Source organism: Nicotiana tabacum, chromosome 9 (genome assembly GCF_000715075.1).
Source record: "Nicotiana tabacum cultivar K326 chromosome 9, ASM71507v2, whole genome shotgun sequence".
NCBI lineage: Eukaryota > Viridiplantae > Streptophyta > Magnoliopsida > Solanales > Solanaceae > Nicotiana > Nicotiana tabacum.
In genome coordinates this window covers 10,845,378-10,896,896 of record NC_134088.1, presented here as the reverse complement: position 1 = coordinate 10,896,896, position 51,519 = coordinate 10,845,378, and the positions used below count along the sequence as shown (strand labels likewise).

General features: G+C 38.9%; 3 protein-coding genes across 5 annotated transcripts; 2 read left to right on the top strand and 1 right to left on the bottom strand.

Annotated features, from left to right (window-relative positions):
- Nucleotides 1-30,181: 30,181 nt before the first annotated feature.
- LOC107783151 (DNA replication licensing factor MCM5) lies at nucleotides 30,182-36,660 on the top strand. Its single transcript, XM_016604124.2, has 18 exons — nucleotides 30,182-30,567; nucleotides 31,866-32,009; nucleotides 32,113-32,292; nucleotides 32,377-32,475; nucleotides 32,574-32,710; nucleotides 32,821-32,926; nucleotides 33,321-33,455; nucleotides 33,528-33,605; nucleotides 33,783-33,887; nucleotides 33,987-34,078; nucleotides 34,162-34,294; nucleotides 34,392-34,487; nucleotides 34,908-34,999; nucleotides 35,091-35,181; nucleotides 35,347-35,456; nucleotides 35,676-35,805; nucleotides 35,901-36,002; nucleotides 36,197-36,660. Exons 1-18 carry the CDS (start codon nucleotides 30,265-30,267, stop codon nucleotides 36,278-36,280), a joined length of 2,217 nt encoding a protein of 738 aa, XP_016459610.1. The 5' UTR covers nucleotides 30,182-30,264; the 3' UTR covers nucleotides 36,281-36,660.
- Nucleotides 36,661-37,720: 1,060 nt separating this feature from the next.
- LOC107783150 (uncharacterized) lies at nucleotides 37,721-43,406 on the top strand. Of its 3 annotated transcripts, none has more exons than XM_075221441.1 (9): nucleotides 37,721-37,939; nucleotides 38,039-38,159; nucleotides 38,886-38,994; nucleotides 39,146-39,281; nucleotides 39,850-39,901; nucleotides 39,987-40,133; nucleotides 40,228-40,339; nucleotides 41,196-41,292; nucleotides 42,542-43,406. In XM_075221441.1, exons 1-9 carry the CDS (start codon nucleotides 37,791-37,793, stop codon nucleotides 42,999-43,001), a joined length of 1,383 nt encoding a protein of 460 aa, XP_075077542.1. In that variant the 5' UTR covers nucleotides 37,721-37,790; the 3' UTR covers nucleotides 43,002-43,406. The 3 variants fall into 3 exon arrangements, with proteins under 3 accessions (XP_075077542.1, XP_016459608.2, XP_016459609.2); XM_016604122.2 differs by having other exon boundaries at nucleotides 37,723-37,939; nucleotides 41,166-41,292; XM_016604123.2 differs by having other exon boundaries at nucleotides 37,726-37,939; nucleotides 38,039-38,096; nucleotides 41,166-41,292.
- Nucleotides 43,407-44,591: 1,185 nt separating this feature from the next.
- LOC107783148 (ATPase 8, plasma membrane-type) lies at nucleotides 44,592-50,769 on the bottom strand. Its single transcript, NM_001325356.1, is given in 15 exon segments — nucleotides 44,592-44,958; nucleotides 45,541-45,719; nucleotides 45,813-45,995; nucleotides 46,198-46,371; nucleotides 46,455-46,969; nucleotides 47,056-47,365; nucleotides 47,460-47,564; nucleotides 47,645-47,767; nucleotides 47,858-47,977; nucleotides 48,081-48,407; nucleotides 48,518-48,832; nucleotides 49,143-49,280; nucleotides 49,374-49,472; nucleotides 49,722-49,841; nucleotides 50,525-50,769. Coding segments are annotated over 15 exon segments (2,856 nt in total). The 5' UTR covers nucleotides 50,576-50,769; the 3' UTR covers nucleotides 44,592-44,861.
- Between the last annotated feature and the right edge of the window lie 750 nt (nucleotides 50,770-51,519).

The following is a 51,519-nucleotide window of genomic DNA, read 5'->3' as shown; positions in this document are numbered from 1 at the left end:
CCCGGCATGTCGTCATACGACCATGCAAAAATATCTTTAAACTCAATGAGTGCTTTGATTAATTCTTCCCTGATGCCAGGCTCAATGTGGATGCTGATTTTGGTTTCTCGGACATTATCCGCATCCCCTAGATTTATAGCCTCGGTGTCATTCAGATTAGGCTTGGGTTTCTCTTCAAATTGGCATAGTTCTCGGTTTATTTCTTCGAAGGCTTTATCCTCATCATATTCAGACTCATCGTCATAATCGATCTCTTGTATCATTAAATCAGAGTCAGATTGATTTATTAGACTAGGTCGAAGATCCGTCGTGCATGCCATGTCATTAGAACCAGTAAAAAGAGAACTGTTCAGAAAGAGAAAAGAATAAAACAAAATTAAAATGAGACAAGAAAAGAATTTTATTAAAATGCGGGATAACAGGGTTCACACTTTTACAAGATAAAATAAGATTTGGATTACACCCTGAATAATCCGAAAAATAAGAAAGCAAAAATCAAAGCCTACTACCAGGACTCTCCCCGAGTAGGAAGAGGAGTAACCGTCCAATTGTTGGTTTTGGCCTCAGGCCCCATAAACTGTATGTCTGTTCCGCTGGAACCCTCTCCGACTTCTACCATATTGACATCAGTGAACAATCTTTCGAAGCTCTGATTCAGATCCCCGTCAATCCCAATCAATGGCCCGAGAACTTTCGGGACCGGTGACCCCTTGGCGCTTGCTCTAACAAAAGATCTTGAGAGACGTGGCACAGGTTTGGGAAGAAACCAAACTTTCTTCTTCATTTTCCGCGCTCGTTTTACATCTGCCGCAGTCGGTTTGAACCCCAACCCAAAGGTCTCCAAATTCTTGGGCAAGGAAACAGGTTGAACAATTCCCTGAAGTTCAGCTCCCAAGCCTTTTCCTGGCATAAACCCATTACCCAGCATTTCTGAAACCATCATAACCGTTGCGGAAGCTATCCTAGGATGCTGAATGATTTCACCCTCGGGGATCTTGTTTGCCGACACTGCATCAAAAATCTGGTAGACCCAGGGACCTTTGTCATCATTGGTCTCTATGAAGGGTACAATGGCGCCTCCTACGATGCACGCAGTGTCCTCGCCGTGCAACACGACCTCTTGTCTATCCCACTCGAACTTGACCATCTGATGCAAGGTGGATGGCACTGCTTTGGCTGCATGGATCCACGGTCGTCCCAACAGAAAGTTATAAGATACCGTAGCATCTAATACCTGGAATTCCATGGTAAACTGGACTGGACCGATGGTCAACTCAAGTACAATATCCCCCATGGTGGCTGTTCCATTTCCGTCAAATCCTCGGACGCAAATGTTATTCTTTTGGATTCTTTCGTGGTCGATCTTCAATTGGTTCAGGGTGGATAATAGACAAATATTGGCACTTGAGCCGTTATCCACTAATGCCCGAGTAACTGCCGAATCTTCACATTTGACAGTTAGGTAGAGAGCTTTATTATGCTCTGTGCCCTCCACTAGCAGATCATCATCTGAAAATGTTACCCTGTTCACCTCGAAAATTTTGTTGGCAATCGTTTCCAGGTGATTTACAGAAATCTCATTGGGCACATGAGCTTCATTCAGTATCTTCATCAGGGCCCGACGATGTTCATCCGAATGGATTAATAATGATAGTAGTGAGATCTGGGCCGGTGTTTTCTTCAACTGTTCGACCACGGAGTAATCCTGCACTTTCATCTTCTTTAAGAAATCCTCAACTTCTTCTTCTGACACAGGTTTCTTTATTGCAGCTGGATTGGGTCTTCTCAACTCCGCCGGAGCAAAACACCGTCCTGATCGAGTCAGTCCCTGCACCTCACAACTATTCTCCTCCACTTGTTGTCCCTTGTACATCACCACCGCCTTCTCATACTTCCAAGGCACAGCCTTGCTATCAATCACTGGTGTTTGGACTACTGGTTTTATGATGACCGGTTCCCTGCAGACCCCCTTCACAACAACCACGGGTGCAGATGATGCTCCCGTTATTACCAACTTGGCTGGTTCTGGTTTCCTTGTAGCGGCAGATGGATTCTTCCCCAATATCACCACTGGCTTGACATCTTCCCCCTTCAACTGTACCCCTGCTTCCTCATCGATCGATTTTTCTTTCGGAGTGGCACGGATCATCATCACTGTCTGTGAGGGTTTCTTCGGCTCCCCTCCTTCGTGCACAAGTTCGATCATGTGGGCTTCAGGGTGCTTTGGCAATGGGTTCTGGTTAATATTGGGTGCCTCCGGTGCCTGTACCTCGATCTTGTTGGTATCAATAAGATCTTGTATTGCATGTTTCAGCCTCCAACATTTCTCGGTATCATGTCCAGGAGCTCCCGAACAATATTCACATCTTACCGAGTGATCCATATTTTGGGGTAAGGGATTTGGTAATCTAGGCTCAACAGGATTTAATAAACCCAATTGCCTCAATTTGTGGAACAAGGCAATATAAGTTTCCCCCAACTCAGTAAAAGTTCTTTGCCTCTGCAATCTTTCATTTCTGGCGGCCGGATTTCCCCTGAAACCCATCCCTGGAGGGTTCCTGTAGGCTCTTGGTGGTAGATAGGTGTTTTGTGGTGGTGGGTATGTGTTATGTGGAGGTGGGTATGTATTGTGGGGAACCGGCGCGCGCCATTGTGGGCGAACCGGAGGTTGGGTGTATGTCTGGGCTTGATGGACGGTGAAATGTTGTTCTTGTGGTTGGTAGTAGGGTTGTGGAGGGTAATTTGGAATGTGTGGGTAGTTTAGACGATGGGGTATGGGTTGGTAATGAGGGGAAGGACCTCTAGATCTGGACCAATTGTCGGCCTCTAATGTCGTGACCTCTTCTCTCCTTTTCTTCCCTAGCGCACCTCCCGTGCCGCTCTGAATGGCCTGAGTTGTTGCCTTAATTGCCGAATAACTCAGGATCTTATTGGACTTAAGTCCCTCTTCTATCATACCTCCCATTTTCACAACTTCATTAAATGATTTGCCAACTGACGTCACCAAGTGACCAAAGTAAGTTGGCTCGAGAGTTTGTAAGAAGTAATCCACCATTTCTCCTTCTCTCATTGGGGGATCAACTCTGGCTGCCTGTTCTCTCCATCGGAACCCAAATTCCCGGAAGCTCTCTCCGGGTTTCTTCTCGAGCTTTAACAATGTGAGACGGTCTGGGACTATCTCAAGGTTGTATTGGAAATGTCCTGCGAAAGCCTGTGCCAAGTCATCCCAGGTGTACCACCTGCTCGGATCTTGTCTTGTATACCACTCTAACGCCGACCCGCTCAAACTCTGGCCAAAGTAAGCTATTAATAGCTCATCTTTGCCCCCTGCTCCCCTCATTTTGCTACAAAAACCTCGTAGATGTGTCATAGGATCACCATGCCCTTCGTATAAATCGAACTTGGGCATTTTGAACCCTGCTGGTAATTGAACGTCAGGGAAAGGGCATAGATACTTGTAAGCCACGCTGACCTGGTTACCTAACCCGTGTATGTTCCTGAAGGATTGCTCCAGGCTTTTAAATTTCCGCATCACCTCGTCCTGCTCTGGGCTCTTAGCCGGCTTTTCAATCTCCGCCGGGACCTCAAAGTGGGGATTATAGGTATGTGGCTCGGGTGCTTTGAATGTGAGTTCAGGGGGGTAGTATTGTGTATCGTGAGCCTGAAACAGTGGCTCACTAGATGATCTGTGCAATGGGGCTGGGGGAGGTGCCACAAAGACGGGAACATTTGGTGGAGGAGGGTTTTGAGTGGGTGGTGGAGCTTGGGAATCATAAGCCTCTCTTCCCTGATAATAGTGATGGCTTGGGAAACTTGTTGAAGGACCGGGAGAGGGGTATTCCGGCGTGTGTGTTGGTTGGAGGGTAGGAGTAACGGGTAGTTCTTGCCCCTTCTGGGCTCTAGCTAAGGCTATCTGCATTTCATTCATTTCTAGCCTCATTTTTTCCATTTTCTCCAGGGCTTCCTTCAGCATCTGATTGGCCGTTTTTGCTGACTCAACGCTGTTGTCTGACCCAGTCATGCTTTCTGGTATAGGACCTTTTGATCTTGTCTGATAATGGTACGGTGCCAGTACGCTCTAACAACTAACTGATATTGATTGGAAAAACAACAAACTTGTCAGTGTTAGAGTCTTAACAGATATTGTAATTGCACGTTAGGGGGATGCAATGCTCCTAGGCAGTTAATCATTTCTAACATGCTTTTGCTCTGACCGCATGCATCATCCCGACTTATTTTTTGCTCTGACAAATATATATTCTTCTTTTTTTTTATAATTACGGTCGAATCCTATAGAGATTGCCTATGTATTGTGACCCCGCACGAATCAGACCAAGCGTAGTTCGTGCAATAAGACAATTTTTTTTTTATTTATTACTCAAGATAATGCTATTACAAGCCATCACAAAAAAAAATACAGACTTTATATATATATATATATATATATATATATATATATATATATATATATATTTTATTACTCAAGATAATGCTATTACAAGCCATCACAAAAAAAACAAAACAAAAAAATACAGACTTTATATATATATATATATATATATATATATATATATTTTGAGAATGTTGAAGAAAGAAAAAAAAACATATGGGTAGACAACAGACTCGAAAAACAAACAAGTGCAAGATTGAACTAGGGATACATTAAAGCTTTGAATTTTGGTGCCCGCGAGGCATCATTCGGCCTTTCCGCGGGCTTGGGGGCCAGGCTTCTTTGCAAGCTTTTTAGTTCCTCCATGATCTGATGGACATAACCCATGACTGAGGAAAAAAGGATATCACGAGGCATCTCTTCACATGTTAGGCACTTCGTGGTGATATAGCGCCCTGTATCATTGATCCTACCCCTGATTCTATCCCTCTCTATGCACAGTTGTTCTATCCGTTGATTCTTTAGTCCCAATATTGGAGTATTGTCAATGAGCTGCTCTTGGAACCTCTCCATTTGTTCTTCCATCCGGGCTATCGACTCATAGAAGTGTTCTCTATATGTTCTAGCATCCTGGGCTTGTTTGAGGACCCGATTATTGAGAATGGAGTTTATCTCTCTCAATGTCGCAACACTCATTTCGTAGTCCCTTTTTACTTGCCATAGGTGCTCTCTCCGTGATGTTGTAACTGTAGCCCACCTGACCCGCATTCTTGTTATACAAGCCTGGGATCTCTCCAAGTCTTCTCGGCTTTGGCTGACTTGATTTCTCAATTCCGCTATCAACCTTTCATCAGAGCGACGTTTCTGTCGGTCGCTATCACTCTTACTGACTTGGCGAATTCGGGCTTTCAGTGCCTGGTTTTCTTTGGCTAATTTGTTCTTCTCCCCCTGCTCTGAGGCTACTTGAACGTTGTTTTCAAACATAAGCCTTTCAATTTGTCGCTTCAACTTCCCGATTTCAATCCGGTAGCCTTCCTCTCTCACTAACCAGCCCCACTATTCCTGCGAATCATCCGTAAATTGTTGGACGTGAGCTCTTTTGGCAGGCCTCTGACGAATCTGGAACCTTTTCCCGAACCAAACATCGTATTTTGGGTCTACCTCACCCTTAGCCAGCTCTCGAACCATAGTCTTGGGTTCAAGGAATCTACATTCGTGCCACAACTTTCTAATTTTTCCTTCGGGGAACACGACTCCTGGACTCAACTCAATGGCGTGCTTGCTTAGATCCTCATCAGTGGGAATTACCTGAAATCATCCTAGTTGGCGCAGTACCCGATGAGGAGCATATGGTTGGATGCTACGAAGTCCCATCAAAAGAACATGACATTCCTCGGCCGCCATGTATATTACCTCAGTATCATTCAACCACCCAAATGCCCATTCAACTTGGTCGGCTGTTGTTGACCTCAATTGTGCAAGCCATGCTTCGACGCCTTCGGGAAATATGACGCCTGTCATTCGTTTCTCAAAGCCGCTAATGTAGTTTCTCTCAGTCAACCCGTGGTTCATGTATCCCACTCGGTGATGGAGGTGTTCTTGCATCCACAGCTGGAGTAACAGATTGCATCCCTGAAAGAACTTGCCTCCTTCTCGGCATATAGTTAAAGCTCGGTAGATTTCAGACAAAATCAAAGGAACCACAGTACTGTCGGTTCTTTTGATTGCAACATCGGCCATCCCTACAAGGCCTATCTCTATTTTTTTATCTTTGCGGGGACAGACCACAACTCCCAGAAATGCTGTGATAAATGCCAAAGTACGTCTTGCTTCCCACTTGATTCTGTTCCCAGTGTGAATTAATCCGAGGTTTGGTTCTTCCAAACCCTGAGGAATTCCGTACCGTTGATACAAGAATTGGAGAGTACAACATCCCTTCGACAAATCATCATTCTGTACCTTCCGACTAATGCTTAGCAAATCCAAGAACGCGTGCGGAGATACTGGTCTTGGTGAAAGTAAATACTGCCCTCTTAGTTTCCCATTCAACCCCGCATATCCGGCGACTTCCTCTAGTGTAGGTGAAAGTTCAAAGTCAGCAAAACGAAACACGTTGCGTGTTGGGTCCCAGAACGGTATTAGAGCCTCGATGATATCTGTCCTTGGCTTGATATTCAACAGATCGACAAAACCTCCCAAAACTCTTTCCACTATCTTTATACTATCCTTTCCCATATCATTCCACCACATGTGGAGTTGCGAAGGGACCTCGCTACACACTGAGAATGGTTCGTTTTGACTTGTGTTCATCCTGCACATTTATTATAGTGATTAAAGAAGGAAAAACTTTTATTTGACTTAAAAACTATCTATATTCTAAAGAAATATTTTTTTGGATTTTATTTTTTATTTTTTTTTTTGAAAAAAAAACTTTTAAGGAAAAAGGAAATATTTTTGAACTAATATTCTGAATTTATGAAAGAAATACTACAGAAAAAATATTTTTTGAATTTTATTTTGAATATCTTTTAAACAAATAATTAGGATTTTGAGATTAAAAGGAATTTTTTTTTATTTTTTTTTTTAAAAAAAATTTTGAGGTCTAAAAGAAAAACTTTCTAAAGAAGTGAGTAATGTTAAATATTTTTGGATTTTTTTTTGAATATGGTGAGCCGAAACCAAAGAGGTTTGCCTCTGATCTCACATCCGGTGAGAATCATACCCGCGTAGTTCAGGCTATAAACTAACTAATTTTTTTTTTTTGAAAACAAACAAATTTTTCCTTTTTCTTTTATATCAAAAAAACTATTTTCCTTTTTTTTTTAAATAAAGCAAATTAAAATAAAAGACTTATTCCTAAAGTAAAAATATATATGTTTTTTTAAAAAAAAAAATTCGGCAGCATTTCGACAGTACTTGGACACTGATTTTTCTAAATTAATCAAATAACTTTCCACTTGCTATTTTTATTTTATTTTATTTTTTACACTCCCGAGACTCAGAAGCCGGTCAACATGCAAGACCGAGCAAATAAATGCACATAAAACAAATAAGATGCATCAGGATGGTCATTTTCATTTTTGGTGCACCTGTCCTAGACAGACCCAACCCCTGTGTTGAGCCTCCAAAGTCAGATGCACGTGATGCAAACAAACGTTCCTACTAGGGATCCGACATGTGGTTTTGTTATACTAGGTTCAGAACCTGGGTGTTTGTTCTAGACCTGGCTTACCCGAGCGGACAGCTCGAGCCGAGGGGGGTAGCGTACCGGGAATACAGAAGCTTCACCGGCTTAGCAACTTGTCCGAACCTCGTTCTAAATTGGGATTTTACACTATACAGAAAAGAAGTCGTACGAAGTACACCCTTCTTCATGATTTAGAAGACTCAGAGAGGAGATGGGTTTCGGCACAGTTTATACACAGTTCATGTAATATCAAAGCGGTAAAAGCAGCATTTAGCACATTAGGCTCAAACAAGTAAAAATCAGATAAAACCAAATATAACAATTTATATGAGCTCGAATTTCTACCCCTGAACCACTGGTTCTGGGTTAAGTTCCCCAGCAGAGTCGCCAGAGCTGTCACACCTCCATTTTCCGCCCCCGCGAGGGTACAAGGAGTTTTTTCCAATTAAAGGACGGTCGAAACGGGATTGGTTTAATTATTTCAGAGTCGCCACTTGGGAGATTTAGGGTGTCCCAAGTCACCAATTTTAATCCCGAATCGAGAAAAAGAGTGACTCCATATTACAGTCTGCGTACCAGAAATCCGGATAAGGAATTCTGTTAACCCGGGAGAAGGTGTTAGGCATTCCCGAGTTCCGTGGTTCTAGCACGGTCGCTCAATTGTCATATTTAACTTATTTATCTGATTTTCATACAATTGTGAACCGATGTGCCAATCTTAACTTTTTTACCACTTTATTATTATAATTATTATTTTTTAAAAATAAAAAATAAAAATTGTGAACATTGTTTAAAACATGTCTTTGGATTACGTCACATGAAATGCACCCGCAATCCGGAACATATTTTATTCAATGTTTTAGGATTTAGATTTGGGTCGCATGAAATGCGCATCCGAGTTTAAGAAGGTAAAATTAATTAAATCGCGCCTAAAGAGTCTAGCGCGTTATTATCTTTGGGGAAGGAAGTAAAATTCACTAAACAATCCATCCCAAATTCTAAGTAATTTTTTATAAAAAAATAATTAAATAAATAAATGAGATTAGAGAATTATGTAAATTTGTATTATTTACATCTATTTATTTTTAGCGAAATCCTTCCTTATTTTAAGAAAATCCTTTAATGACTACCTTTTATTATTACTAAGTTTGTCTATAAATAAAAAATTCAATATCTACATTCTTGAAATTAACATATTAAATAGAAGAGAAAAACAAATATTAACAGAAAGTAATAAAAATTATAATCATAAATACAACATGGAATTATCGAAAAAATAAAAAATAAAAAAAAACTAATTAGCCCATAGTTTGATTAAAAATTTAAATTGTTAGTAAGACTTAAGCTTATTGAAACTAATTATTTATAAATACTGAAAATTGAAAGAAAGAAAAAAAAACTTGATTACTAAACCATATTTCTAAAAATTTAAACGATTTAACCTTAACTAACTTTGTTTTAATTCACATCATGTCCTAATACTTGTTCGCAAACTAATTCATGTTTTAACTGAAATTGACTACATGATTCCGATTAAATTATTGTTGACGAAAAAAAAAACCTTATGAATAAGGAACTTAGTTAACTTTTGCCAAACTGATTCAATAACGCCATTTTTACGTTATTTCTTCTATTTTTCTATTAAACAGTTTTAATTAATAATCAGGCTTAAATATATTTCCTAATAATCTGGTTAAGGCGTTATTTAATATGTCGCTATAATATGCCTAGTTATGCCTATGACAGTGATTTACAGAATAATAATACATGAATAACCTAAATACAATACAAAAAATTAAATTAAACTAAATTAAAAATTTAACACTCCATTCTTCCTTTCAGCTTACAAAAAGCCAAAATTACAGTTGTGTACCTGATATTGTCAATATAAGAAGAAGAAAGTCAGCAACGTAATACGTAACACAGCAACAACATCAATAACCAGCAATAACCAGTCAACGAAAATCCCAGCGACAGCTTTGAAAAATTCAAAATAAAATCCAGGAATGCCAAAAATAACGGACAGAAACCAAGGGAGATTTTCAGATTTTTGAAAAGCTAGTTAATCTTCAACCATTAATTTCTACACCTGTATACCAGAATATTTATCAGGTGTGTACTACTTTCTCTTCTAATTTTCAACTTTTTTTTTATTCTTTCTTTGTATGTTTTTCTTTTCTTGAGAGTTTCAATATATATATTTTTTTCGGAATAAATGTTCAACTCTTTTTTTTTAATCTCTTTTTTTCTCTTCTGTGTATTTCTCTCCTCCCTCTTGTGTTCAAGACTTCACATATATATATCCCATCCCATAAATCCTTTAATCAATTAAATCAATACTTTTTCTCTACCCAACCCATTATCTTCCCACTCATCCCCATTATATTAAATAAACATATCACACCACCCCATTATATTTTGTCCCCCGTGCTTTATTTAAAATAATGCAAGATTCCCCTTTAATTTAAATCTTGTCCCCCCTTTATATTAAATAATCATATCACAACCCACCCCATTTCATTTTGTCCCTCATGCTTCAAATAAACAATTTTAAAATGTACAATTCCTAAACTACCCCTTCCGACCTTACTGAAATTACCAAACTACCCCTGAACGTATTACAAATTTACCAAACTACCCATCAGCTATAACACATCAATTAATCAAACTTAACCAAAATATAGACAATATGATCAATTTCTAACAATGTTCAAACAACAATATGAACACGGATGAACATCATAACAACAATATCACATGAACATGATTTTAACAACATTTCAACAACAAATCACATGAACACAAATTGAACAACCAAGAACAACTAAAATTTGATTGAACAATATTTTTAGCAACAACAAACCTATTTTCGGATTTAAACAACAACAATCAAACAAGTATATTTAGATTCTTAAATTCAATAATATTGAACTTAAAATCAACTCTAACAACATTACAACAAACAATTCTTATATTAAACTTTAAACAAGATTGTGAGACCAATTCAAGAAATAATCACAAATGATAAACAAGAAATCAAACTATACAAAATTCGGATTCAAGATCATCCAAACAAAGTATGAACATGAATGAATCTATTTAACACAACAAACATGACGGATTAAACGATTAAATCAATATATTCCTTTAACACAACTAAATTCTTTAAACAAATAACAAGATCGACGAAGAAACAATTATGAACTTAAACTTGAACTTAACAATACTAACAATTTCTAACAATACATAAACACATGAAACAAATTGAAGAAATAGTTAATTAAATTTCAATTTGAATCTAACAAACAACAAACTAACAAATATTCACTTAAACAATAATACAAACATGAAATGAATATGAAAACAACTAATTAAACTTCTATTTTGAAATCTGAAAATTAATTTTAACAAAGCACATGAACATGAACAAACTAGAAAAAATGATTTCAACGATAAACAACGAACAAAACAAGAATCAAATATTTAACGATTTTAACTTTTAGAAATATAAAAACGAAATATGGACAAAATAAAACTCAAAAACAACTAACCGGAGATGAATCAACGAAGAACTTTGATTGTAAACAAATCTGTCCGAGCCTCGACCAAAGCTCGAACAAATGACGACGAAGACGAAGAGAAGATGAAGCAGCCCGTAGCTACTGCCGCGACGAGCAGCAGCAGCAGTCCGTCCAACACCTGCTGCGACGAGCAGCAGTAGCACGACGTCAAGACAGCGCTCACGGCGACAGGCAGCAGCAGCACATCGCGGACAGCCATGGACGACGACATGGTCGACGTCGAAGCTCGTCCATGGCTGTGTTCGTTTGGTTGTTTGATTGAGACAGAAGCAGCAGCAGCTGGTCGATCATGGCAGCGGCAGTCCATCGAGGAGGATGACGGGAAGACGACGCACCGGCAGAAGCAACGGGGAGCAGAAACGGGCAGCAGTGCGCACAACGGAGGTTTGACGAAGAAGATGAAGCAACGGAGAAACCATGGACGACGTCGACGGAAAAAATGAAGACGTGAAGATGGAGGGGAAGCCATGGTTGGGGTGTAAGGGGGGCAACCATGTTGTGTTTTTTTTAGCTTGGGGAAGATGATGAAAAGAGAGAAAGAGAAGAAAGGGGGGGGGATTGGTTAGGTCTTTTTAGGGTTTTTTTTTTTTTTGTGTTGTTTGTAAGATAATAGGATGTTGGGTTATGGACTGGGTCGACCCAGTTCGAAATGGACTGGGTCGTAGGGAAGATTGGGCCATTTTTTGGGCCTATGGCTTGAAATCGAAGAAGAGGCCCAATTCCGACTTTCTTTATATTTTCGCTCTCTTTTCTTCTTTTATTTCTCTAAAACTAAATTATAAAAATACTTAAACTATTATTAAGAACTAAATTAAGTTATAAAAGCGCAAATTAACCCTCAATAACAATTAACGCACAATTAAGTATTAATTAAGCATAAAATTGTATATTTGGACATTAAATGCTAAAAATGCAAACGATGTCTATTTTTGTAATTTTTAATTTTTGTAAAACAAATTTAATCACTAACAATTGTAGAATTAAATCCTATATGCAAAATGCGACATATTTTTGTATTTTTTATTAATTTAGCAAATAAACATGCACAGACAAATACAAATAATTATTCAAAATATCACAAAATATCACAAAATTGCACATCAAAGAAAAATCATTTTATTTTTGAATTTTTTGGGAGTAATTCTCATATTGGGCAAAAATCACGTGCTTACAGTACTGAGAGAAAATTTTCTGCCCCAGTTTGATAATCTTCTTTGTGGCCATGTCTTCCTGCTATCAATAATATTTCTTTTCCCTGCTTTAAATCAAAGAAAAATTTGTTAGTTTAAAACATGGCGAGTGGTCGTGCCACTTCTGCTGGGGATGGTTTTTCTCTTTTCTTTTCCCTGCTTTGCTATAAAACTTGTTGGGGATGATATTCCTGCTGGGGATGGTTTTTCTTTTCTCTTTCTTCCCCGCTCTGTGTTGTCCGACCATTGTAGAACTTGGTCGAGAATATGTTGGAGTTGTTCCTGTATCTCGCAAATCTGTTGGGGATCCTCTTGGAATTTGATCCATAACTTTTCAACTGTTGTTCTTTTTTCTCCGACTTCCCCTGGAAATTTGGTCCTCTTGGGATCTAGACCCATTCGTCATTTGGTCTTGCGACAAACTTCTTTTCGCTTTGTCGCCTTATCTTTGGCCTGTCCTATTCGCATTTTGCTTTGCACCATTTTGGCCACTGGTAGTAAGCTCTGAAAATCTTTTCCAAAAACAAATTGTTAGGGAGGTAAAGTATTTTAAACCAAAAATCTTGCTAAAGTGATAATTTCAAAAGATAGAAAAAGAAGAAGTCTTTCTGAACAAATGTTGGGAAAAAGGAAAGAAAAGAACTTATCTGAATGATATAACCAATCCCAACGATCATGTCGTGCATTCCGGACTGATCAATCCAGTCTATTCGTATCAATCAATCTTTCAGATGGCCTCATCTTGCTGGGGATAAATAAATACTCAACTTTTTGCCAAATGTGGACCCTTTCCGCCAATCTTGCTTTGTCGCCTCATTGAGCCCTTCGAGGGGTTTTCACTAATAAGACTCTCTCATTTCTCTCAACTCTCGTCGCCTTATGGTGCCTGTGAAGGTTTTCATCGATAAGACTCTCTCATTTTATTTTATTTTTCAGCTGGGGATTGGAGTGTTGTCGATATGACTCTCTTTGCTGGGGATTCTTTCGGCTATCAATTCATTTCCAGCTTATGATCTTCTTCTTTGCTGGGGATCAGAGTGTTATTCCCGACTTCCATTTGCATTGACTTGGCACTTCTCAGATACTGATCGGGAGGTCTTTTTTGGACATCAATATGTGTTTTTGTGTATGGTTAAAAAGGAAAAGGGGTATCAAAAGTTCAAAATAATTTTGATGGGTAAAACAATACAACTCTTGGAATCAAACTTTCTTACCAAAATTACAAACAAAAACTTTTGCCCCAGTTTTTCTTGCTTGGGGATTTTTATTTTGTTACACTATGTTACATTATGCACACTATGTTACACTATGATCGAGCCGTGAGGCGCCTACGTATCCTTCTTTGAGGAATCAGGTCAAACGTAGTTCTCAATTCCTTTGTTTTTTTTTCTTGTGACTTTTCTATTGTCTTTATTATCATTATTTTTTTTTTCTCTTCTTTTTTTCTTTCATTTTCATGACTGATTTCAAAAGAGGGGTATGAAAGAATAAATAAGGCTCAAAAGGGGAAGCAAAGGTTAAAGTGTTTGGATAGAAGAAAGAATTGCCTCCGTCATTTCATTCTCCGATAAATGCCAAGTACAAACAAACAATAATTACAATTAAAAGAAATTATACATAATATCTCTTAACTGTGTCAGAATTGATAGCCATGTCGACGCATTTCCCTTCGATATCTGTCAAACATAAAGCGCCATTGGACAACACTCTGGTTACAATGAATGGCCCTTGCCAATTCGGGGCGAACTTGCCTTTGCCTCAGCCTGATGTGGGAGGATGCGTCTCAGCACTTGCTATCCCACTTCAAACTTCCGGGGACGCACCTTTTTCTTGTATGCTCTTGCCATTCTCTTTTGATTTAACTGGCCATAACACACAGCTGTCAATCTCTTTTCATCAATCAAGTTCAACTGCTCCAGTCGGACTTTGACCCATTCATCGTCACTCAACGATAATCCTAAGGGATGGAATTTCAACTTCTGTTGGTATCACTGCTTCAGTTTTGTATACCAACAAATAAGGAGTCGCCCCTACCGAAGTTCGGACAGTAGTGCGATATCCCAATAATGCAAATGGTAATTTTTCATGTCATTGCCTCGAACCTTCTACCATTTTCCGAAGTATTTTCTTTATGTTTTTGTTGGCCGCTTCAACTGCTCCGTTCGCCTTGGGATGATATGGGGTGGAATTGCGGTGTGTAATCTTGAACTGCTGACATACTTCTTTCATCAAACCACTGTTAAGATTTGCACCATTGTCTGTGATGATCACTTTTGGGATCCCAAATCTGCAGATGATATGGGAGTGAACAAAATCCACCACTTCCTTCTTGGTTACCGACTTGAAAGTTTTAGCGTCAGCCCACTTAGTGAAATAGTCGATGGTCACCAGAATGAACCTATGACCGTTGGTAGCTGCGGCTCAATAGGTCCAATGACATCCATTCCCCAGGCAACAAATGGCCATGGTGTTGACTTGTATGCAATTATGTCGGTGGAGAATGAATCAAATCTCCGTGTATCTGACACTGATGGCATTTCCGCACGAAATTGATACAATCACGCTCCATAGTGAGCCAATAGTACCCTGCTCGAAGAATCTTCTTCGCCAATACATATCCGCTCATATGTGACCCACAAACTCCAGCATGTACCTCTATCATAACTGTAGTGGCTTGACTGGCATCTATATATCTCAGCAATCCCAAATCTGGGGTTCTTTTGTACAACACTCCTCCACTGAGGAAAAATCCACTTGCCAATCGCCGAATGGCTCTCTTTTGATCTCCGGTGGCCTGCTCCGGGTATATCCCCATCCTAAGGTACTCTTTGACATCATAAAACCATGACTCGCCATCCATTTCTTCCTTTATCATGTTGCAATAAGCATGCTGATCACGAACCTGGATATGCAATGGGTCAACATGAATTTTGTGTGGGTGGTGCAACATCGATGCTAAAGTGGCCAAAGCATCAGCAATCTCATTGTGAACTCTTGGGATGTGTCTGAACTCCACTAATCGGAATCGCTTGCTCAGATCGTGCAAACATTGTCGATATAGTATGAGCTTCAAATCCTGTGTTTCCCATTCACCCTGAATCTGATGCACCAGGAGGTTCGAGTCTCCCAAGACCAAGACGTCCTGGACATCCATGTCTGAAGCTAGTCGTAGACCCAAAATGCATGCCTCATACTCAACCATGTTGTTGGTACAATAGAAATGCAGCTGAGCCGTAACAGGATAATGACGTCATGTTTCAGAGATAAGTACTGCTCCTATTCCAACTCCATTCGCATTTGCGGCTCCATCAAAGAAAAGCTTCCAACCGTGTTCTTCAGGTAATTCCAATTCATCTATATGCATCACTTCTTCGTCAGGAAAATACGTCCTCAATGGCTCGTATTCTTCATCAACAGGATCTCAGCCAAATGATTGGCCAGTGCTTGGGCTTTCATGGCCGTCCTTGTCACATAGACGATGTCGAACTCCGTGAGTAATATTTGCCATTTTGCTAACCTCCCTGTGGGAATAGGCTTCTGGAAAATATACTTTAGTGTATCCAAGCGTGAAATGAGATAAGTAGTATATGATGATAGATAATGCTTCAATTTCTGGGCCACCCAAGTTAGGGCGCAACATGTCTTCTCGAGTTGAGTGTACTTAACCTCATATACTGTAAACTTCTTGCTGAGATAATAGATGGCTTGCTCCTTCCTTCCTGTAATGTCGTGTTTCCCCAGCACGCAGCCAAACAAATTCTCCAGGACCGTTAGATAAAGAATTAACGGTCTCCCCGGCTCAAGTGGAACCAACACAGGTGGATTTGATAAATATCCTTTGATCTGGTCAAATGCCTCCTGACATTTTGCCGTCCATTCTATCGCAGCATCTTCTTCAGTAGCCGAAAAATGGGTTCACAAGTTGCTGTGAGTTGAGCAATAAATCTGCTGATGTAATTCAACCTTCCCAACAGACTCATTACTTCTGTCTTGTTCTTCGGCGGTGGCAAATCTTGGATAGATTTGATCTTTGACGGGTCCAGTTCAATACCTCGCCGACTGATGATGAATCCCAACAGCTTTCCAGATGGAACACCAAATGCACATTTGGCCGAGTTGAGCTTAATATCATACTTTCGAAGTCTTTGAAAAAACATCATTAGGTCTGCTACGTGGTCTTCCTGATGCTTGGATTTTATGATCACATCGTCCACGTACACCTCAATCTCTTTGTGGATCATGTCATGAAACACAGTGGTCATTGCTCTCATGTACGTTGCCCCAGCATTCTTCAAACCAAATGGCATCACCTGGTAGTAATAAGTCCCCCATGGCGTAATGAATGCCGTCTTTTCCGCATCTTCTTCATCCATCAGAATTTGATGATACCCAGCATAGCAATCTACAAAAGATCCGATCTCACGTCCAGCACAATTGTCGATCAAGATGTGGATGTTGGGTAAAGGAAAGTAGTCCTTTGGGCTTGCTCTGTTTAGATTGTGGTAATCAACACACACCCTGATCTTCCCATCTTTCTTCGGCACCGGCACCACATTAGCCAACCAATCAGGATATCGAGTGACCCGAATAACCTTAGCTTGTAGCTGCTTGGTTACTTATTCTTTAATCTTCACACTCATGTCTGTTTTGAACTTCCTCAATTTCTGCTTGATGGGAGGGCATGCCGGGTCAGTGGGCAATTTATGAACCACTAAATCCGTGCTTAACCCCGGCATGTTATCATACGACCATGCAAAAACATCTTTGAACTCAATAAGTGTTTTGATTAGTTCCTACCTGATTTTTGGTGCAATGTGGATGCTTATTTTAGTTTCCTTGATATCGTCTGCACCCCCTAAATTGATGGCTTCTGCGTCATTTAAGTTGGGCTTGGATTTCTCTTCAAACTGGCTTAACTCTCTGTTTATCTCTTCGAAGGCTTCATCCTCATCGTATTCCGATTCATTATCATAATCGACCTCTTGTATAGTTAGTTCAGAATCAGATTGATATTTTAGACTAGGTTGAATATCCATTGTGCATGCCATGTCATTAGAACTAGTATGAAAAGAACTTTTCAGAAAAAGAAAAGAATAAAACAGAATTAAAACAAAAACAAAAATAAAGAGAGAAAATTTTTTACTTTATTAAACTGCGGGATAACAGAGTTTCACACTTTTGCCGAATACAAAAATAAAACTAAAACTAGATTACAACTCTGAATAATACCAAAACACAAGAAAGAAAATCCAAAGCCTACTACCAAGACTCCCTCCGGGTAGGAAGAGGAGTAGATGTCCAATTGTTGACCTTGTCCTTAGGCCCCACAAACTGTATGTCTGCCTTACTGGAACCCTCTCCAGCTTCTATCATGTTGACATCAACGAACATCTTTTCAAAGCCCTCATTCAAATCTTCATCTGGCCCGATCAGGGGTCCGAGAACTTCCGGGACCGACAACTTTCTGAACCCTGCTCTGACAAATGATCTGGATAGGCGTGGGATTGGCTTAGGAAGGACCTAGACTCTTTTCTTCAACTTGTGGGCCTGCTTTACATCTGCTGCGGTAGGCTTGAATCCTAACCCAAAAGTATCCAGGTTCTTGGGCAAGGAAACTGGCTGGACAATACCCTGCAGATCAACCCCCAAACCTTTTCCCGGTACAAATCCGTTGTTCAACATTTCTGAGGCTATCACGAAGGTCGCAGCTGCAATTCTGGGAGTCGGCAGGCCCTTGCCCTCAGGAATTTTGTCTACTGAGACTGCATCAAAAACCTGATAAACCCATGGACCTTGGTCATCGTCGGTTTCTATGAAGGGTACAATGGCATCACTAACGGCATGTGTACCGTCATCCCCGTGTACCACAATCTCTTGTCTATCCCATTCAAATTTGACCATCTGATGCAGTGTAGAAGGCACTGCTTTGGCTGCATGGATCCAGGGTCGTCCCAATAGAAGATTACACGACACCGCCACATCTATCACTTGAAATTCCATGGTGAAATCGATTGGACCAATGGTTAATTCCAGTACGATATCACCCACTATGTCAGTACTGCCCCTATCAAAACCTCGAACGCAAACGTTGTTCTTGTGAATCCTATCATCATCTACCTTCAGTTTGTTCAGAGTGGACAAGGGACATATATTGGCACTGGACCCATTATCAATCAATACTCGAGTGACCACCGAGTCTTTGCATTTCACAGTCAGGTAGAGTGCTTTGTTGTGTTCTGTACCCTCTACCAGCAACTCATCGTCAGATAATGTCACTCGGTTTACCTCGAAGATTTTGTGCGCTATTTTCTCCAAATGGTTCACTGAGAGCTTTTCCGGGACATGGGATTCGTTCAGAATCTTCATTAATGCCCGACAATGATTGCTTGAATGGATCAACAAGGATAGCAACGAAATCTGGGCTGGGGTCTTCCTTAACTGCTCTACAATGGAGTAGTCATGTGCCTTCATCTTCTTCAAAAACTCCTCTGCTTCTTCCTCCGTCACTGGAATCTTTACTGTTATAGGATTGGCCCTTCTCAATTCTGTGGGAACAAAACACCTTCCCGAACGAGTTAACCCCTGGGCCTCGCATACTTCTTCCACAACCTCCTTCCCCTTATGCATCACCGTCACTTGACTGTAACTCCATGGTACAGCTTTGTCACTTGTTATCGGCAACTGCTTTACTGGCCTGATAACAACTAATTCTACGCGGGCCCCCTTCACAACCAACACTGGCGTGCTTGGTACTCCCTGCAGCACTACCTTGACTAACTCTGGCTTCTTCGTAGTAACAGACGAACCCTTCCCTATTACCACAACTGGCTTGTCATCTACCCTTCCCAACTGTACCACTGCCTTTCCACTGGTCGGCTTTTCATTTGGACTGGCACGAATCATCATTACCGTTTGTGAGGGTTTCTTGGGCTTCCCTCCTTCGTGCACTAGTTCAATCATGTGGGCCTTATGGTGCACCGATAACGAGTTTTCATTGATGTTGGGTGCCTCTGGTGCCTGAACCTCGATCCTATTTGTGTCAATAAGATCTTGTACGACAGTCTTCAACTTCCAACACTTCTTAATATCATGCCCGGAAGCCCCTAAACAATATTCACAAGTTACTGAATGGTCCAGATTTTTTGGAAGAGGATTTGGCAATTTGGGCTCAACAGGGCTTAATAGGTCTAACTGCCTCAACTTGTGGAATAGAGTAGTATAGGTTTCTCCCAGTGGAGTGAATGTTCTCGGCCTCTGCACCCTCTCGTTCCTGAAAGCCTAATTTCCGCGGAAGCTTGGCCCTGAAGGATTCCTGTAGGCCCTTGGTGGTGGGTATGTGCTTTGCAGAGGTGGGTAGGTGTTTTGTGGAGGTGGATATGTATTCTGAGGAAACGGCGCACGCCATTGCGGGCGAGCCGGAGGCTGGGTGTAAGTTTGGGCGTGTTGGACGGAGAAATATGGCTCTTGTAGTGGATAATAGGGTTGTGGAGGGTTGTATGGAGTGTGTGGATAATTTGGGTAATGGGGTCTGGGTTGGTAGCGAGGGGAAGGACCTATGGATTTAGACCAAGTACCTGCTTCGACTGTTGCGACCTCGTCTCTCTTCCTTTTCCCGAGCGCACCTCCCATGCCGCTTTGGACAGCTTGAGTTGTGGCCTTGCTCGCCGAATAACTCATTATCTTGTTGGACCTGAGTCCCTCTTCAACCATGCCGCCCATTTTTACTATTTCATTGAAAGATTTACCAACTGACGTCACCAGGTGACCAAAGTAAGTTGGCTCCAAAGTTTGTAAGAAGTAGTCCACCATTTCACCTTCCCTCATTGGCTGATCGACTCTTGCTGCATGTTCTCTCCAACGGAATCTGAATTCCCTGAAGCTCTCTCCAGGCTTTTTCTCAAGTTTCAACAGTGTGATATGATCAGGGACGATCTCAAGGTTATACTGGAAGTGACCTGCAAATGCTTGTGCTAGATCGTCCCAGGGCTAGGATCCTGCCTCGTGTACCATTCTAGTGCGGATCTACTTAAACTTTGACCAAAATAAGCTATCAGCAGCTCATCCTTTCCACCCGCCTCTCTCATTTTACTACAAAAGCCTCGTAAATGTGCCATGGGGTCACCATGTCCCTCATATAGATCAAACTTTAGCATCTTAAAACCTGCCGGCAATTGAACATCGGGGAAGGGACACAGATCTTTGTAGGCCACACTAACTTGGCTGCCCAATCCATGCATATTCCTGAGGGATTGTTCCAGGCTTTTCACTTTACGAAGCACTTCGTCCTGCTCTGGATTCTTAGCCTACCTCTCAGTTTCTGCCGGGATCTGAAGGTGAGGGGTGTAAGTGTATGGCTCGGGTGTTTTGAAGGTGAGTTCAGGAGGATAGTATTGGTTGTCGTAACCCTGAAACACTAGTTCCTTGGGTGATTTTTGCAATGTGGCGGGTGGAGGCGCCACGAAAATAGGAACAATTGGTGGAGGATTGTTTTGTTTGGGTGGTGAAGCTTGGGGATTATAGGAAGTTTCCCCCTGATAGTATTGGGCGATGGGGAAGCTCGTTGATGGACCAGTGGAAGGGTGTTCCGGAGTCCGAGATGGTGAGAGGGTAGGAGTAGGGGGAAGTATTGGTGATGTTTGTCCCTTAGCCCAGGCTAGGTGCATCCCAGTTATCTCTTGTCTCAACCTGTCTACTTCCTCCTTCATCATTTGCATCTCTGTTTTTTCCTCCTCAACACTATTGTCCGAACCAGACATACTTTCCAGAATGGGCCCTTTAGATCTTGTGTGGTAATGGTAATCTGCCAGAACGTTCTAACGAGCTAACTGTTTTGAAAGCTTTCTCTGGTAATAAACAACAAACTTGTTAGCGTTAGAGTTTAACACATATTGCAATTTCACATTGGGGAATGCAATGTTCCTAGGCAGTTTAACCATTTCTAACATGTCTTTGTTTTGACTGCATGCGTCATCCCGGCTTACTTTTTCTTTTTATGTCCTTTTTTCCTTTCTTTTATTCACAATGCCTTGCCTTTTTTTCTTTTTAGTGATGGTCGAATCTTATGTGGTGTCCCCGCATGAATCAGACCGGGCGTAGTTCTGCCACAAGTGCAGAAAATAAAGACACCATTTTTGGATTTTTCAAACTTTACCAACAAAACGTTTTATTATAAGACAAAACATTTTTGAAAAGAAATTAACAGACTTGATACAGACTACAGAATTTTATGCCAAAACGGGAAATACAAACTCCGATGGTCAACAGACTCTGAAGACAAGGAAGATACAGACTCAAGTTATGAATGTTTCAGAGTTTTGAATTTTGGTGCCCGCGGGGCGTCGTTCGGCTTTGCCGCGGGTTTTGGTACAAGGTCCCTTTGCAGATCCTTCAAATCTTCCATGATCTGGTGGACATAAATCATTATTGAAGCAAGGAAGGTGGTGCGGGACATCCTCACAAGCTAGGCATTTTATGGTGATGTAGTGCCCGATATCGTCGATTCTTCCCTTGATTCTGTCCCTTTCCATAAGCAATCGCTCTATTTATTGATTCCGCGTCCCCAATATTTGAGCGTTGTAAAGGAGTTAATCCTGAAACTCATTCACTTGTTTCTCTATTCGGGCCATTAGATCATAGCAGCGCTTCCTCTCTGCTCTGGCATCTCGGGCTTGTCTGAAGATCCGCTCTTCGAGAGTGGATATTGTTTCTCTCAATAGAGCGATGCTCCTTTCGTAGTCCCTCTTCATTTGTTGCATAGACAGTGCTCGATGTTCTGCCTTCTTTATCCGTTTCACCTGGATTCTCGCTAGACCAACTTTAGATTTTTCCATGTCTTATTGATACTCGAGGACTTTCTTCTTCAGACCGTTTATGAGCTTTTCATCAGCCTGGCTTCTCTTCGGGTTTCTGGCAACTATTTTCATTTCCCGGATTTGAGCTTTGAGGATCTCGCTTTCCCGAGCTAATTTGTTCTTTTCTCCTTCATCGGCAGCAACTTGCATCTTGTTCTCAAATTTCAGATCCTTAATCTGTTGTTTCAGCTTGCCTATTTCGGCCCGGTATTCCCGCTCTTTGGCCAACCAGTCCCACGGGTCTTGCGACACCTCAATGAACTCTTGAATGTGAGGTTTTTTGGCTGGTCGTTCTAGCTCATCTCTTACAACATCTCTCTTCTTGTACCATGCGATATAAGCCGGTGAGACTTTACCTCTGGAAAGGTCGTGCACTCGAGTGTTTACCGTTAAATATTGGCATTCATTCCATATAGAACGAATGGCTTCTTCATGAAATTGGCCGTTGATACCAACCTCGATTGCATATGTACTAAAATGTTCATCTGGGTGCATCACCTGACACCTCCCTAACTGTCTCATCACCCGGTAAGGCGCATAAGGTTGAATGCCTCGGAGTCCTATTAAGAGGAAGTAAGGACCCGTGGCGGGCATGTACACAATTTCTTCAACAGGAAGCCAACCCAATGTCCACCCTATTTGTGCTGCAGTAATGGCGCAAAGGCAAGATACCCAGTCTTCAAACCCTTTTGGCAATCTGAGCCCTGAAACCCTTGTGTTATATCCTTCAATGCAACCTTCGTTTGTAGATTTATAGCTTATATACTAAGGATGATGGGACAAGTGCTCGATCATCCATATCTGCAATAACAAATTGCATCCTTCGAAAAAATCTGCCCCGGCTTTGCAGGATGTGAGAGCTCGGTATATCTTGGACACTATCATAGAGGCAAGCGTGCTTTTGTTGTTGGTAATTAGGACCTTGACGACTCCAGCCACCTTCAAATCAATATTTCTGTCTTTCTGAGGAAACACCACAATGCCCAAGAATGCTACCATGAAGGCGAACTGCCTATGTTCATCCCATTTTGTCTGATTCCCTCTGCTGCAAACCCCGCTTTCCAGATCGTCGAACCCTCATACATGCCCATACCTTTGGTATATGAACTGCATAGTAGAAAAAACCCTATCCAATTCAGAGTACGGGACTCCCTTGCTTATCTTTAGCAGATCCATGAACTTGTGCGAATTGACGGCTCTTGGAGCAATAAGATATTTGTGCCTTAGCCCCTCAATAATGTCCATATAACCTGGTACCTCTTCTAAGGTTGGGGTGAGTTCAAAATTCGAGAAGTGGAATACGTTGTGGGCCGGGTCCCGAAATGTAACCAAAGCCTTTATGATGTCACATCTGGGTCTGACGTTCAACAAACTGGTGAGACCTCCCAGATGTAGTTTGATCTTATCTCGCTCTGACTTTTCCAAATCCTCCCACCACAAGCGCAACTCCAAAGGGATCTTGCTCCTAACTGTTACCGACAAACTTTGACCCAGGCTCATTCTGTATGTTTGTTTGGGGTGAGTAACACTCATTGGACTCAAAGAAAGAATAAACTAAAATTGACACACATTAAAATAAAACTCCGGTCTTGTCAATACGGCCTTTCAGCACTTCGAAGAAGATTTAAAAGTTGTGTTTTACCAACCGGATAAAACATTGAAAATGACAAAAAGTGGCTATTTTCGCAAAAATAACCTTTCGGCGTCTTTTTAGGGACATTCGTCTATTTTTACAAGAATGAAATCACCCGACTTATTTATGACGAAAGATTAAATTTTTTGACATTTTTTGTTATTTTTGCAAAAGGGGAGGTTGGACCCGATGAGGGTTACCTACATATCTCACATCCTGTGAGAATCAAACCAGCGTAGTTCGGGCAATGAAAATAAACTAATTCTGAAAACAAGACTTGTTTAAATAAATTACACTAAAAAAAATATTTTTTCATTTTCTCAAAATTTTGGCAGAGTTTGCTATTTGGGCATTGTTTTTTTTTTAAAAAAAAGTAATTATCTCTCTACACCGCTATTTTCTTTTTCTTTTTCCGATATTCCAGTATTTTCAGAAGTCGGTCAGCATGCAAGTCTGCAACAAATAAATGCGTAAAACAAACAGGATGCAGCATGATGGTCTTTTTCATTTCAGGTCGCTTGTCCTAGACGGACCCAACCCCTGTGTTGAGTCCCCTAAGTCAAGTGCACATGATGCAAATAAGCGTTCCTACTAGGGATCCGAATGAGGTTTTGTTATACTAGGTTTATCTTAGGTATTTGTTCTAGACCTGGCTTACCCGAGCGGACAACTCGAGCCGAGGATGGGAACTGCGTACCGGTAACCAAAAGATCATCCGGTTTTGCAACTCCTCCGAATCCTTGTTCTATTTTGGGATATGACACTAACATAAAGAAGTCACGACCGGCGTGCACTCCTCAACAGAGAGAAGAGGGGGTTTCAGCACAGTTTATATATATACAGTTCAAATATTATCAAAGCGGTAGAAGAAACATTTTGCACATTAAATTCACAAATGTAATAAAAATCAGATAACAGATAAATTCAAATATAACAATTATTCTAAGCTCGAATCCTTGAACCCTGAACCAGAGATTCTGGGTTAAAATATCCCCAGTAGAGTCGCAAGAGCTGTCACGCCTCCTTTTTACCTGCGCCCGCAGGGGTACAAGGGAGTTTTTCCAATTAAAGGACAATTGAAACGGGATTATTATTAAAGAATCAGAGTCGCCACTTGGGAGATTTATGGTGTCCCAAGTCACCGGTTGAATCCCGAATCGAGGAAAAGAATGACTCTGTTTAACAGTCTGTGCACCATAAATCCGGATAAGGAATTCTGTTAACCCGGGATAAGGTGTTAGGCATTCCCGAGTTCTGTGGTTCTAGCACGGTCGCTCAACCGTCATATTCGACTTATTTATCTGATTTTAATACATTTTGAACCTTTGTGCAAATTTTAACTTTTAGCCGTTTTTATTATTATTATTTTAAAAGAGAATTACAACGTCGTTAAAGTACGTCTCGAACCACGTCACATAAATGCACCCGTAGTTTTTAACATATTTTTAACGTCGTTGAGATTTGATTTGGGTCACATAAATGCGCACCCGAATTTAGGAAAGTAATTTTATTAAATATGCGCCTAAAGAGACTATCATGTTATTAATTCGGTGAAGGTCGTGGATATTCGCTAAACGGCCTCTCCCTAAAGCTAGATAGTTATTAAAAATAGAGGGCCTCGCCGCTTGTACGTTTTATTTTGGCGAGGCACGCCTCTTTTATTTTTAAAAGGACATTCCTAAAGTGTCTATATTTTCTATTTAAGTTTGTCTTTAAAATAAAAGAAAATAATCCTAGTTAATTACATGCTTGAAAAGGCCATCACTTATTTATCGGATTAAAGCAAGCGCAACCGGAAAATTGCAATCAAACTTGCGTAAAAGGAGATTATTTCATGCCTTATTCTATAAGCCAATACTACTGAAATTGAAAATACGGAATTGACAAACAATATATATTCAAAAGAAAACTAATTATCCTATAACTAATTTAAACCCACATTGTTAGATGAAATGAACCGTTGGAACTAATTATTTTCAACTACTTGAAACTAAGCAACCTTAATTACTAATGATTACGAAAGTTTGCTTAAGCTGTTTTGATTAAATGCACAAGAAAGTTATGGCCTTGGTTTTAACTCTTACGTCCAGATTTACATACTATTAGGCGCGTTATTGCGTTTTGTTTTTTCAAAAAAAAAGTATCGGCTAAGATGAAGCGCTATTAACTAAATGAAGCTAACACATTCGAGATTTGCTGATTTTTAAAGAAACATGAATATTGGCTAACTGATTATTCCCAACACTAACACTCACCCAAGTGTTCATTCAAATTCCTATCTTTCTAAGTTTAAGGCATCACTATGTTCACTCAAAAGTTATCTATTTACAGAAGTCTATTATTTGCTATCATCACTGTGAATATAAACAACGGGAAAGCTGGAAATAAACTACTACACCAAAGTACAGTCCATAGTTTGTTACTAGTCTAAATGGTTCAAAATGATAGAGGCGATCCCAATTGACCAGTTCTTAACTCAATATAATTCAAACAAACGGAAAATGACAACATTGGACTGACTATCACTACAAATATTCACGTGAACATACCCCGGAAATACTATTTCATTTCATTCCAATTCGAGGTTACACCAAGGAATTCGAGCGTGTACCTGGTATTGAAAATACAAGAATAGGAAGAAGGAGTGAGTAGCAGCAGTGGTGACAACAAAGCAACAACAACCGAGAAACAGATTAAAACTAGCAGAAATCCAGCAAACAACCAATGGAACAGTTTTGTTTAACCAACAGCAAACTCAGGACCACAAGTTGCAATTTCAGAAGTACCAAACAGCAACACAAATACACCAGAAACCCAGGAATAAAACCAAAAATACCACCAGCAATCACATGCAGAAACAGAATGTATTCAGAAATGCGATAGAACAGTAGATTTTCTGATTTCTGTTCTTCAGACTCTCAAATAAAGAAACTCAGAACTTCAATTAAACAGTAACAAATACTAATACTGATTTTCAATGGTAAAAGAAAGACCTCACTTTCACTCAATACTGGATTCTTAGTCTTAAAAATCCAGCCTGTTTTTACTCTCAAACTACTGAACTCTTAGCATTCAAAATCCAGCCTAGACTCTCTCAAAAAATCCCTCCAAACTCTCTCCAAAATTCCTCCCAGAATTGAAAACTAACCAAAAACTCTCTAAAATTCCTCTCCCCTCTCTGAAAAAATGTTCCCCCTCTTATACAGACCTGTCTTACCTTTTAAACCTACTGCCCGACCCCCTTTCTCCCACTAAATCTGAAATTTTCCACTTAAAATCCACTAAGGAAAACTTTTCCTTATTTTCAGCCCCCCATTCCCTTTTGTTCCCCGTTACATATTAATTTAAATACACTAATATCCCACTAACAAAACACTAACATTAAAATGTTATCCTAACTGTTTCATTCCCAAATCACCCCTGAAACCCCTTAATATTACTGCCCATCAGCTATACCAACTCACATAAGGAGGAAAGCTAAGCATTGACTAAACTAATTCCCAGATGATCACCTAAATTACTACAGCTATAAACCAATTCCAACTAAACAGAAAAATACATCAAATACAAGAGTTTCAGTGATTCAGAACAATGCTTATAATCAAACAAAATCATAACTAATCAGACAACTAACAATTGAAAAACTATAGACAACAGAATGCCAAATGATTCAAACTATACGAACGACCTAATCAACGAAGCTTAATTAATCGATTACATATTACAATTGACACTAAACAATCAAAAACAGAGAATCAGGCAATTCACGGGTAATTTCAGTGGTATTGACAGAAACAGGGACTAACAGGAAACTAATTAATCGGCACAACTTATTAATCGATTATACATACACAATTGGTAACAACAAACATAATCAAACATACAAACAGGGTGATTCATGGCTTTGGAAAAAACAAGGGACTTATGAAACTAATTATTCGACGACATTAATCAAATCGAATGTGTAGTTTATAACAGGTACAATTAATCAATAAACAGAAAAATCGACCAAATAAAAAGGTAACTGGAGATGAGAAGATGAATTGATAAAGAATGGAAAAATCAACAAAAACTAAACTAAACAGATACACAGATAAAAAAAACATGAACATAGAACAAGGGAAAAAGAAAAATACCTCAGAACATCAGAACTATACGGACCCAGGCTCGAACTCGGACTCGGACACTTTGAGGTCGAACAGACCTTAGTCGAAGTGTTCTCAACTGAGAACACTTCGATTAAGGTCGATTAGACCCCAAATCCTCACTTAATTTGGACAGATTCCATGATTTGGAATTTCTAGGGTTCCTGGTTTTCGATTTAGGATTCGAACGTTTCTAGGCAGATTTGAACGGAACCAAAGTCATTTATGGTATGAGGGAGGTCTGGGGGTTGCCTGGTATGAATTTGGAGTGGATTGGGGTAGGTTCATGTTTGGCTCAAATCTTCAAATGAAGATTCGAGGAGTTTCAGGAAGATTCGAGCCAGATGGTTAACATCTTTGGAACGAGGGTGGTCTGATGGTCTTATGGTGTTGATTTGGTGACCGGCGGCGTTGTTGCCTCTGGGTTTTAGGCGGTGGGGTGTCATGGCGGCTAGGGTTTCGGTGAGGGGTGTTTGGTTCAGTCTCTGAGTTGAGACGATGAACAGGAAGACGAGGGGGTGTTTGGTTAGAGGGGCTGGGGTAGGAGGTTTAGTTTATATAGGGGCGGGGTTGTTTGATCCTGGCCGTTCGATCAAGCACGATCGACGACCTGGATCGTTTCATTTAATGGCACGACGCCGTTTGGTCTCTATACGAAATTGGGCCGACCTTTTGGTGAAAATGGGTCGGGTATAGAGGAGGCCTTGAGGCCGTTGGATCAAGATAGATGAACGGCTCAGATCTGATCACCTAAAACAACGTCGTTTCAATTATGCAGGGGCTGAACTAGACCGTTTGATTGAAACAAATCAACGGCCCAGATTTGAGACTCAGAAACGACATCGTTCGAGTCTTCTGCGGGACTGGCTGAAATGGACCGGGTCTTTTGAATGTTTGGGCCTGATTTTTGGTCTAATATTTTTGCCCAAATCCGATTTGCCTTATATTTTCAACTCTTTTCATTTTCTTCTTTTAATTAATAATTAACAAAAATTCTAAAAATAAATTGTAAAATCAACATTAAACTACAAAATATTAATTAACTCTTAACAACAATTAGCACACAAGTTAAAACATTTAATTAAAATAAAATCACACGATGACACACTTTAAATGACATAAAATAGACTAAATGCATGTTTTGTAATTTTCTTCTTTTAAAACCAAATTATGGTTCGATTAGTTCCTAAATGCACAATCAAATCCTAAATATGCATGCAAAATATTTTTGTTTTTGTATTTTAATTAATTAAAACAGGATAAATATTCACAGATAAAAACACAAATAATTATCCAAAAATGCCACGCAAATCCTAAAAATTGTACACCAAGAAAATTTTGTTTTATTTTTTGATTTCTTTTGGAGTAGTTTTCGTGAAACAAAAATCACGTGCTCACACATGCAACAAGAAAAAACTGAATATTGGTTATTATTACACCTTAAAAATTGTATTTCTGTTCCTCGATTTTACATTGAAAACATTACAGTGAAGAAATTTGAAGCAAGTTCAAAACCCTAGATACGGATGATATTAAACAAACTAAAACAGAGATAACATTTAGGGTTGATGATAGAAAAGGCTAGGGTTGATGTGTTTACCTCCAAACTAAAACAAAGATAACGTTTGCACTTGATTCTTCAGAGACCTTTAACTTCGAACGGGTCTTCAACCAAATCGTCAAATGAAACAATTAAGAACAAACGGAAAGCACCAACAACAACGAAATCGAAGGATTTTGCAACAGGTCCCTTCGATTTTGGTTAGGCAAATTGTTTTTGGAGAGGCTAATCGAATCTTTGAGGGTGGGGTAATAGGGTTCTTCAATTTGGGAATTTTTCACTGAGGGAGTTAATGGGTTAATGAGTGACTGTGTAATATATTCTGTTTATGTTTATTTACGGAAGGATTTAATTACGTGGCTTCATAATAAAAGTGCGTGTTTTCCACGGAAGTTATTATAGTTGGGTCAAGCCGTAGGAGGGAGTAAATAAATATAGTTCTTTAAACAATAATTGGGTGTTAAGACACCCGTAAAGTTTAGGTGTGTAAATGACTTTACCGGACAAGTTGAATGGGTATTTATGCATTTTAAAGGTGTAAGGTGGAGCCCCCCTCTCCCAAATGCACGCACTACTCACGTGCATATTTTCCCGCCAATTGGTTCCCGCCAAAATCATACTCCCTCTAAAAACCCTCGGCCGAGTCGGAAGCTGAAGCCACAAAGAGAGAGATCTGAAACTTAAAGTGAGTGAATACAGAGAGAATTTTTAGAGAGAGAAAGAGAGATGTCAGGCTGGGACGAAGGAGCAGTATACTACAGCGACCAAGCTCAGTTTCCACATGGCGGCGGCGGAGCAACCGGAGATAATGAAAATGGAGGGGCGAGCCGCCACGTCATCCTCCGGAAATTCAAGGAGTTCATACGAAACTTCTCCGACAAAACTCAACCTAATGTATTCCCTTACAGAGAAGCACTTCTCGAGAACCAAACTCACCTAATTATTAACCTTTCAGACCTCCTTTCGTACGAGCGAGACCAAACCCTACCCGAACTCCTCCGTCAGAACCCTGCTGATTATCTCCCTCTGGTATGAAACTGATTTAATTACCTTTCTCTGTGTTTTTGGCCGTAGGTGGATGTGAATTTATGGCTGATGCACTTGAGATCTTAATAGAGGGCTTTCCGTTATTTAAATCCGTATATCACGTCACTTGTATTTATACTCTGCTAAAAAATGGTTAAGCAAATAGAAATAACTCACCTAACGTTTTTTGGTAGTTAGTTATCATTCAATAAATGACTGATAAAGGATCCCTTGATATTTAGTTTTTCTTCTTTTTTTGGTTTGTAATTACATTTGGATTTGTTGAAATGTATGGTTATGTTGGACTATGATTGTTTGACAAGGGTGGATGTACAAAGGTGAGGTAAAGCTTTTGCTGAACGTAGTAGCTTTGGAGATCCTAGATATGTGTTAAGAAATCTACAAAAGATATACAAATATTAAATATGCACTAATTACATTTCTTGGCATTGTTAGCCATATGTGGATGTGAATTTGTGATTGATGAACTATAGAGCTTACTAGAGAATTGAACTTGTAGTTGTTTATCATCAATGGTTGACGCATAAAGGATCCATTTGATATTAATTTAATCCAATTAGAATACTTGATTTTTTGTAGTTGTATAGGGAGTAGCAACTGTTTACTAAAAACACAAGGCTCTGCTTAGTTGTAACATGTTTTTTTGTCTTGAAATTATATCCGGATTTGCTGGAATGAATGATTACGATGGATTAAGATTGCGTTGATTAGGTAAAACAATACGGTTGATGCAAATTATGGCTCATGTTATTGAAGTTTGTGTATATAGCTTTCTGCATTTGAGGTTTATATAGTTAGGGTTATGTTTGGTGAGGCAAATGAATGAATGAATGATGGTTGTTGTACTGATGTATGTTATAGCCTGATTTACTCCATGCTTACCAAATGGGTTGAGTTTCTAAACAAATTTGAATTTTCAAAAAGGTAAATGTATATGTATTTTACGGGATGTCCCTGTAGTTGCATTTTTGGGTTATGGAATAGTTGTAGAAGCGGGCATATACTGTTCAACATCAACTAGTTTGGGATTTAGGCATAGTTTTTGTGTGTATTTTGTTACAACCGAAGGTAGTGGGTGTGTCCTTTATTCACTGTTGAACTAATACGCCTTTTTGTAAGTGAAAAGTACACTTAAGATCAGTGTGTTTTAGATAGTGCATCATTGTCTTCAATTGCATGAAATACTGTAGTTTCTTTAATGTGGAAGCTTTTAAGAACCTACTACTGAATAACACTTGGTTTTCTTGTGTCCTCTACTGGATGGTCTCGGGGTTATCTAGTTTGAAACTGCAGCAGCTGAAGTTCTGGCTAGTTTGAGATCGAGGGTAGCTGGTGAGAGTGGAGAAATGGAGGAGCCGGAGATTGGTGAAGTACAAATACTCTTAAGGTCAGAGCAGGATCCAATGTCAATGCGTTCCCTTGGGGTTAGTTTTCTGTTTGAACTTTTTCATTTTCTTTATTATCTTAAGTTTTGCTCTAATTGATCTACTTATCCCCCTATTTTATAATCCTATTTGTCTTGTTTAGGCACAATGTATATCAAAGCTGGTCAAGGTATCTGGGATCGTTATTGCTGCATCAAGGACTAAGGCAAAAGCAACTTATGTAACCTTGCTATGTAAGAACTGCAAAAATGTGAAGATCGTTCCATGTCGCCCAGGGCTTGGAGGAGCTATAGTACCACGTTCTTGTGATCATGTTCCTCAGGTTTGATGGAATAAAATAATAATTTGAAACTCTTTATTTGAGGTTGTAATTTGGATGACATTCTAATGGTAGGATTTTTTCCAGGTGGGGGAAGACCCATGTCCTATTGATCCATGGGTAGTGGTTCCAGATAAAAGTAAGTATGTTGACCAGCAGACGCTCAAATTGCAGGAAAACCCTGAGGTGAGGGAACATTTAGTTCCAGAATAGAAGCTTGACTGCTGGCTTTCTTTATGATCATACTCTCATTTTATTTGTGTTTTCTGTTGGGGTAATTGTAGGATGTCCCTACGGGAGAGCTTCCAAGAAATATGCTTCTGTCTATAGATCGCCATCTTGTTCAAACAATAGTGCCTGGTACAAGGCTGACTATAATGGGGATCTACAGTATTTTTCAGGCTTCAAATTCATCAACATCGTAAGAGTCTACCAAGTGATAAATGAACTTTAATTTTTTTTGTAGTGTTGTCACTTTGTTATCAGATCTTCTTTTAACTTCCGGGTTCTATGTTCTGAACTGGGATGCAGTCACAAAGGAGCTGTTGCTGTTAGGCAGCCTTATATTAGAGTTGTTGGAATGGATGAAACGAATGAGGCCAATTCTCGAGGGTCAGCCAACTTCACAGTAGATGAGGTAGTTTCTGAATTATCAATAGAATGTGTTAATTGAGAGATTTGAAATACAGTTAGCAGCATGCTTTCAAGTGAGTTGACTGCATACAGATAATTGTCTCCACCTACATATCTCCACAAGTTGCAGTGGAAAAACACGCAAAGAAGCATGAACATAGAGTGGAGAAAGGATGGGGAAGATTAAGTAATGTCGATCAAGCTATGTACTTGGGGGGGGGGGTACCTCTTTGTAGCAAATGAATATGCTTTGCAGTTAGTGGATATAACAGTTTGCTAATAGTACGCCGATGATGTTCCTGTACTGTTTGGACAGCATTAGTTTTCAATTTGGTCTTTGTTTTACTCTGTTTGGATTTTCCTGTATGTATCAGTTCTCATGGCCTTCCTTTTTGCAGAAAGAAGAATTTCAGAAATTTGCATCCGATAAGGATGCTTATGAAAAGATATGCTCAAAGATTGCTCCCTCAATATTTGGGCATGTTGATGTAAAGAAAGCTGTAGCATGCCTTTTATTTGGAGGGTCAAGGAAGGTATGTCATTTTGCTTTCAATATTAAATGCTCTTTGTTTTTTATTGGTTTATTTCTAACTCTATTTGTGCAGTTCTTGCCCGATGGTGTAAGATTAAGAGGTGATATCAATGTATTGCTCTTGGGGGATCCCTCAACTGCTAAATCACAGGTCAGTTTTACTTTCACTGAATACAATGGTGGCAGTTTGCTGTTAATATGAAATTTCATCTTCAGGAGGGAGCCATTTAAGTTGGTATTTGGTTCAAAAGTTTTTCTTTTGTTACTCATCCTAGTTTTTATTTCCAATGCAAATGAGAGTCTGAATTATTTTATTTTTACCTTTTAGTTTCTAAAATTTGTGGAAAAGACCGCCCCAGTAGCCGTATACACTTCTGGCAAAGGATCTTCAGCTGCTGGTCTCACAGCTTCTGTCATCAGGGATAATAGCTCTGTAAGTTTCCATATTTTCCCTAGTCTAGAAGCCATCTCAGATAAATGTTTCATTTTCAATATATCTTGAAATGATGAGTTTCTTTATGAAACAATTCAGCGCGAATTTTACCTAGAAGGAGGAGCCATGGTCTTGGCAGATGGAGGAGTTGTCTGTATAGATGAGTTTGACAAAATGAGGGCAGAAGATAGGTAGATTTTAGTTAGAACATCATACTCTTGTCTACTCTATTCTCCCATGAGGGCTTCTAAAGAGCTTCTTACTGGTGACCTAGGGTTGCTATTCATGAAGCTATGGAGCAGCAAACAATTTCCATTGCTAAGGCAGGAATAACAACAGTCCTTAATTCAAGAACCTCCGTGCTTGCAGCGGCTAATCCTCCATCTGGACGCTATGATGATCTCAAGGTCAATATAATTCCTTTCAATTGTTTTAATGTTTTTACAATTTTCTGCAGCTTGTGTTGGCAATAGAACAAGAGTTGATGTGCTATTTGCATTGCAGACTGCACAAGATAACATTGACTTGCAGACAACAATTCTTTCAAGATTCGATTTGATATTCATTGTGAAAGACATTAGGATGTTCAGTCAGGACAAGGTAAGAAAAAATTCTCTCCCAAGTTGTGTGGTACAGACTTCATTTTAATATAGCTACTAGGCATCTAGGTAGTATGCTTAGTATACTGGGCATGAATATTCAAATAAATGGGTAGTCAGGACAAGGTAAGAGAAAATTCTCTCTCCCAAGTCTGTGGGTGAAATGAAAATTTGTATGGTACAGACTTCATTTTAATCTAGCTACTAGGCACCTAGATAGTATGCTTAGTATGCTGGGCATGAATACGCAAATAAATGGGTAATTAATTTTCAACATATCCTTGTGAGCTCAATTGTAGTATCCTTGTACTATCTTCTTGTGTGTACTTGATGCTAGCAATGAAATTTCTATGTCATCTAAAGAAGATATATATTTCCTTAAGTTTGTGCTTCCACTTACTGAGTATTTTTTTCACTACAGAGTATTGCTAGCCATATCATCAAGGTCCATGCATCGGCTGAGGCATCTAGGGATGACACTAGAACTTCTAAGGAGTATAATTGGTTGAAGAGGTTGGTTTCTAACCTGGCTTTAAGTTAAGCACTACACTATTGTTGTAATTTTCAAGGTCTGGATGTTGAAGCAATTGAGTTCCTCGTGCAGGTATATACAATATTGTCGGACCAATTGCCATCCACGACTATCACCCGCTGCAGCCTCAATGTTACAAGAGAGTTATGTCAAAATTAGGCAGGTAATTACATAATTGGGCTTCTGATGCTCAGTCTGCTGGATCACCAAATAATTAGGACATATTTACTGAAAAAGTGCTTATGGGATGTATCAAGAAATTTCAAATACTGAGACTGAAAATGAGGCGGCAATCAATGATATTTGCTTCTTCTGTTATCTGCTGCAGCAAATGAGGCGGCAATCAAATGATAATGGGGAGGCAGCAGCAATACCAATTACTGTGCGGCAACTAGAGGCTATAGTGAGGTTGAGTGAAGCTCTTGCAAGAATGAGACTGTAAGTAACCACAATTATAAGTAGTTTCTTCGTCTCTTGCATAGGATCAAGCTTCAGGGACTTGAATCATCCTGCTATTGACTATGCAATTTAAGACTGTTTAGGAAATCTCCCTTTTTCCATGTTTCTTTTCACTGTTTTCTTTATCCTTTTATAAGATTTGCCTATATAAACAGTTCTTTGATCAATAATCTACCTCTTTCTTATCATGATTTTTAGCGCCCAAATTGCAAATGAGAATCACGTCACGGAAGCAATTAGGCTCTTCCAAAATTCCACAATGGATGCAGCACGATCTGGAATCAATCAACATATAAATCTTACTCCTGAGATGGCGCAAGAGATAAAGGTTTGACTCTTGGCCAATCAATGCTCTTATATTCCAGTTATATGTCCTTCTAGTCACCGTTTTGACGAAGATACTTTTTTCTCCTCGATGAATAGCAAGCAGAAGCCCAAATTAAGAGAAGAATGGGTATTGGTAGCCATATATCAGAGAGACGGCTAATTGATGAACTGACTAGAATGGGCATGAATGAATCAATTGTAAGTGTCCTTCCACTGCTTCACTTATATACCATTTAGCCATCATATATTCACCTAGTTTCTCCATTTATTTGAATTTCTGGTGCTATCTGATTGACTTTCTTGATAGTAAGCCAGTAGAAACCTCCTAAATTTATCTAAGAACTATATTCTTAGGCCACCTTGTATTGATGCAAGTGCTAAAAAATTGTCAGGTAAGGAGAGCGCTGATAATTATGCATCAAAGGGATGAAGTGGAGTACAAACGAGAACGGAGAATCATAGTCCGAAAAGCCTAATGATGTACTACTTTAGCCTTCTAAAGCACTTTCAGCAAGTTCACATCACAAGGACACTATCCCCAGTCAGCTGGTCATCAAATCACTGATGCCTTCAGCAAATCAAGCAGAAATATATAATTTTCAGAGTTAGTGTTGGGATATCACCTCCCAACACCTCAGTGCATTAGTCTACTGATAACTTCAGTGTTCAAGGGTAGGGATGCACATCCAAATGGTTTGAGTTTGAGCCATCTAATGTAATTTATCTGTGTGACTGCACCAGTATGCTAAAGAATTCTGCACTATCTGCAATATTAACAGCATTTGGAAGTGGATATTTATGTAATTTGGTTATCATGTAACCTTTAAACTTAAGCATCAAATGTTTTAGTGCCAAATTTGCTTTGCTCTTTACAACCAATTATCAACAATTTGTATCGTGGCATCAAGATTACATTCTAAAAATTGAGAAGATTTTTAGTATCAAATGCGCAAATGTTCTGTGATTTGGAAGTTAGAGCTCAATATTTCACAATGTGAAACAACGTGAAAAAATATGAGAACTATGGTTATATTTCATTTATTGTTTGAATATATGGTAACTTGATATGGATTCTTATGTGGATATGGAAGATTCAAAGACATTGAACAAAGTTATCATTTCACATTCAAAGAGATCTTTAGCTATAATCTATGTAGCTATAAAAGCTTGTCACTAAGATAAAATGAATAAAACAAAAAATTTAAAATTAAATTATTTTTAAATATAAAAATATGTGAGGTAAAATGAATAAAATAAAAAATTTAAATTTAAATTATTTTTAAATATAAAAATATGTGAAAATCTTGCAACTTGAGGCGGATGATGTAGTAATTTGTCAAGAAAAGGTGCGTGCAAAAATATTTGTAAAAGTTAGGGGGATTAAGTATGCATCAAGCCATTTCCAAGCCAACGTGAGGAATATATCAAAAAATCCAAAGCCTAGGTGTATATTTCAAAATCTTTAGAAACCTCAAGGAGCTTAATAGCGCGTTTGGCCAAGCTGCAAAAATCAGCTTATTTTGATAATTGCTTTTTTTCAAAAGTGCTTTTCTCAAAAGTACTTTTGGTGAGAAGCAGTTTGTGTTTGGCTAATTAGTTTGCAAAGCACTTCTGAGTAGTAATTAGTGTTTGACCAAGCTTTAAAAAACTGATTTTAAGTGTATTTTTTCTCAAAAGTGTTTCTCAAAAAGTGCTTTTGGAGGGAATCTACTTTTTGCTTCTCCAAAACTGCTTCTCATCAAAACCACTTTTTTTCCTTCCAAAAGCTTGGCCAAACACCTCAATTTTTGGCCAAAAATGCTTTTGGCAAAAAAAAAAAAAGAAGCACTTTTAGCCAAAAAAAAGTTTGGCCAAACAGGCTATAAATGAATTATCCGTTTTCATAACCCGATATGCTGAAATACAAATTCGGGTTAACGGGTTTTCTTAAACCTTAGCTACCTGCAACAAGACACTATTACCAAATACCTCTACTAGAGGTTAACAATGGCGCTTATAATCCAAAATCCAGCTGTATTTTCTATGAAATTATCAACTAGTTTTGGCCTTTTTCATTCTTCTCCCAAAATTGTGTCTTCATCTTCTTCCTTCTTCTCTGTCCGTTGCTATTCTGCTGTTTCACAAAGACCCCTCAGGTTAGATACTAAGCTAATGTAGAACTGTACATTACACTGCCTTTTAATCTTTTATTCTTTTTTTCTGAATTGGTGTTTTGTTTGGATTCTATTATTCAGATATGCAGTTCTTGGTGCTGGATTTGCTGGGTTGTCTGTTGCTTGGCATTTGTTGCAAGTAATCCCCCCCCCCCGCGCGCGCCCCACCACTTTGTCTTTACGTACATTTCTTGCCTATGCAGTATGTCGTAGTAGAGTTCAAATTTTTCTGTTAATCCTCTTGATAGAATTGGATTTTGCATAGGGTTTAAGTTGTATACACAGTAAAGAATTTTTCTTGTGGTATTAGGTGAGGTTAGCTGATTACATGTAATTGTATATAATAAGTGGGTTAATAACCTGAGAGAAAAGGTAAGCAACCTGTAAAAAAGAATCTTTGCAGTGGTACACTTGCATAAAACCAACACTATGTCGACCTTGAACTAGCATAGCGTTGTAAAATTTTTAGGCATCTTGCCCCGGGAAAGGCTACATCTAGTACCGGATGGATGATTTGGACGACACACCCCAGTTTTTTTTTTCAATCGTGGAAACTGGAGAACCAGAAATAGTAGGATTGATTCTCATAATAATAATAATATAAATAAGTATGTCAAAGTGTTGTTGCAAAAATTATCGAATTCAAAGTAAATATCAGCTATAAGGCTCGATATATATATATATATATATATATATATATATACCCGAGGTGAAGAGAGCTCAAGGGCTGTGTTAAAACGAATGAAGAACGCTGACTGTCTAGTAAATCTTTATACTGTCAGCGTATATAACTTCAATCCATTGACAAGTTAGTTTTATACCTATAAGTTTTAATGCTAAGTTACTCATGGAAGCTTCTTTTTTCTTTTTAGTTCAATTGTTATAGGCAACTAAATACAACCTGCATCTTTTAATTTATGTTTTGCAGCAAAGTAGTGAGGAATTGAATTTACGCATAGACATATATGATGAAGTTGGCATTGGTGGAGGTGCATCTGGAATGTCTGGTGGACTCCTTCATCCCTACTCTCCCAAAGGTGGATGTGAACTCTTTTAATAGGAAGAGACAACTCACTTGGGCTTCAGGGTTCTTCCTTCAAATTAGTTCCTTACACTGTCTCAGCATTTTGATCGCGTAAAGAAAAAAGAAGTTATTTTTTTGAAATAATCCCAACTCAAAATTTGCAGTTAAGCTTCTGTGGCGAGGAGAAGAATGCTGGAAAGAAAGTTTAAAGCTTCTAAATATTGCTGAGGATGCTCGATCTTTAGACATGGGAAAGCCGGAAACTGTAGCAAAAGAAGGTGACTTTATAGTCAGGAGAAGGTTAGTAGTGTAAATCATGTTATACATAAGTTGCTAAGATGCCTTAATATATGCTTTTGGGTATAAATGGAAGTGAATTAGAATTCTTTTTAAAAAATGGTGATACCTTTTTCTTTGATGGTAAGCGTTTCAGTTTAAATAACTGACTGGAAAAAAGGTAAGTCTAAATAATTTTGCTTCCAACAAGTAAAGTAAAAGAAAGGGGAAGGTATTCTCTGTTGCATCCTGTTTTTACTCACTTCCCTTGCGAAATCCAATTTGTCTTTAGTATCACATGTGGCATATTCCATTAACAAATCCCTCGTTAGTGTAGTTTGTACTTAGTATTATCTGCCAATTTACTATGTAGCCGTGATTGAACTGCAGCAGTTTAGCTGAGCGTATAAGTGAACCTTTTCTTTCTTTAAATATTTTCACTACCATAAGTTGAAAAACTAACATGTACAGTTCTACACTTTAGGCAGACGGATGCTTTAACTGCAGCATCTTTTGTTCCTTCATTATGCTTGTATTATGTTTGTATCCATCTTTTTACTGTCTAAACAAATTGATTTGTGATGACTAACAGTGGAATCGTGAGACCAGCGCTCTCTGTGAAGAATATGGACGTGATGAATGATGTGAGTACATCAAATTTTTACATGGAACAAGAAACTTATATGTAACTTCATGATTGTGGGAATGTGTCTTCTTGTCCTTGACTAGAATACTCAAAACTGCATTGCCAGCTGCAGAATAGAGTCGATTCACAAGGATGCTGCGCAGAAGCTTGTACCCGGTTTGTGTGTGCCTCTGGACTTGGCATTCCATATGCGTGAAGCTGTGAATGTTCATCCTCAGAATTATCTTGAGGTCTGGAGGGAGAAGTCCTGATGACTATAGAACTCTGAACTTGTCTCTGTTCCTTTATTTCATTAAGGTCTTTTTACTTTTGAATATCTTTCAGGCTCTCTATTTAGCCTGCAAAACTTTTGTGGAATCCAAGTGCAGTTCGGACATTTCATATAGAGAATTATATTTGCACAAGAAATCGGTTCATAATCTTCTAGAATTAGCAGGTATTTTATTGAATCGCCTTAGCTTCCTTGGATTCCAACTGTAGCTTTGTATCACCAGAAAGAATGTAGCCAAGAAGTGGTTTATCATATACTAGTGAAGTAGCAAAACGAACATTTCACCTTTAAATTTTTTTTTTCTTTTCTAAAAAAGAAATATCCTGTTGAAAATAAATTTAAGAGCTTGCAACCTCCACTCTCTAGATGAGCTATTTACTTGCTAGTTGCTTCATACAACAGAAAAAAGGGGCAGCCCGGTGCACAACACATAGGGGTGTGATGTAGACAACTTACCCTAATGTAAGCTTTAATGGCTGCTTCCACAGCTCGAACCCCGTGACCTATAGGTCACACGGACACAACTTAACTGTTGCTTCATACAACAGAATGGGTAAAAATTAATTAAATTTCTTCTCTTTTGTTCAATGTGAAGGGGTTATGTAAGCTAACTGGGAATGTTGCATTATCATCCACTTTCCTTGCTTCCTAAACAATTCAGGGAATTAACTTTGCTGCTTCTCTTTGTACTCCTCAAAGGTATTGTTAAGACTTAGACTTCTCAATGAGCACCTTTATCTTGTGTAGGGTCTAGTCTAGGTCGGAGTTGGATTTTTGACCTATCATAGGTTTTCTTTAGGCAGAATGCGCTAGTGGTTAAAGCAAACTGACCAGTTATTTAGGTGATTTATTTTTTTGTGGTCCTGTCTAATTCTGGTGATTAGCATGTTCTTGTCTGGTGAGTATGATGGTAGAATGATCAATTACTTTAGGTGAACTTTTTTGTTTTGTGATCTTGTCAAAATTCTAGTGATCATCATATTCTTTTCAGGTGAATATGACGCAGTGATCGTATGTCTAGGTGCTAGTGCAGCTTTTCTGCCTGAGTTCTCCGGAAGGCTTCCATTGAGGACGTGTAGAGGTGTTATTGCTCACCTGCAGCTCCCTGATCACATCAGGTACATGTCTGTAACTCCCATATCAAGCAGAATTTCTCTCTCTTTTTCTTTTTCAATTTGATATGACACTGAGCTTAAAGAAAGAAGTGATGATTCATATAGCCGACTCCAGCTTGTTTGGGATTGAGGCGCAATTGTTGTTTTTCTTTTGTTTTCAAATATGGTAAATTGTTCTTACCATTGATAATTTTGGAATACACACTTTGCTCAATGATGCACATCATTGTTTAAATATCCTCAATTCGACTAATGTGTCCATTTACATGCAATCTCCTTTGGTCTTAGTATGGGAACTTGGGGGTGTCTTAATATCTTTATAGCATCTCTTACATGAATATATCTACAGTGTCGATCGGATTCCCTCATTTTTTATGATTTGCTAAATATTACAAAAAAATATGATATTGAATAACTTATGTAGTTTTCCCATGTATCATGAATATATTCTTTGGAAATGAAGTGACATTTTTATGGATAATACTGAAATATCCTATCTTTAAATATCTTGATATGATTTACATTAGCCTCTCTTTAGTGTACATTAGACTTTGCTGTACAATTAGCCTCCATGATTGTGATAGGCTAATTTTACTTACTTCCCCATTTTCGTGAACCCTGTATTTCATTCCATAGAGCAACGACTGTCAAATAGTGATTTACAAGGGTTTCTCAAAAGCATGTGTTGTTGTTGTCTCTACCCTCCGGGGTAGGGGTAAGGTCTGCGTACATATTACCCTCCCCAGACCCCACTTGTGGGATTATACTGGGTCGTCGTTGTTGTTGTTGTTGTCTCAAAAGCATGGACACAATTTAGACTATTATCCCACCGATAAAAAAAAAACAGACTATTACAACCCCAAAAAGGTAATCCATAGCTAAAACTGCCAAGTGGGTGAAATTCAGCTGACTCGGACTTTCTACGTGAAGCTATTCCAGCTCCTTGTGTCCCTTTATTATTCTTTCTAGATAAGAAAATACACAGTAATCTGCATTTTTTGGGAGGACTGAGAGTTTATTTTGCTTTGATTTCTAACATGAGGGACTTGGGCTCAAGCCTAGATCAATCTTCAACCTATTATAATGTTCCAACCATCCTCCGTCTTTCTCCAAAAAACCTTTTTGATGTGTCCTTTCTTTTTCTCTTTTATTTTTAGTATTTAAGGCACATAATTCTTGGTTCAAACTTTTTTAACGTCCATTGCCTCCAACATGCAACTTATTAGAAGTATTTCTGCATGATAAATTTCAGAGAGGATTATTCAGACGACAGTCCTTCCATCCTTTCAGATGCATGGCTTGCTGTCCAAGGACCTCGAACGTTGTATTTGGGGTCAACGTGGGAATGGAAATCGAGGAATTATTCCAGGCATGTCCCAGAAGAAGAAGCTTATAAAGCTCTTGAAGAGTTACTGCCAAAGGCATCTGCTGTATATCCAGCAATAAAAGATTGGACCGTAACAGGAGCATGTGCAGGGCTAAGGGCAATGCCACCACTCACTGCAGAAGGATCACCTCCACTCTTGGGTTGTATAGATGAATTCATTGGTTGTCGGAGCAAGTGTAAGTACTGGTTATTTACAGGCCTTGGTTCCAGGGGTTTGTTCTACCATGCTTGGCTTGGAAAACTAATGGCAAAGGCTGTTCTTTCATGTAATGAAGACTTGATACCCTCTGAACTAACATCATGGAAGCATCGAGTGAAGCAGTAGGAGAAGAGATTGCCAAATGTCCTCATTATTATTTTATTAAATAATATTGGACCAGAATAGGCTTAAATGGAGCGACAAGGACAGTATGATTCATGTAGCCGACCCCAAACTTGCTTGGGATTGAAGCATTGTAGTAGTTCTTAATGGACGTGCTTAATGAAGCGATATGGATGGTGAGAAATCATATAGTTGACCAGAAACTTATTTGAAATTGAGGTGTAATAGTTGTTGTGGCTAATGGTCTCTCCAACAAGTTCACTTCCTTTCTAGTGGGAAATGATAGTCTTGCTTTATTGTAACAACAAATTTTTTAATGTAAATGTGTATTAATGTAATGGTAGGTTGTTGGGTGGCTAAGAGAATAGAGAAAGCTAATTACTTTATGTTTTATATGGTGCAAAAGCATATCTGGTTTTGTTTCTGGTTTTGTAATCCTTGTTAGTCACATCTAACTTGCTTGGAATTGAGGCGTAGTTGTTATTGTATTGTGCAAAAGCACAAAAGATGTAACTAAAGCTTAGAACTTTTAATAATGATGTAGTGTAGTATTTATGTCTTAGTCAGAGGGCTTTTTAGCAAGTAAAATCAGAAGTTTTTATTTTTATATTTGAAGATCAGCAGTATATTAGTCATATAAGAGAGAATGTTTTGATCTATATTACATGTCAACTATGAGTGCTTCACCCTAAATAAAGTTTGATACTACCTAGGAATAATAGAGTTTAAACACAATTTTGTGAATTGAAAACAAATGGATGTCTATTATTTCTTAGAAAGCCTTGGAACCAAAATTATTGCTTTTATTAACTTGCTTCAAATAATTTGGGATCAAGGTGGAGTTGATTGGTTAATTAATCTTTTTCTCTTTTTTTTTTTGGCGAAGATAAAAGAGTTCTAACACCTGGAAATCCCGAAGCAAAGCCCGTATTCTTTCTAAAGCCTTTATTCTTAACATGACGGATATTGAATAAAAGGACGTCCGAGAAAACTAGTAAATAAAGGGTGCCTGTGTTGTGGTTTTGAATTCCTTGGCTTGTGTTCTAATAGTAACCATAGGAAGAAAGCGGGAAGCATAAAGGAAAGACGCCCAAAGGTTATGTTAAAAGAGATGGTTATGAGACAGCGAGGCCAAAAATTGCAAGCTTCTTTAATTTTCTTTGCAAGATTTATTTATAATATTCTTCATCTTTATTTTGTTCTACTTTCTTTCTTTTTTAAAAGAAATTCTTCCCCTCTCACTTCTCTTTGCTGTATTTCCTTGTTTGTTTAGTTGAAAAAAAAAAGCAAAATTATGCATGACAACATGCACATTGAAGCTATAAATAGTATTATTATAAGTAGGTTATTTCTATATTAGTATTCACAATAACCTTACAAACTACATTATTACATTATCATTTTCAATCCTACTACTTATACCTAACCACATGTTTTTTCATTGCTTTTCTTGTCAATCTACTCCCTTTATCTCCATCACCTCTCATTAATTGGTTTGCAGCCACACACACACACAAAAAAAAGCAACATTGCTATAGAGGAACTCCATTTGCAACAAAAAGTAATTCAAAAAATTGTGGAGACAGAGATTTGTTCTAAGCAAATAAAATAACATACATTGTATAGATAACATACATTGTATAGATAGGATAAATAACAATAAAGATAAAAAGTAACTACTACTTACAATTTTTTATTTTTTATTTTCTTCTATAGATAACTATCAATACTCAAGATTTTTTTTAAATACACAGCTAGCCCTTGTTCTTCAACCAAACAATATCCTCATCCAACATAGTGCCAGCTGAAAAATGTCCTTCCTTATATGGGAAAAAATGAAAGTTGATTTGATTTGCAGCTTCTTTAGACAGTATAGTGTTGTTGGATGGTTTCAATATCTAGTCCCTTTAGCTTGACCACTGATTCAACATGTCCCTTTAGAGTGTGTAGCTCTCTCAACCTGCAATAACATAGTTCTTGTAAGTATAGGTTTGTGTCACTCAAAACAATTTATCATAGTAATTTCACATCAATAGGTCCTTGGAGCAGCGGTCAAGTTGTGTTCGTGTGACCTATAGGTCAGGGGTTCGAGCCGGCCTACATCACACCCTTTTGGGGGTGCGGCTCTTCCCTGGACCCTTCGTGAATGTGGGATGCTTTGTGCACTGGGCTGCCCTTGGAGCAACGGTCAAGTTGTCTCCGTGTGACCTATAGATCACGGGTTCGAGCCATGTAATCAGCCACTAATGCTTGCATTAGGCTGCCTACATCACACCCTTTTGGGGGTGCGGCTCTTCCCTGGACCCTTCGTGAATGTGGGATGCTTTGTGCACTGGGCTGCCCTTGGAGCAACGGTCAAGTTGTCTCCGTGTGACCTATAGGTCAAGGGTTCAAGCCTTGGAATCAGCCACTAATACTTGCATTAGGCTGCCTACATCACCCTCTTGGGGTGAGGCCCTTCCCTGGACGTTGCGTGAATGCAGAACGCTTTGTGCAATAGGCTGCCCTTTTTACTATAACATCTATGATATTGTTCATATACCTTGCAACTTCAGCACGACGTTTAGCCTGCTCAGCAATCTCGGATAGTTCCCTGTAGTTCTTGTCATTGAATAGGCCAGTGTTTTCAGGTGTCTGCAGACCGTGAAGTGTACGTTGAGCTAAAGCCCATTGTGCTTCCCTTTCACCCCTTCCATAGTCTTTCTTGGTTGTGAAGGCAGTCTGATATATTCAAGAAATGATATTACTAATTAGTCAAGAATAGAATTCAATGTAAAATGTTCATGTTATGGCAATTTGTGTGCTTGCTTTTACCTTGTTCTGGATCATTGAATCCCATGCCCTTCCACTTAAAGCGAAACGGATGATGAATTTAAGAATATCAAGAGGGATATAGGTAATAATTGTGTAGATCCAGATAACTGCTGCCCATCCCCAACCAACTCCCTTGATCCTGGCAAATTCCCAGTTTGCATATACAGCGAGCACGGTAGCAACCTGGAAAAAATGGGAGAAAATTATGAATTTCAGGTAGCCACATATTGAAAACCAACAACAACAAACCCACTGTAATCCCATAATGTAGAGTCGGGGGGTGTACGTAGACCTTACCCCTACCTTCGAGAAGGTAGAGAGGTTGTTTCCGATAGAACAACACATTGAAAACCAAGTCAAGTAATTCATTTTTCAAGATCCTTACCAATTGAGCGGCAAAGAAAGCACCGACAAGCATAAGGCCAGGGCGTTCAACGAATGACCAACTTCTTGATCTGGTCACAAAGATGAGAGCTTGACTAATAATGCTCACTTGAAGGTATAGTGCAGCTGTAAGCTCAGTTGGAGAGTTTCTGATTGATCTAACATGGAAGTTTTCCTGCACATATATGATAAAATTTGTTAGTTTATTTCATGTTATGTTTTCATTTTTTGTTTAAGTTTAGGGGGAGAATAACATACAGAGAAGAAATCAGTGTCAGCTGCAAGGTAGAAGAACACAACAGTCATGATCGCTTGGTAGGTTCCGAGGACAACACCAGTGGCAAAGATTTCTTTGAGTTTCCACGAATCGGGCAATGGAGATGGTTTCACCCTGTCCTTAGAGATGGTCATGATAGTTCCATCATTGAGTATGGCAATGATAAGGACCATGAATGGCGAGAAGTCGAACTTCCAGATAAGGGCAATGAGCATGAATCCCATAACGACACGGATTGTGATGGAAACTGCATAGATGGTGTAGTTCTTCATCCTCTGGAAGATGGCTCTGCTCGTCAACACAGCACTCACGATAACACTAAGACCTGGTTCAGTCAAGACGATATCAGATGCGCTCCTGGCAGCGTCTGTTGCATCATCCACAGCTATACCAATGTCTGCCTTCTTTAGTGCTGGTGCGTCGTTCACTCCATCTCCTGTCATACCGCAGATATGGTTTCTTTCTTGGAGCTTCTTCACAATCTCATATTTATGCTCTACACAAAATCAAACCTTTTTATGTTAGTTCTTTTGCCTAAACTTTTCTATGTTGTAGTTCAATGATAGTACTACTAATATTTACCTGGGAAGACTCCGGCAAAACCATCTGCCTTTTCAATGAGCTCATCGACAGGAATTGAAGCAATGGCTGCATCTTTGTGCTCTCCAAGAAGAGCTGAAGAAGGATACATGTTGGTTCCCATGCCAAGCCTACGGGCAGTTTCCTTACCGATGGCGAGCTGGTCACCAGTGATCATCTTAACATTAACACCAAGATCAAGAGCTTTGCGGATTGTTTCAGCACTGTCATGCCTTGGAGGATCAAAAAGGGGCAGAAGGCCAACGAATTCCCAAGGTGAACCATCGCTTTCCTTGCTCTTCTCTGGTACAGTCTGCATAAATATCACATATTCATGCTTAGTTAACGACAATCAATAATATGACGCACTTATACAAACAGAGTTATCTAACAGTATGTTAGTTTACCTGTCTAGCCACAGCCAAGGAACGAAGACCACGGTTGGCATAGCTGTCGATGATATCTAAGGACTTCTTCCTGATATCTCCTTTGAGCTCACAAAGTTCAATAATCTGGGAAAGGGTAACGACAGATGAGATGCCGAACACTGGAAATACATGAAATGAAGGCAAATATAGAAACACTATCGTACTTGCTCAGGAGCTCCTTTGCTAGCCCTGTGCCAGTTTCCTTTGTCATCAATATATGTAATTGCTGTGCGCTTTTCAACCGGATTGAAAGGTAAGAAATGAACTTCTTGGATGCCTGCTCTTGCCTGCAAAGTTACAAGAAGCATATAATGCCATTTTACAATTTCTTGGAATAGTGAAAAAACTACTAATATCACCATGATAAAATATATTACCTCCTTGGGATCGCCCAACATGTTAACGATGCAAGCATCGATAGCATCCTGGTTTTCAACCCTAGAAGCCCTAGCAGCAAGTAACATGACGGTATCCTTGTCCGCATCTTTAGGGAAAACCTACAACCACCAACAACCATTGATAACGTTTTCGCCTTCATATTTCCTCAAATATAACCATAATAATCACGAAAAGAGGTACAACGTTGTCCTGATTACCAACCTCAATCAAATTTTTGTCAACGGTGAGCTTGTTGAGGGTGAGGGTACCGGTCTTGTCACTGCAAAGAACATCCATACCAGCCATTTCCTCAATAGCAGTCATCCTCTTTGTAATGGCACCTTGTTGTGCAAGCCTATGAGATCCAATAGCCATTGTCACAGACAAGACTGTTGGCATGGCAATTGGGATACCTCCGATAAGCAACACAAGCAAGTTGTCAATTCCATCTCTATATTTACGCCTCTGAATCGGGTACATAACCACAATCTCAATCACCATTCCCACAGCAATGGAGCAGATACAGAAGTTACCAATGGCAGTCAACACCTGATCATCAAAATCCAGCCAAAGTTCAGAATCCCAAATCATAATCTTTTTCTCAAGAATTAAGTGAATCTTTAACTTCAGATCACAAACCATTAGTTATTTTATTTTACCTTTTGGAAATGACCAACTTGGTTTGTGCTATCTACAAGATGAGCAGCCTTTCCAAAGAAGGTGTGAACACCAGTAGCGATGACTACTGCCTCGATTTCTCCTTGCTTGACAGTGGAACCAGAGAAAACCTCAGCACCAGGGAACTTTGTCACTGGTAAGGACTCACCAGTGAGTGCAGCCTGATCAATCTTGAGGGGATCACCCTCAAGAAGACGAGCATCGGCTGGGACGATATCTCCCAACTTGATACTAATAAGATCACCTGGTACCAAGATTGAGGCATCCTCCTCTGACCATTTTCCATCTCTCAAAATCTGGAATTAAGCCACATATTTTTCAAAGATTAAGATCAATATCATCATAGCACATTGAGAAATCAATAGAGGATCAGAGGCGGATCCAGAATCTAACTCTATAGGTTCAATCTTTAAGATTCTTAGCATTGAACCAGCGTATCTCACACGGATCATAGATATATACGCGAAAATCATTAAAAATATCAACAAATATTAAATCTTGAAGCCATTGTTGCAAAAGTCCAGTGAGTTCAGCGATGAAAACATAAACATTGAACTCATTAAGTCTAAATCTTATATCTGCTCGTAAAAATGAATTATGGGATACCTTAGTTTTGGGAGCAAGATTAGCCATAAGGGCAGCTGCAGCATTTCCTGCATTATTTTCCTCAATAAAACTGATAGTAGAGTTGATTACGAGCAATACAGTGATACCAACGAAATCTGGCCAATCCGGTGCCTTGCCCTGCATTTGTTTCAAGATTTCTCCATTACCAATTATGCACTAATAAATCTTCTTAATATAAAAACTAAGTATATAAGTTAATAACGTAATTACTCCTCCATTGGCCAAAGCAATGGCCATAATAGCAGCTGATTCCATAACCCATGAGAGAGGATTCCACATAAACCCCAAGAATTTGAGAAACTTGTTCTCCTACAATAAATAAACATAGGTTATTATTATTGCTCAAATTCAAGATATAAACAAATTAGAATATGAAGATGCAGGATGTCACGGTTCGAGCCGTGGAAATAGTCTCTTGCAAACATGCAGGGTAAGGCTGCATACAATAGACCCTTGTGGTCCAGCCCTTTCCCAGAGCCCGCATGTAGCGGGGAAGCTTAGTGCACGAGACTACCCGTAGAATGTGAAGATTATTAATGAACAAAAAAAAAAAACTACCTTTTTCTCTTCAAGTTTGTTGGGGCCAAATATTTGGAGCCTTGTTTTGCCCTCTTCAGATGATAATCCTTCTTTGCTACATTTTAGCTGCTGAAACACTTCCTCCACCGGAATGTTTTCCTACACACATTCATTCAATATATTATTTTCAACTGCTTAATTAAAAATAACTAATCTGTGATAACAAATTAAAATTACACTAATAATATAAAAAATCTTTACACTATTATTATAAGTGTCCGCGACGTATAATATATGGTCTACGTGACATGCCCCCTAATGCATGGTATCTGCAACATATAATATATGGTCTACGTGACATGCCCCCTAATGCATGACATGCCTCTTAATGCATGGTGTCCGCGACGTATAATATATGGTCTACGTGACATGCCCCTAATGCATGATGTACTCTTTACAATATATGGTTTATGTAACATGCTCCCTAATGCATGGTATCTGCAACATATAATATATGGTCTACGTGACATGCCCCCTAATGCATACTATTTCCCTAGGTAAGTGTTTGTGCATGTATAATATGTGGTCTACGTGACATGCATATTATTAGAGCCAGTTTTAACTAAATTTCTTGCTTTTGACTCGAACTATGTAAGTATTTAATTATGCAAAAAAAATTAAAATATAATACATATATGATCAAATTCATTTTAAACTCACTAACTCTAGAAACTGAATTAGCTTTTGCTCCTAATGCAAAGTATTTCGAGTAAAAAAAAATCAAGAAAATGAAAATATACAAGGGGAAAAAAGAGATGAGGAGAATTAGAGAAGTAACTTACAAGGTCAACTTGCTCATTTTTAATATCTTCTAATGATAAATTAGACGCCATGATGATAATTTAATAAGAGGAACCAAGAGAAGGAAAATTAGTATTTTTTTCACCACATGAGAAAAAACAAGAAAGACTAAAAATCTTTCTTGTTAATAAAAAATAAATGGAGAGAGACTTATTTGCAGAATTGCTCTGTCTCTCCCCTTATTCTTTTTTGTTTATTTTACTTTTTCACTTTTCTTGGAATCTCCAAATACACAAAACGCCTGTTTCTACTCCCTCTTTCAATCCCCTTAAGTATTTATAAGGCTCGGGTGTTGAAAGAGAGAGAATTATTAATGTTTGCTTATTTGAAACCTCTACCATTCATTTATATACAACCATATAATTTATGTCTATAAAAAAGGAGACACCATTCAATTATTCTTTGAATGTCTGATTTCCTTTTCTCCCTTAAAAGTTGGATCACCATACAACAATTTCTTTTTTTGCTCTTTTTTTGTACTATTTTTTTGGAAAATTTGACTCGCCTTACAACAATTTTCGTTGGAAAAGTTTGACTCAATTTATTCCACTACAAATAACTACTATATTATTTTATAAATTATTTTTGGTCTGCTATTGATAATACATAGAAGAAAGGGAAAATACTTGTTTTTAATTTGGATTTATTCATATACAACTATAATGTAAAGAACTTTTTATACTATCAATGATTTTAATACGTTTTAACATGTATTTTTATCATATTTTTCATGTTACTAATTTTACTTATTATGAACTATTATTGGTAATTATTTTTTAGATGACACGGTAGAGTAAAAAAATCTTTTACACTACCAACATATGGCTATCAATATTTGGAAGTTCCTGGACACTTGAATGGTTATATCTTTTCCATTTGAAGTCAGGAGCTCGCTGGAGAATGGAGGCCGTATTATCTTTTAAAGTTGTTAAAGTCAGGAGCTCGCCTGAAGAACGGAGGTGTTACATTTTAAGAA

Bases quoted from the DNA above. Each gene is read 5' to 3' on its own strand.
- LOC107783151 (XM_016604124.2), top strand. From the start codon at position 30,265: ATGTCAGGCTGGGACGAAGGAGCAGTATACTACAGCGACCAAGCTCAG. The intron at 32,711-32,820 runs GTAAGAGTCTAC...ACTGGGATGCAG, and splicing joins GCTTCAAATTCATCAACATC to TCACAAAGGAGCTGTTGCTG. The intron at 35,000-35,090 runs GTTGGTTTCTAA...TTCCTCGTGCAG, and splicing joins GAGTATAATTGGTTGAAGAG to GTATATACAATATTGTCGGA.
- LOC107783150 (XM_016604122.2), top strand. From the start codon at position 37,791: ATGGCGCTTATAATCCAAAATCCAGCTGTATTTTCTATGAAATTATCA. The intron at 39,902-39,986 runs GTGAGTACATCA...GTCCTTGACTAG, and splicing joins ATATGGACGTGATGAATGAT to AATACTCAAAACTGCATTGC. The intron at 40,134-40,227 runs GTCTGGAGGGAG...AATATCTTTCAG, and splicing joins ATCCTCAGAATTATCTTGAG to GCTCTCTATTTAGCCTGCAA.